The 72,089-nt window shown below is 47.6% G+C and overlaps 2 protein-coding genes, 2 long non-coding RNA genes and 2 other non-coding genes across 7 annotated transcripts; 4 read left to right on the forward strand and 2 right to left on the reverse strand.

Moving 5' to 3' along the window:
- The first annotated feature begins 2,463 nt into the window (after positions 1-2,463).
- On the forward strand, positions 2,464-4,547 carry LOC123087354 (non-specific phospholipase C4). The gene is made up of 2 exons (XM_044509350.1): positions 2,464-3,858; positions 3,937-4,547. Exons 1-2 carry the CDS (start codon positions 2,658-2,660, stop codon positions 4,275-4,277), a joined length of 1,542 nt encoding a protein of 513 aa, XP_044365285.1. The 5' UTR covers positions 2,464-2,657; the 3' UTR covers positions 4,278-4,547.
- Positions 4,548-8,238: 3,691 nt separating this feature from the next.
- Positions 8,239-8,309, reverse strand: TRNAG-GCC (transfer RNA glycine (anticodon GCC)). The gene has a single exon. It is a non-coding gene; the product is annotated as a tRNA-Gly (tRNA).
- Positions 8,310-31,651: 23,342 nt separating this feature from the next.
- On the forward strand, positions 31,652-33,881 carry LOC123087355 (cation/calcium exchanger 1). Its single transcript, XM_044509351.1, has one exon. The coding sequence runs from the start codon at positions 31,856-31,858 to the stop codon at positions 33,602-33,604; it is 1,749 nt and encodes a 582-aa protein (XP_044365286.1). The 5' UTR covers positions 31,652-31,855; the 3' UTR covers positions 33,605-33,881.
- A 3,573-nt stretch (positions 33,882-37,454) lies between these two features.
- On the forward strand, positions 37,455-37,525 carry TRNAG-GCC (transfer RNA glycine (anticodon GCC)). The gene has a single exon. It is a non-coding gene; the product is annotated as a tRNA-Gly (tRNA).
- Positions 37,526-44,049: 6,524 nt separating this feature from the next.
- LOC123087356 (uncharacterized) lies at positions 44,050-45,243 on the reverse strand. 2 transcript variants are annotated; one of them, XR_006441315.1, is made up of 2 exons: positions 44,953-45,243; positions 44,050-44,743 (listed from the first exon to the last, which is right to left on the reverse strand). It is a non-coding gene; the product is annotated as an uncharacterized lncRNA (long non-coding RNA). The 2 variants fall into 2 exon arrangements; XR_006441316.1 differs by having other exon boundaries at positions 44,852-44,987.
- On the forward strand, positions 44,620-45,632 carry LOC123087357 (uncharacterized). Its single transcript, XR_006441317.1, has 2 exons — positions 44,620-44,911; positions 44,981-45,632. It is a non-coding gene; the product is annotated as an uncharacterized lncRNA (long non-coding RNA).
- Positions 45,633-72,089: the final 26,457 nt, after the last annotated feature.

Genomic DNA, 72,089 nt, shown 5'->3' on the forward strand with positions numbered 1-72,089 from the left:
TAAAAAGGCCGTCAATCACGACCAAAAATTAAAATTATTTTGAGCGCGACAGACACAAGATTAACATTTACTACTTCATCCGTCTTATATGTAAGACATTTTTTAACACTACCGCACAATTGAGACGAGATAGTTCGCAAACATAACCGTGAAAAAGCGCACCAGATCAAACATAAATTTGATTGGTATATGTTCCTTGCGGTGAAGCTAGTCCGTTCAAATCTAAATCTTAAACATGGCATAGGCGTTCGCATATTTTCTGTATTTGTTGGGCTTGCTGTAGTTTTTTTTTTTCATGGTGGTATGACGTGCGAAGTGACTGGGCGGCTTCATCAATTTCCATATTGTGACGGCTTATAGTCTCATCAATCAAATTAAGAATTGAGCTATAACTTGTTAATTTTTTCTGCCAATATATGCACCGGGGCAAGCTGGCGCGCAATGAGCATCGATCTCTGACCTGTTTAAGTGTTCAACACGGTTTTTCTGGGGCGGCAAGCATTCATGCATGTCACGAATTTGCGTGACGCAAAAGCTAATTAACATTATTTCAAATACTTTCAGAAAAGTCAAAATGTGCATCTATGTACTTAAGGACGTGTTTGGTTGCTCGCATTAAGAAGGCCACCAGTCACAACTGAGACGAGGTAATTGGCAAACATGACGGTGAAAGGTGCATCGTATCAAACATAACTTTGATGGGTATGTTCCCTGCGGTCAAGCTAGTCCGTCCAAATCTAAATCTTAGACTTGGCATATTTTCTATATTTATTTTAGGCTTTCTGTCAGGTTTTCCCCCGTGGTGATATGACATGCGAAGTGACTAGACGACTTCATCAATTTCTATATTGTGATGGCTTAGAGCATCTTTAATAGAAGATGTAGATGCAAAAATAACTAAATCATACATCTCTAAGGCCTTAAAACGATGATCCAATAGATAATGTAGATACAAAAAAAAATTACAGCACCTCCTTCAAGTGATGTAAAATACAACACTTGGAGATGTAAATTCCAAGTGATTTAAAAGTCGACTCGCGTGCCAATCGCCCAACCAGTCTTCATTTCGTTTTCACCCAAAACCCGCCCGCCTCCGCCTCCGGCGATTTTTGCCCGCAAAAGCCGCCCGCAAGTCCATCTCCGACCCTGCCGCCAATCCCCGCTGCCGATTTGATTTCGCCCCGCCGACGACCGCACGGCCGATTCAGAGATTCGCCCGAGCTCCGGCTACCATACTGGCCGCACCCACTATCAACCGCTTTCTGGTAGCCGCTGCCCGCCGCCGGAGCTAAAAGGGTGGCCGCACGATGCTCGGTCGCCCGCGGAGCGGACGTCGGTATCTTGGTTTTTGCCATCGCCAGCGCGTTGCCACGAGCGGTATTCTCCGGCAGCAACGCGACCGTCCATGGGTCGTCTACAGCCGCCGCCCACCCCATACGGGCTTTGTGCCGGCCATCAACTCTCCGACCCGCCGGCGGTCTGTTTCTTCCACATCGCACGCAATGTGTTCGAGCAAATTCTCCCAAGGTAAAAAAAAATCGTGCAAACTACGAGTTTTTTTAACGGGAGTGAAGATATAGTTCGACGGTGATTTTCGTATTGCAGATGAGCTCGTGCGACTCCTTTTTCGTGCATGATCCTCGTTTGATGAGGAATTTAATTTGACCGTAGAAGAGGACATTGCTATGCTATTGTACAACGGCTGTCGCGCGGCCATTAGCTGTTTTGACATCATCTGTTGGAGTTAGAGTTTTACATCATCAAATATACATCATTTGTTGGAGTTAAGAATTTTTTAAAGACATAAAAAACATATTTTAGTGATGCAAATTATGCAAGACCCACTTTTCTATCTCTAAATTTGCATCATCTAGTGGAGATGCTCTTAGTCTCGTCAATCAAATTAAGAGTTGAGCTACAACTTGTTAGTTTTCTCTGAATATATGCACTGGGGCAGGCTGGCGCGCAATGAGCATCGATCTCTAACCTGTTTTAAGTGTTCAACACGGTTTTTCTGGGACGGCAAGCATGCATGCATGTGACGAATTTGCGTGACGCAGAAGTTAATTAATATTATTTCAAATACTTTTTGAAAAGTCAAAATGTCCTAGCATCTACTCCCTCCGTTTCAAATTAGATTTTAGTTTAAATTTGAACTAAAACCACGATGAGTAATTTGGAACGGAGGGAGTACGTACTTAACTAAATTTTCAGCACGACGTGCTTTGCGTGCATTCATATACATAAATTATGTGCGTGTATGTGGATATTTGCGGTTGTACAGTGTTAAAAAATAGGCAGTTGCAGCTTAAATAAATTCTTAATTAGGTAGCACAGCGCTGTCGAACACTTTGCCGCCAAGCCTCAACTATATTTTTCCCTTCGACGCCATGCGTTGAGGTGTCAGGCAAGCCTTGTCCCCCTTTCATTTTCAGTTCATTTCTTTCTTGTTGATTGATGGGTTTCTCTGCCAAGGAATATCCCACTGGTACAAAATTGAGCCTCTTTTTGGAACTCTTCCATCCCCACACTCAACTACACTCTTGGGTACTCTATATGTTCGATCTTATTTATAGTGTTCGTCCCAAATCTCTCCATCTCGCAGCTAGCTCGTAGATATCAATAGCAAGCAGCTAGCAACTAGCATAGTAGAAACAATGGCGGGCAAGATCAAGACGGTGGTGGTGGTGGTGCAGGAGAACCGCTCCTTCGACCACATGCTGGGCTGGATGAAGTCCCTCAACCCGGATATCGACGGCGTCACCGGCGCCGAGACCAACCGCGTCGTCGTCGCCGACCCGAGCTCCAAAGCCGTCCCCTTCCGCGACGGCTCCCAGTACGTGGACCCGGACCCCGGCCACTCCATCCAGGCCATCTACGAGCAGGTCTACGGCACGCCCTTCGTCGACGCCCAGGCCACGCCCATCACCCCACCGGGCATCCCCGCGCCACCCATGAGTGGCTTCGCCCAGCAGGCCGAGAAGGAGAAGCCGGGCATGGCGGAGACGGTCATGAGCGGGTTCAGGCCGGACGCCGTGCCCGTGTACCGCGAGCTCGCGCAGGAGTTCGCCGTGTGCGACCGCTGGTTCGCGTCCAACCCGGCGTCCACGCAGCCCAACCGGTTGTTCGTGCACTCGGCCACGTCTCACGGCCTCGTCAGCAACAACACGAAGGCGCTCGTCGCCGGCCTGCCGCAGACCACCATCTTCGACTCCCTCCATGACGCGGGCCATTCCTTCGGGGTCTATTACCAGTACCCGCCGTCCGTGCTCTTCTACCGGAACCTCCGCCAGCTTAAGTACATCGGCAACTTCCACCCGTTCGACCTCGAGTTCCGGCGCCACTGCCGGGAGGGGAAGCTGCCCAACTACGTGGTCGTCGAGCAGCGCTACTTCGACCTTAAGATCCTCCCCGGCAACGACGACCATCCGTCGCACGACGTCTCCGAGGGCCAGAGGTTCGTCAAGGAGGTCTACGAGGCGCTGCGCTCGGGGCCGCAGTGGGAGGAGACGCTTCTCGTCATCACCTACGACGAGCACGGTGGGTTCTACGACCACGTGCCCACCCCCGTGGGCGTCCCCAGCCCCGACGGCATCATTAGCGACGCTCCCTTCTTCTTCAACTTCGACCGCCTCGGCGTCCGCGTCCCGGCCTTCTTCATCTCCCCCTGGATCGAGCCTGGGACGGTGGTGCACAGGCCGTCAGGGCCGCACCCGACGTCCGAGTTCGAGCACTCGTCCATCCCGGCCACCGTGAAGAAGATCTTCAACCTCGGGAGCTTCCTGACCAAGCGCGATGCATGGGCCGGCACGTTCGACGTGGTCCTTACGCGTGACACCCCGCGCACCGACTGCCCTGGTCTGTACCTCGCATCTTAGTAGTGCAGCAGATGATGCATGTGTTGATTGTATGTTATGTGACTCGCATGCATTGTAGCCACGCTGCCTGAGCCGGTGAAGATGCGGCCAACGGAGGCGGCGGAGCACGCGACGATCTCGGACTTCCAGGCGGAGCTGGTGCAGCTAGGCGCGGCGCTCAACGGCGACCACGCCAAGGACACGTACCCGCACAAGCTGGTGGAGGGCATGACGGTGGCGGATGCCGCAAGGTACTGCAACGGCGCCTTCAAGGCCTTCCAGGACGAGTGCGAGCGGTGCAAGAAGTGCGGCAAGGACGGGTCTCACATCCCCACCATGCCGCCGTTGCCGCCGTCGAAGAAGAGGAGTGGCTTCGCTTCCAAGATGCTGGCTTGCTTTGCGTGTGGCCATTCTTCGTAGGATTCGTTGGTTGGATTGTTTGTTGGGAAAATAGTTGGACTGGTTGGTTGCTTCACGATAGCTAAGATTTGGTCATGCTCATGCATGTCCCAAAAAGGATACATGCGTTGGGGTGTTGATAATGATTGAACGTGTGAATTTTACAGCATTGTGTAGACTGGTTGTGCAGATTTTACAGCATGTATAGTAAGCATTGTGCAGATTGATTGTCGATAATGAGACGCATATGTGTGAGTAACTCCCGAGGTGTACTCATGTTCTGAAGATTAACTGGGACTGTCTTTTCTAGAGGCCATGCAACTCTGGGTGAAAGGAAAACAAATAGAGCAGCTAGCCTCGAATTCACTAGAAAACTTCAGATACCACAAACAAAGCAGGCATATGCTTTCCGGTTCAGCTTGAGCGGGCGGAATCTCAGCCAGGTGGCTGGCATTGCCGTGGCCCGTGCACCATAGCTGATGTTGACAAGTTGTGCCCGACTCCAGTGATGGAGAGACGATGACGGCGACGCGTCTTCGCCTCGCGTCAGTGCTTGTAGTCGCCGCTAGGTGGGCTACGGATCTGGATATAATTTTTATTTCTGATGTTCGTTGTACTATCATGATTAAAGATGAATAGATCAAAGTTTTTTCGAAAAAAATGACAACTTTTGGCGGTCATATTCTCCTTCTTCGAAAAAATCTTATTCTTCGCGCCATGCGAAGAATAGTGGCCAATCAATACAAATTGCACAGTGCAATGCTACATCGCAAAGTTTTTTTCTTCTCTCATTTTTCCAACGGCTTTTGTGGATTTTCTGGTTTAAATTTCTTTTCATTTTTCAAGATTTAAAGCCATTTTTATCATTTTTATTTTCTCACTTTCTTCTTTGGGGTTTGTTTTCTGGTTTTTATTGCAAATTTTAGAAAATCGCCATTGTATGGGTAATTTGTGGATATTTATAAAACAAATCAGGCACAATTCAATAATTTGAGGACATTCTGAAAACGTTGAATATTTTTCAAACAAATCTTCAAGGTTATAAAAATTATTAATATTTTAAAACAAATAAAGAATATGCTGTTAAAATTTTGAATTATTCTATGAAATGTGTGGACATTTACTTTCTGCAATAATGCACTCTCAGAATTTATGTTTTTCTTTCAAAGCCTGCAAAACGGTTTTCTTCATGAGCGAAACAACACTAGAATTTTTGCCAGGTCCTATTTAGCGCTTAAGAAGCTACAGCTTGCTAGGATGTAAGTTGGCTGACGGCCCATTATTCGTACCAGCAGTTTTGGGGCTAGGTTTTCACGGGTTTTCATTATTATTTTGCTTTTAACATTTGCATTTTTCGTTTTTCATTATTTTTATTTAAAATTTAATTCAAAAAAACAAATTCCGTGAAACTTTTTTGAAAATTGCAAACATTTTGAAATTTGAGATTTAGATTTTAGTTTTCATGAATAATTTTTAATTCCTTGATTTTCAAAATTTCATGAACACATTTCAAATCTGTTAAACTTTTCAGCAGTAGCGAACTTTTTTCAAATATGTGATATTTTTCAAAATTCAAAATTCATTTATTGAAAACCGTGAACTTTTTTCAAATCCATGTGCTTTCTTCGAAATCTTGAACATCTTTATAAATGGTAAAGCTTTTTTTAAGTTCGGAAAATTTCCAATTTAACGAGCTCTTCCCAAATTCATGAACAAGTTCTAAAAATCTTGAATTCAAAACTATGAACATTTTTCAAATTCGTAAATTAAAACATATGAGGGAACTTTTTTCGAATCAGTATAGTGCCCCGTGACCCTACAATGACTAAAATCACTACAGCATGACAGACAAGACAATACAGTACGTTGACTCCGCTTCAGTGCTGCGCAAATGAGTTGGTGTAGTCGGGATACACTGTGCGCCAGGAAGACGAAAGGGAGCCACACGCAGAGCATTTTTTCTGGGTCGGCCAATGAGTGTGCTATGGTGGCAATTTCATCGCTTAGCACAATGAGTGTGGACAACTAAAAAAACACGACGAGTGTGGACTATGGAGCGAACCTTCTTTTGTTCCATCAATGTAGGCTACATTTGTATTACTGTGGGTTATCACAATCATGTTTGCCTAGTCCATGTTGATTGCTTTTAGTATTTATTTCTATGTTTATCTTAACTTTAGGCTCGTTTAGCACCGCTACGGATTGTGGAAATCCATTTTGCTTCATTTGTTTCACATATTTCAGTATTTATTTCATTGGTTCTTTGCCCACTTGGACAGCCAATTTGGAAATCAAACACAACACAACAACACGGCTTACCCACACGATCTGATGTGCTAGAGCGTCCAGAAATGACGTGATGGAGCATCCTCTTCCGCGGTATATCTTTTGGCTGGCTAGTTATGTGTTCCCCGCGAAAAAGAAGTTATGTGTCATTTGCTGGTAGAGATGGGTGGTGATATTGAGGTTTATCATTGAAGAAATATGCATTTGGGGGGCAGAAATGTCTTCGGTTTGATCATGTATAGTCAACGCTAAGCGTCGTTTTCTGATGGAGAGGGTTGGCTCATAGTTGTACTGTTGGTGATAGCCTCAGGCTTAACTTTCGGTTGGATTACCAACATCATGACGCGGCTGATTTTAACTTCTCGAAGGTGCTTTGCATTGGAGACATGCGATTTTCTTCTTCGGTGACCTGCCACTCCACGAGTGAAGTATGACATATGCTATCGCGAAGCGGAGCCAATGAGTAAAAACACTCAAGCAAGATGGTTACATTAAGAGATCATTTGGGCGGCGAGGTTAAAATCTCTCGACATGCGTACGCAATGACAAGACTTGGTGTCAAGTCCTTCCAATCAACTCAACGACGGCGACTGAGGCTCGAATACGCTGGTCCTTAGGGGTTTGTGCACAAAGACTTCCCGGCTCCAATAAGGAAACGACGACAGGGCGCGTCGGTGACTCGATCCGACGGCAATGGTCATTCAATGGCCCATGGACCTCGATATTTGTTTTATGATGTTTGAGGTGCTTTGCATTTCCGGTGAATGTTTATAAGATTTGATATTTTTGAAGAAGAAGAAAATGAGACTGTACACATCAATCTTTGTATGCCCGTAGCCTAGCTTGCATTGCATGTAACATGTAGCCTTGATGGTCCAGCACTCCAGGTGACCCACGTTAAATTCAAACGAAAGCAGACGAGTCACGGGAGTCTCACAGGATTCGCAGCACACAAGACGAAGACGATGAGGTGTGTTTGAATTGCCGGAGCAGGACGGAATCAGTCAGTAACACCGACGGTCTTGCCGAAGCACTGGCTGGCCGCATGTAAACTCCTGTCGCCGGCTCTCCCCGCAGCTCGCATGAAAACGTTGGAGCAGTAGAGCGGTCGACGGGAATGATGATTTCTGAGGACCCAAGCACCTAGCTAGAGCTAGAGGTAGAGCTAGCGAGGTCCTTGGCTGCCAGCGACCGTTGTACTGTACCGCGAGCCGGGCGAGCGAGTCCGGCGCCTGCACCTACTGGATCGGCGAGACTGCGCGTACATTTATACATCCAACAGTGATGTGTATCCGTTTAAAAAATTTAAATCCATTCAAATTTGCGCGTGCTCACGTAGTACATGTATGTCGTTGGCATGCACTGTCCAGGTCGAAGGAACTGTGGTGGGAGGAGTCAGGCGCGGGCGTGGTTCACGTTTAAGAGAGTGCAAATGGCAAGACCGGGTGGGCCTGGGAATCTGGTCGTGGGGCTTGGGCTCTGCAGGCCCTACCTCCTCCTCACGGGGCGTTTTGTAGATGCAGAATGGCCCAGCTTGGTGTCAGGCTTCAGAGTTAGTATTCCTCAGGTTCTCAAAACAAATACTGTCTGGTTCGCGTAGGAAGTTATTCCTCGGAACATGTGAAAACAGTGTCACTGAAAAGCAACACAGAGGAGGAAAAAAACGAGAATGGCAAATAAAAAAGAGGGAATGCAATGCACCAGCCGGGAATCGAACCCGGGTCTGTACCGTGGCAGGGTACTATTCTACCACTAGACCACTGGTGCTTCCATGCAACGTAGAGAAAAGGACCACAATAATAACAATAGTAAGAAGAAACCAAGAAACAAAATGACACGAGCCGTGCCACCAGGATGCAACACGACGTCGATGTCAGGGGCTCACCGGCCAAACAAACCGGAAAGAAAGAGGTTGAGCCCATCCAGGAACCGTGATCGTCTTTGGGCTCGCTTTGCTCTTCCGGCAACCGTCACATCGCCCATGTAGTACTGGCACTGCTCTACTCTATCCGGTGCGGATCACCCAAGAAAAGCAAAACGTTGTGTCATTGTCATTACGCTGTACGTACGAGACTTGAAACGCTCAAACGCACGCACCGGTTTCTTCCTTTCGTCGTCGTCGTCGTCGTTGTCGTCGTGGTGGTGGTGGTCATGCACGGCGTAGATTGCTACCACCCTGCCGTAGCGATCGCCGGCCTGCTCCTGCGCGACGTGTGCCACTCCACTTTAATTGCGCCGTCTTTTCTTGAGACCGCGTGAGAGCTACCGCTCCATTGTAGAGTATACCATACGTACGTTCACCGTGTGACCGCGTGACGGCGACGTGCAAATTGCCAAACCGCCGCCCTTGTCTACCACTGGAGTAGCACACACGTCGACGAACAGAAGGATCTAGCGAGGCGAGGCGAGGCCCTGTCCTATGCTGCTAACGCGTCAGACGAGGAGTACGAGTCGAACCTAATGCAAGGTTATTCATTTCCGCGTAAGCGCGTCGCGGGCGCATAAACAAAGAGGACCGACCGACCGGAAGCATGTGTAGGGGGCAGTAGGACCGGAGCAAAGCACCGAGTCGTGTCTGTCCCCTCCCCCCGGAATTGTGTATGCCATAACTGTACAGTACAGTGGTACTGCTGCTCCATCACCTGCGTCTGCATGAATGAAGAAGGGAAAGCCACGCTTATTTTTTTAAGGAAGCATAACAAAGATTCGCTGGCCTTGCAAGTCTAATTCAGATTTTGTCTGTCGGCGCCGGCAAATCCATCCTAGGGATGGACGGATTATCAACACAGGCCGAACAAAACGGCCGCCATGCTTTCGTTTCGTGACGACGGCGACATTCTGGGATCCCTCGTCCGTCCGTCCGTCCACCGGCCATCGATGGCGCCACCAACCAAACGTGGTCTGAGACGCACTTCGATCGCACCGTCGAGCGGACTCCATCCCAGCAATTAATCCAGATCGATACGTGCTCGTGTCCATCTCTCTCTCTCTCTCTCTCTCTCTCTCTCTCTCTCTCTCGGTACGTACCGTGGAGGGAAAATCATCTTGATGCCAACCAAAACAATCGATAATTACAGGCTAATCGCTAGTGCTACTGCTACGACTGTACAAGCATCTGATGATCCATGTATCGCCCTCCATCGGTCCGCTAGCCTACGTACATCCGCGCACAGTGCCGCCATTGACGGGAGCAGAGCAGCTTGTGTCTGCTGCAGTGGCGCGATCGCTACCCGAACCAGAGGCCGAGGCTGTCGAGGACGCGGACGCCGAAGAAGGTGAGGTAGATGAGGACGAGGCCCACCCCGTACACCCGCCGGTCCAGCCGCATGCCCCTCGCCGGCACCACCACCAGCGCCCACGCTAGCCCGGCGCACAGGAACCCCACCGTCTCGTAGACGGCGGCGTCGGCGGGCAGCGTGAACGGCGCCGGATACTGCGCGGCCGCCAACAGCGTGAGTGACAGCCCCAGCCCCATCCACCGTGTTGAACAGCGGCCCGTCGTAGCAGGCCGACACGGCCGTCTGCGCACCGCCGGGGCCGCCGTGGGTCGCCATCGCCACGTTGGAGACCAGGTCGCCCAGCGACTCCCCGCACGCCAGCACCGTCACGCACAGCACGCTCGCTCATCAGGAACCCTGCGGCAAGCCATGGCACGCGGGGGCGAGGCGGCGTCTGTGGTGGCCGCGGCAAGCGCGGCGAGGAGGATCGAGAGGCCGTTGTTGTGATGGTGGCGCGAGGATGTTGCCGCCGGGCTGTGCGAGGTCAAGGTCGTGGCGAGGAGCACGGGCGCCAGCGCGGCGGAGGCCACGGCGCAGGCGGCAGGTCCGGAACCAGCGGTGCGTGGCGATGTCAATAGGTGGCGAGGCGCCCTCCCCCTGAAAAATAGGGGGGAAAGTTTATGATTGGTTAGTAGATGAAAAAAATTCTAGTTAACTTGTAATTACGTGTAATTCTTTGTATGTTTATCATTATTATTGTTTATCGTACGTGGCACTCTAAGGCGTTGTTTGGATAAGGAGGATTAGCGATCGGTATATAGAAAACAAGTTTTCAGCTGGATTTTAGCCGAATCAGTTTTAGTTGTGATTTTACAAATAACCAGTATATAAAAAGTCACGTTTGGGTTGAGAGAGTGCAAAATCTGATACGTACACTTCCTTGTTTGGATAAGCCCGTTCTTATTCTCTTGGTGAGTGGATATCCCGCAGCAAAACATATAACGCCAACAAAGTTGTTGAGAAACGAGCGGGTGAAGAAAAAAACTGTTGCGTTCACGCATGTAGCAATCACATTTGTGAAAAATGGATAATACTCGTTTTTCTATAGACCCGAAATCTTGGGTTGTACAGTTCCTAGTTTCTTATATACGTGGATTCGTTTTAGTAACCAAACAAGGTTTTGTTCGGCTCAACCGTTTTCTTAGTTTTTAAAGTACAGGTTCTGTATATATCACCTATCCAAACAACGCTTCTTTGTACCTGCCTTATGGGTGTAGATTGGTGCTCCACCCCTGCCGCTCGGCTAGTCTCACCATGCACAAGTTAATATGTGTCCTTGTCTAAAAAAATGTTAATATGCGTTCATGCAACTATTTTCACCTCATCCATGGGGTGCAAATTGGTGCTCAACCGTTGGCGTGCTACATATACTTCGTTAGTTCGTTTCCTCGCAAAAAGAAAAACATATCCACGGTGACACGCACACACCCTTTGCACCCGTCGCGAGCAGTTTGTTTGCAAAGTTGACCGTGACGTTTATGCCCTGAAGTCAACGCTCGGGTTTTATTAAAATTTATATACCAGCATAAAAGAAAGTCAAGTTTATTAAAAAACTTCTAAACCTTTTTTTACTTTTATTTTAATTATTAGAAAATTCACCATATGAGGTGTATATACACCCAGGAACCAAAGCGTACTTCCTGCTAGTTGGCGCACTTTAGCTACTTGCAAGTCTCTTGAATTTAGAATTTGTTGATTTTTTGGCCGTTAGATATGTCCTGAGATTCGTGCGGTTTCTTCTGCCTGGTGCGTTTGGTAGTCTTTTGCGCTGGCTATAATCTATCTTACTCCTTTTTTGGGCCAGATGATTTCCTTTTTGGGCTCGCTATCTGGCCCGTTAAGTTCTCGATGCCCGTTATTGGATGGTGAGCCCTGCCCGTGTCACGCAGGGTGGAGGCCCCTCCGACACCTTGGCTCTTTCTTTGCGATTAATTAGTCGTATCCGGCTCCTCTCTCTCTCTCTCTCTCTCTCTCTCTCTCTCTCTCTCTCTCTCTCTCTCTCTCTCTCTCTCTCTCTCTCTCTCTCTCAGTCACTTCTCTTTCAGTCTCTCCGCCTCTCTATAGAGTTTGTTGGTTCTTGGTGCTCCCGTGTTGATCTCTGCCTTTGTTCGTGTAAGATCTGGTGCATTATTCGATTTTGATTGAGTTGTTGAGTTATGTTTTGATGTTGTTCTTCAGGATTTCATTGGCGGTGCGTGTTAGGGCCCGACTGCTCCAACTAGATCAATGGTCCTCGGTTTTGCCTAAGATATGTTTTCCACATGGTCGAATATGTGCTTTGTCCCTGTGATTTGTGCTTGTTTCCCATTTGATTTGGAGACGTTGGTTACTCGAGGATTAGGTCTATGTTAGCCCTAATTCTAGGTTTTTAGGTGTGTGTAGTTTCTTTTCTGGTCGATTTGTTGCCGGGATAGTCGGTTTTTAGGTCTTAGGGGCACGTGCATGAAGACTTCTTGGTTGCCATTGACAAGGTCAGCCCGGCTTCGGTATGAGAGCGACAACAACGGGGTGTCAGCGATTCGTTATGGCGGTAGCAATGGTCATTCGATGGTATGAGGGCCTCAATGTGTTTTTTATTTTTTTTGCTGGGGTGTTTGTAGTTCTAATGAACATTTATGATAATATTTGAATTGTTTTCGCAAAGAAGAAAAAAATGCGTGAAGAAGAAAAAAACTACGGTTCATGCGAAGAACTGCGATGCCTACCAGGACACTGACTACAAACGAACTGTGATGGCGGCACTTTGTTTTACTTGGTTTGGGACTTCGATCAATCACGTCGATTACCCTGGAGTCCCTGTCATTTTTTCATCCGTGATGAAAATGGAGAACCTTGCAAAAACACTCCATCGGAGGCGCCACTCGCCGTCACACACATTGAATCATTTCTCCTGGCTTGATGAAACCCACATGTCGAAGATTTCTTAATTTCCACTAGGCCGATGGATATGTTTAAATGTGGTTAAATCGGTTGTGTGCTAGTGTCTACCTACCTTCTACTTCGGTTGCTTGAGCTCCATGTGACATTTCTCAATCAGTTGGACAGTGACACGCACCCACGCGCACAACAATGCATTGCCTTTGAAAAGGGATTAAGTGGGCAAAATGATATACTTAAAAACATGCAAGTCAAAGGTCCGAGAAGAGCTGAGGATGCTCGGTCATGGGTGCAGATTGATGCTCCGCCCTGCCGCTCGGCTGCACCCACTGTGCACAAGTTAATAATATGCGTCCTTGTCTCGGAAAAAAAAAGGTTAACATGATGCGTCCATGCAACCATTTTCACGTCATCCATGGGTGCAAATCGGAGCTCAACCATTGGCGTACAGCATATATCCCCTTAAAAAGAACACATATATTCCGTTTCACCTAGCCACGGTGAGACGCACACACCCTTTGCACCCGTGGTCAGCGAGTGAAGTTTGTTTAAAACCTTGAAGTTGTATGGATAGTCGAAATTAAACCCTGAATTTTAAATCCCTGAAATCGGCACCCCGTATTTAGTAATCCCGGTCAATTTCAACATTATATCTGTTTGCTGCACTAGGAAAAACAAAATCCTGGCCGGGATCCCTCACTTCTCTCACTTGCTGTGTGGGCCTACATGTCATCTTCGTCCTCTTCCCTGCTTTATGCAAATCCATCAAATAAGAAATCCCAAACTGAATCAGACTAAAAAAAACACTATGAAGTAGGAACAAATAATACTATATGCATGGATCACCGACGAACTGACTAATACTAGCTTGCTTAGCACTCACGCCACGACAAATACTACACGAAACCGAGCAGCACATTAGCCGCCGCAGCGCACGGTTGCCGCTGTCTTGCCCTCAGCCGTCTCTGGGAGTTCCTCACGCTTGGCCGACGCGCCGCGCGAGCGGCCGGAAATGCCAGACGTCCTGCCATTGTTGTTCGACATTGTCGCATGCTCCCGGGAGGCCGGGACTGGACAACGCGCCCCCGATGCCACACAGCTACCAGGACACCTTACTCGTCAAAAGGACCTCCCGTAGCACCACCATTCCGTCAAACACTTCGTGTGCGTGCAGCCGTGCATTCCCTTACAGGTCACCTTGCCTCCAAGCTCGCTCCGACCACCCCTGTAGCTCCGCGCGACTCGCCTGTCCACGTTCCTGAGCTACATTCACCCTATCTCCATCGATTTCTTCCTCTACCGCTCATGCTAGGTGGCTGCTCTGCCGTGAGAGCACACCACGTGCAGCGTGGATGACGTGCACGGCGACCAGACCGGTGGTCATGCCTCTCGCTCTTCTTTCCCATGCGCTACCCCTGGACTTTCCCGCTGCCCTGCCCATTTTCCGGCGTCCCGGCACAAGGTACACCAGCTGCCGAGCCTGCCGAACGTCATGCCGCAGTTTTTGGGAGTGACACAGAGAGATTGTAGGAGAGAAGGTAAATATGACATGTGGGCCCATATAGTCAGTGAGAGTGGATTAGGATCCCGGCCGGGATTGTTACTTTCCTGCCGTGCCAAACCGGTCTATACAGATCCAAGGTGGAGATTGGCCGGGATCAATGAGTACAGGGTACCGATTTCAAGGATTCAAAGTTCAGGATTCAATTCTGACTAGCTGTATGAATTTAAGGTTTAAAATAGACTTTGGGCGGCTGCATGCGGCGGGGGGGCCTGAAGGCCTGAACCGAACCAACCAACCAACGACGAGCGCGCATCGGACGAGGGAGGGCCCCGGCCGGAAGGAAAAGGCAACGGTTTACCCGCGCGTGACCATCGGTCGACACGGCAGAGCCCAAAAGCTCCGGGATGGATGCAGACGAGACAAACAGAGCCCACGCCGAGCAGACGCGGTCGCGCCATCGCCACGGTGCCCTCCACTCTCCTCTCCTGGAGATGGGTGGAATGGATGGATGGTCCTACGGGTATCTATCCTGGGCGCGCTCCGGCTCCCAATCCCAAGGCTCGGCCGACTAGGTCGGGACCGGCGGCACCACGGCAGGCCCGGATTCCTTCCTGCCGCGACGGAGACGCGGGCGGGAACGGACACGGGCCGACGGCACGCACGGACGGATAGGCGGGGGACCTATCCGTTGGGGCGCGCACGTCGCGCCGCGGCGTCGGCGCTACATGGAAGGCACGGCTCTCCGCTCTCCAGGTAACCTGTATCCTCGGTTGGTGCCAAACGCCCAACCGTCAGATCCGCGACAAGTGCAGGCCGTGTGTGTGTGCCAGACGTCCAAGGGTTAGCGCATCGCTGACCAGTAACTTCTTCAGCGTTGAGTCCACTCCAAGGCGTACGTGTTACGACTTGAGAAAGATGAAATGGTCTGATCCATGGAAGGTCCAAAAAGGTTCTCATCAAATCATAGTCCGTCCTACGCACGTGTGGGCTCCTCTCCCTTTCTTATAAAAAAACATTTTTATTTGTGTGAAACCCTTTCTTATAACTCCATTACCGATAGGGAGACGTACATAATTGCACCTGCGATCGCAGAACGAAAGTATGTGTAGTACATTAGGTATCTCCACCCGCGCCGCCAGGTAGACCTTCCCAGGCGATTTTTTCGCAACGGCGCCAAAAAAAGGCCCAGTCGCGTCTTCAGGAGCCCGATTTTCGCCGGCCTGGGCCGAAAACAGCGCCGGCGGACTCAGGACGAACCCGGCACGCTGGGGGGGCGCCCGGGGGCGCCGGGGCGAACTGTTTTGGCGCGAAACAGCCGCGGGCCCACCGCGTCAGCGACACGGCGCCTCGTCTTCCCCCAACGGCCTCGGTTCCCGCGGGGAATCAATGCCAAGGCTGCCGCCGGTCAGCCTTGCCATTGATTCCTCACGGGCGGCGCGTCACGGGACGGCGCGCCGACGCCTCCCCTCCCTCGCACGCGTACACATGGGTGCGGCGCGGCTATATAGCCGGTGGCCTGCACTCGCCTGTGCCCACACCAGCTCCGCCCCTCGCCACCGCCCTTCCTCTCCCTACCTCTCCCGAGCACCGCCGCCCAGCCCCTTCCTCTATCTCTACCTCTCCCGAGCCCGTCGCCATGGCGGAACGCTTCCTCGGAGACGAGGCGGCGGCCAACGGCTTCGGCCGCCGTTCGCTCCGCGAACAGGAGTCCTGGCTCCTGTTCCAGGCGAACATCCCGGCGCCGCCGGACATGCGCGCCGGGCCGACAGGGTGGAGGCTCAGCGCCGGGGGAGTGCCCATTCCCCTGTTGCCCGACGCCGTGGCGAAGCCGAAGTACTTCGCCAAGGAAGTCGAGGTCGTGCGCGCCTCCCTCACCGACGCCCAACTCTCCCTCCCCCAGTACGCCGCCGACAACCACGCGGCTTGGGGCGGCGTATTTCGAGCGCCGCCAGCAACATCGCTTGGCGTCCATCAACGGCACGCCGGTGGTTGGCAGCCGGCAGAACAGCGAGGGACGCCACCAGTGGGGGGGCGTCCCCGGCCGCACACTCAAGGGCGTGCTGACGTACCTCGAGGGCGGCAACGACCCGCCGTTGGCGTACCCGGCGAGGGCGGCCGCCCCGGCGCCGCACTGACGCGCCGGGCCATGGGCGCCAAGGAGGTTCGGGTCCTCCTCCTCTTCTTCCTCCTCCCGATCTTCACCGCACTCCTCCGGCACTCCGGCCCTGCTCGGCGTCAAGGCCGAGCCCGCGGCGGAGACGCCGCTCGGCCGGCGCACTCGCAGCGCCGGCATCGTCATCAACGAGGGCGGCCGGCGCGCCTACTCGTCGGCTCCTCCTCCGCGCTTCGTCAAGCCAAAGATGGGGCCGGGGCTCGCGCCGGTGAAGACGGAGCCGGGGCTCGCGCCGGTGAAGAAGGAGCCGGCCGCGCCGGTGACGACGGAGCTCGACGACGACGACGCGGCCCTGGAATTGGCGCGCAGGGACTCCATAGCGATGGAGAAGGAGCGCCTGGAGAAGGCGAAGGAGCGCCAGCGCGCCGCCCTGCTTCGCTTCGCGGAGCTTCGACGCGGCCGCGACGAAGGCGGAGTCGTCGTCATCTGCGACAGCAACGACAACGACGACGATGCGTCGCCACCAGTCCGCCATGGCGACGCCGGGCAGGGGTCCAGCAGGGGCGCCCGCGTCAAGGAGGAGAAGGCCGACGACGATGATGGCGGCGACGGCGGCGACTTCACCCAGTTTTTCCTTTAGATTAGTTTATGTGTATGTGCTATGTAATGAAAATCCGCGAACTTCGCCGAAATGTGCCGAAATTTATCGTGTTTGGCCGAAATTTATCGTGTTTGGCCGAATTTTATCGTGTTTAAGCCGAACTTGGTCGAACTTTTTTTATTTTAAAACGTGCCTAGGGACGGCCCTGGGGCCGGCGGCTGGGGATCAACTCGCCCCTAGGCCCAATTTTTGCGCTGGCTCACCCCCAGGCGACGATTTTAGCCGCTCCCTGAGGGGCCAACGGCTGGAGATGCCCTTAGTCACACACCCGTGACTAGGTGAAATGAGCACCCAAGATCACAACCGCGCCGCAAGGCTGTATTTCTGCAAAAAAAAAACACCTTAACAATATTGTTGTTTCAGCTATGAACAAACGTAACAATGATGCCGATGGCGGAACATGCAAAATATTACTCCCTCCGTTTCTTTAAGGTGTATACTTTTGGGCACGGTGACCAAAGCAACAAATTATGCATACATTAGTATAAAATTACATTTGTCAAATGTATTGATTACTGGCAAGTAAATCAGTTAAGCTTTGGAAGAAAGAGATACATGCAATCATGAGAAATATATTTTCCTTATTTTGCTATAAAGAGAGGTACAGACAATCGGGAGAAAGATATTTTCCTCTTTTCTACAGGGATAAAAAAGGGATTATGATGAATTAGAAGAAATGCATCTTACATTGTGAGAATTTGTAAAAAAAGAAATACACCTTATATAAAGGAACGGAGGGAGTATTATCTTGTATGCTTTGTCAATTTCTTCATACATCCGTACAGTGGGTTTAAAGTGTTGAAATCCCCAGTTGAAATTATGTACGCCACCCAATCCAAATTAATTATCTTTGCTTTAGTACAAATTTAGAAGTTATTCTTGTGTGATGGACATACGGGCATCTATCTCTGGAGTCTGGTGCGCCCCAAGGATCGGCCGACTAGGTCGGGACCGGCGGCACGACTAGTGGCCGGTTGGGGCGCGCGCGTCGGCGCTACACGGCACTGGTCTCCAGGTTTGGATCATCGGTTGGTGCCGAACGCCCAACCATCATATCGGCGACAAGTGCAGGCCGTGTGTGCGCGCCAGACGTCCAAGGGTTAGCGCATCGCTACCAAGTCCTACTGCAGCCAGTAACTTCTTCAGCGTTGAGTCCACTCCAAGACTCGAGAGAGATGAAATGATCTATCCATGGACGGTACTACATAAAGGTTCTGATCCATGGAAGATCCTAACACGTGTGGGCTCGCATCCCTTTCTTATGACTCCATCATGGATAGGAGATGTAGATAATTGCGCTCGCGATCGCAGAACGGAAGTATGTGTACTGCCGTGACACTTCATGAATAGATTGAAAGTTTTTCTCGAAAAAAAATAATAATCACAAGTTTTTCCTCGTTACGGGTGGTTAGGTCAAATAAGCACCCAAGATCGCAACCAATACATGTCAAACCATTTTTTTATAACAACTTGTCAGACCAATTTGATAGTAGACATAATGGCAAGGCTGTATTTCCCACCCACTCTCGCTCTCGCCGCTGCCTGGCAAAGCCCATGCGGCGGCTACGGCTGTGAGATCATGTTCGGGGGTGGGCCGACATGGACGCTCGGAGGGAGAAGGCGAGATGGCAAAGGAGATGCGTGTTCGAGTGACCTGCGTAAGGCGGTGCTCAACTACGGTATTGGTGAAGCCGCCGACAGCGATCTTTAGTGACAGCTCGGCCTGGCGAGATGGCAAAGGAGATGCAAGTAGACTATTTTATGATGACTCAATTTGCCAGATATGAATTTGGGATAAAAATTGATTGCATCATTCTAAAATTCACATCCACTTTGGTTAGTGTGGTATTTAGCAAAACTGTACCGAAATAGTTTGGTATTTACCGAAGCCGAACCTTATAGCTATCTCATAACATATGAACCATCGTATCAAAATCATATTTCTTTGGAGAGGTTGCCTCTTGAAGCATGGAAGATATGTTGGACAATGAAGCGGAGACAATTGGTGTTTGACGCCATTTGCATCTTTGTAGCCCATGGAACCCGTTGTATTTTTCTTTGATTCTCTGTTGTTCCTGCTTTTTACAGGTGAAGTGCTTCTTCAACAGAGTCCTAGTGCGCTTCTTCACGGCTTATTAGCTATGTGACGATTGACTTTGGTCATGTTGTGTAGCCACTTTGGCTCATAATTCACCAGAGTGCTTTCTGTCAAACTTCTCTTCTAAGCGCTTTTGGTTCAAAAATTTGGACCAACACCTCTTTCTCTCCCCCTCCCTCCCTCTCTCTCCCCCTCTTCCTCCCCTTCACAGAGTTGCCTCTAGAGTTTCCAACTCAAAAAAGAAAAAAGAACACCAAAAGGGCTCCCTAGCCTTTCACGTACGCTCATAGGGATGGTAGTTTTGCCCATGGGTATGGGAAAACAACGGGTATGGGCAAGACCTAAAGAGATTATTTACCCATGGATAATGGGTATCCATACCCACAAAATATATAAGTAGGATATGGGTATGACATTGCGCCCATGAGTAACCCAATTGATACCCAGAAACAATTAATAAATGAAAATAACTCCTATGACATATGGGGTCATCATCCAACTCCTATGGTCCACCCTAAGTCTCGATTCCTTAAATTGGCCATAGCTCATAGGCCCGCAATCACCTGCTCGCCACTCCTCATGCATCCTATGTGACTCGTTGAAAAGATGAAATCTTGACTCCTCGCTACCAGACTCCTATCCAACGCTCGATCCAGCGATTCCCCATTCCCAGCATGACCTCCCACTGTACCGGGTTTCTACTAACCGCCGCTCATACTCCCTTGATGCCTCCAAGAGGCCACCCACCATAGTAGCATGTGTTAGTGATATACTACTCGTCCATGATCATTTGAAGTTTAAACCCATTTCTCTACATTTTAAAATTTTAAATTCTATATATTATATCCACTGGATACCCATTGGGTATAGGATACCCGATGGGTATGGGCATGGATTCCAATTTATGCCCATGGGTATTGAAATGGGTGGGTATAGAAATTTTGTGTGGGTATGGGTTTGGGTAGAAGGAGGTTGTACCCGCCCATACCCTATCCATTGCCATCCCTATACGCTCATACGTTGGTTGACTCATCGTTCAAACCCGAACAACCATTAGCTAAAGAGGGGAAATCTTCCTTTTTTTCCTTGACAAAACGGTCTGAAAGAGGACGTGGACTTCCTGGTGCTATGTGCCCCTATTAACAACAACAACATAATAATAATAATAAATGTGTTAGAAAGACTGTTTTTTGTGCTAAACATTGTTTAGATTTTCGTCAACATTTGAAGTTTCATGGTGCTATGGAAAAAGGGAAACAGAATCAATGTTTCGAGAAGGCCAATTTCAAAAGCATTCTGGAGCACTGATTTTGTATTATCTTCTCGAAATGCCATGAATGTATTCCATCGGGACAATATGCAAGTAGGTAGCAAACTAAGCAATGCTTTTCTTTTCTGTGCACAAATAAGCGATGTTTATGGCCGATTTTTTTTCATTTTTTGTTTTATAGGGATCGGAATTACACCTTTAGATAGTTGCACAAATCAACAAGAGCCCTGTCCTCACGCTTTTTTTAGGGAAAAGCCTTGTAAGACCTGCGTGCAGTAGAGCAAAAGTAAAGCTCCTGTCTCATTTCTTGGGGGAGGGGGGAGGGGGGGGGGACTTGGGGATAATGACAAATACCACCTTGCTAATTGGGAGTTTGTTTCTGAGAAAAGAATTTTGGGGGCTTGGTGGTGCTTAACCTCAGGGATTTTAATTTGGCTTTGTTGGCCTCTTGGTCTAAAAGATGTTTTGTAGGTGGACACAAAAATTGGATTTCTCTGGTCAATCATAGGTATAACACAAGTAAGCCCAACCTTCTTTGGTCTAACACTAATGTGGGCCCAGCTTTCTGGAAAGGGATCACTTGACCTTTTGTGGGAGCCCGCCCCTCTATAAATGGCCTCTAGGGATACTACGCTGGAAACACAATTCGGGGATGTTTACGATATGTTAGCAGCAAAACTGCACTCTTGCATAGATTTGGAATGTTTGTACACTAAAACTGAAGTTCATACGATGTGTGCATGAGACGCATTTAACTAAATGGAAGGAGCTGCTTGATCTTATTCCAGTTTACGTCCCTAATTGTGATGATGATTGACCCATTTGGGTTCTGGGGCCTTCTAGCACCTATTCGGCCAGTTCCTTTTATAAAATGATCAAATGGGGTAGGGTTTGTACCCCTACCTGGAAAAACTTATGAAATTTTTTGTTTCCCATAGATATTTAGTGTTTGTCTGGTTAGCTTTTAACAACATGATCCGAACCAGTGATAACTTTAGTAAACGGCGACAAGTGGACGATCCGACTTGTCCTTTTTGTGAAGAGGATGAGTCTGTTCAATGTATGTTTTTGATTGCATTGTACCCGAAGAGGTTTGGAAAGATGTAGCAGATGCTTTTAGCTTCGTGTTTCCGTGTGATATGTCTGAATTATCTACTTTGTGGTGTGTCTGTCACAAAAACTCTGTGGTTAACATTTGCGTTTGTTGCTACCATTTGGACCTTATGGACTATGCGTAATTATCTTTGCTTTCAGGGTGCGGTGTGGACAAACACCCGAATTCTTCTGAGAAGAGTGAGTGACTTAATCCATCAATGAAAGATCCTGTGTGCGGACATCAAGTCTGTACTGCTACGGTGATGTCTCGTGTTGCTGGAGCGGCGAAGAGGAGAGCTAATTCGGATCAGCTGGAGACGAAGAGCTGAGCTGGTGCAAGGAGCGGTGAGGGTGGTTTCGCGCTCAAGGCACATTCCGGCCAGTTGGTTGATATCAATCTGTTATCCGTAATAGCTTAAGAGCATCTACAACCGGATACACCAAATCCGGCCCATCAAACACTCACGGACGCGTCCAGACGTGCTTGCAATGACCGGTCGGCCCACAAATTTCCTTCTCTACATCTAAATACCTCATAGTTCAACCCTCAAGACCATACAAAACATGCAAAAGAAACATCTGCTTACTACGTAGTGTTGGGGAACGTTGCAGAAAACAAAAAATTTCCTATTCGTTTCACCAAGATCATCTAGGAGTTCATCTAGCAAAGAGTGATTAGATGCATCTACATACCTTTGTAGATCGCGAGCGGAAGCGTTCAGAAGAACGGTGATGATGTAGTCGTACTCGACGTGATCCAAATCACCGATGACCAGCGCCGAACGGACGGCACCTCCGCGTTCAACACACGTACGGAACAGCCACGTCTCCTCCTTCTTGATCCAGCAAGGGAGGGAGGAGAGGTTGAGGGAGATGGCACCAGCAGCAGCACGACGGCGTGGTGTTGATGGAGCTGCAGTACTCCGGCAAAGCTTCGCTAAGCACTATGGAGGTGGAGGAGGTGTTGGGGAGGGAGAAGGAGGCAACCAAAGGCCAAGGCGTTCAGGTATGAAGTCCCTCCTCTCCCCCACTATATATAGGAGGGCCAAGGGGGGTGGCCGGCCCTAGGAGATCCAATCTCCTAGGGGGTGCGGCGGCCAAGGGGGGTTTCCCTCCCCCCCAAGGCACCTAGGAGGTGCCTTCCCCTCCTAGGACTCTTCCCCCTTCAAACCCTAGGCGCATGGGCCTATGTGGGGCTGGTGCCCTTGGCCCATTAGGCCAAGGCGCACCCCCTACAGCCCATGTGGCCCCCCGGGACAGGTGGACCCACCCGGTGGACCCCCGGGACCCTTCCGGTGGTCCCGGTACAATACCGATAACCCCGAAACTTGTCCCGATGCCCGAAACAGGACTTCCCATATATAAATCTTTACCTCCGGACCATTCCGAAACTCCTCGTGACGTCCGGGATCTCATCCGGGACTCCGAACAACATTCGGGTTACTGCATATACATATCCCTACATCCCTAGCGTAACTGAACCTTAAGTGTGTAGACCCTACGGGTTCGGGAGACAAGCAGACATGACCGAGACGACTCTCCGGTCAATAACCAACAACGGGATCTGGATACCCATGTTGACTCCCACATGCTCCACGATGATCTCATCGGATGAACCACGATGTCGAGGATTCTATCAACCCCGTAGCTATTCCCTTTGTCTATCGATATGTTACTTGCCCGAGATTCGATCGTCGGTATCCCAATACCTCGTTCAATCTCGTTACCGGCAAGTCACTTTACTCGTACCGTAATGCATGATCCCGTGACCAGACACTTGGTCACTCTGAGCTCATTATGATGATGCATTACCGAGTGGGCCCAGTGATACCTCTCCGTCATACGGAGTGACAAATCCCAGTCTTGATCCATGTCACCCAACAGACACTTTCGGAGATACACGTAGTCTACCTTTATAGTCACCCATTACGTTGTGACGTTTGGCATACCCAAAGCACTCCTACGGTATCCGGGAGTTACACGATCTCATGGTCTAAGGAAAAGATACTTGACATTGGAAAACTCTAGCAAACGAACTATACGATCTTGTGCTATGTTCAGGATTGGGTCTTGTCCATCACATCATTCTCCCAATGATGTGATCTCGTTATCAATGACATCCAGTGTCCATAGTCAGGAAACCATGACTATCTGTTGATCAACGAGCTAGTCAACTAGAGGCTTACTAGGGACATGTTGATGTCTGTTATTCACACATGTATTACGATTTCCGGATAACACAATTATAGCATGAATAAAGACAATTATCATGAACAAGGACATATAATAATAATGCTTTTATTATTGCCTCTAGGGCATATTTCCAACAGTCTCCCACTTGCACTAGAGTCAATAATCTAGTTACATTGTGATGAATCGAACACCCATGGAATTCTGGTGTTGATCATGTTTTGCTCTAGGAAGAGGTTTAGTCAACGGATCTGCTACATTCAGGTCCGTATGTACTTTACAAATCTCTATGTCTCCATCTTGAACATTTTCACGAATGGAGTTGAAGCGACGCTTGATGTGCCTTGTCTTCTTGTGAAACCTGGGCTCCTTGGCAAGTGCAATAGCTCCAGTGTGTCACAGAAGAGCTTGATCGGCCCCGACGCATTGGGTATGACTCCTAGGTCGGTGATGAACTCCTTCACCCATATTGCTTCATGTGCTGCCTCCGAGGCTGCCATGTACTCCGCTTCACATGTAGATCCCGCCACGACGCTTTGCTTGCAACTGCACCAGCTTACTGCCCCACCATTCAAAATATACACGTATCCGGTTTGTGACTTAGAGTCATCCAGATCTGTGTCGAAGCTAGCATCGACGTAACCCTTTACGACGAGCTCTTCGTCACCTCCATAAACGAGAAACATTTCCTTAGTCCTTTTCAGGTACTTTAGGATATTCTTGACCGCTGTCCAGTGTTCCTTGCCGGGATTACTTTGGTACCTTCCTACCAAACTGACGGCAAGGTTAACATCAGGTCTGGTACACAGCATGGCATACATAATAGAACCTATGGCTGAGGCATAGGGGATGACGCTCATCTCTTCTATATCTTCTGCTGTGGTCGGACATTGAGCTGAGCTCAATTTCATACCTTGTAACACAGGCAAGAACCCCTTCTTGGATTGATCCATATTGAACTTCTTCAATATCTTATCAAGGTATGTGCTTTGTGAAAGACCTATGAGGCGTCTCGATCTATCTCTATAGATTTTGATGCCTAATATATAAGCAGCTTCTCCAAGGTCCTTCATTGAAAAACTTTTATTCAAGTAGGCCTTGATGCTGTCCAAGAGTTCTATATCATTTCCCATCAAAAGTATGTCATCTACATATAATATGAGAAATGCTACAGAGCTCCCACTCACTTTCTTGTAAACGCAGGCTTCTCCATAAGTCTGTGTAAACCCAAACGCTTTGATCATCTTATCAAAGCGAATGTTCCAACTCCGAGATGCTTGCACCAGCCCATAAATCGAGCGTTGGAGCTTGCACACTTTGTCAGCATTCTTAGGATCGACAAAACCTTCCGGCTGCATCATATACAATTCTTCCTTAAGGAAACCATTAAGGAATGCCGTTTTGACGTCCATTTGCCATATTTCGTAATCATAGAATGCGGCAATTGTCAACATGATTCGGACGGACTTCAGCTTCGCTACCGGTGAGAAAGTCTCATCGTAGTCAACCCCTTGAACTTGTCGATAACCCTTAGCGACAAGCCGAGCTTTATAGATGGTCACATTACCATCCGCGTCTGTCTTCCTCTTAAAGATCCACTTATTTTCTATGGCTCGCCGCTCAACGGGCAAGTCAGTCAAAGTCCATACTTTGTTTTCATACATGGATCCTATCTCGGATTTCATGGCTTCCAGCCATTTGTCGGAATCCGGGCCCGCCATCGCTTCTTCATAGTTCGAAGGTTCACCATTGTCTAACAGCATGATTTCCAAGACAGGGTTGCCGTACCACTCTGGTGCGGAACGTGTCCTTGTGGACCTTCGAATTTCAGTAGGGGCTTGATCAGAAGTATCTTGATCATTTTCATTCACTTCCTCTCTAGTCGGTGCAGGCACCTCAGGAACATTTTCTTGAGTTGCGCCTTTTTCCGGTTCAAGAGGTAATACTTCATCAAGCTCTACTTTCCTCCCACTTACTTCTTTCGAGAGAAACTCTTTCTCCAGAAAGGACCCATTCTTGGCAACAAAGATCTTGCCTTCGGATCTGAGGTAGAAGGTGTACCCAATAGTTTCTTTTGGGTATCCTATGAAGACGCATTTTTCCGACTTGGGTTCGAGCTTTTCAGGTTGAAGTTTCTTGACAAAAGCATCGCATCCCAAACTTTTAGAAACGACAGCTTAGGTTTCTTCCCAAACCATAATTCATACGGTGTCGTCTCAACGGATTTCGACGGAGCCCTATTTAAAGTGAATGCGGCAGTCTCTAAAGCATAGCCCCAAAAAGAAAGTGGTAAATCCGTAAGAGACATCATAGATCGCACCATATCTAACAGAGTGCGATTACGACGTTCGGACACACCATTACGCTGAGGTGTTCCAGGCGGCGTGAGTTGTGAAACTATTCCACATTTTCTTAAGTGTGCCCCAAACTCGTGACTCAAGTATTCTCCTCCACGATCTGATCGTAGAAACTTGATTTTCCTGTCACGTTGATTTTCAACCTCGCTCTGAAATTCCTTGAACTTTTCAAAGGTTTTAGACTTGTTTTTCATTAAGTATATATACCCATACCTACTTAAATCATCAGTGAGAGTGAGAACATAACGATAGCCACCGCGAGCCTCAACACTCATCGGACCGCACACATCAGTATGTATGATTTCCAATAAGTCGGTTGCTCGCTCCATTGTTCCCGAGAACGGAGTCTTGGTCATTTTACCCATAAGGCATGGTTCGCACGTGTCAAATGATTCATAATCAAGAGACTCTAAAAGTCCATCAGCATGGAGCTTCTTCATGCGTTTGACACCTATGTGACCAAGGCGGCAGTGCCACAAGTATGTGGGACTATCATTATCAACCTTACTTCTTTTGGTACTCACATTATGAACATGTGTAGCATCACGTTCGAGATTCATAAAGAATAAACCATTCACCATAGGAGCATGACCATAAAACATATCTCTCATAAAAATGGAACAACCATTATTCTCAGATTTAAAAGAGTAGCCATCTTGAATTAAACGAGATCCCGATACAATGTTCATGCTCAAAGCTGGCACTAAATAACAATTATTAAGGTTTAAAACTAATCCCGAAGGGAGATGCAGAGGTAGCGTGCCGACGGCGATCACATTGACCTTGGAACCATTCCCGACGCGCATCGTCACCTCGTCCTTTGCCAGTTTCCGTTTATTCCGCAGCCCCTGCTTTGAGTTACAAATGTGAGCAACTGCACCGGTATCAAATACCCAGGAGCTACTACGGGCACTAGTAAGGTACACATCAATTACATGTATATCACATATACCTTTTGTTTTGCCGGCCTTCTTATCCGCTAAGTACTTAGGGCAGTTCCGCTTCCAGTGACCGCTTCCCTTGCAATAAAAGCACTCAGTCTCGGGCTTGGGTTCATTCTTTGGCTTCTTCCCGGCAGCTTGCTTGCCGGGCGCGGCAACCTCCTTGCCGTCCTTCTTGAAGTTCTTTTTACCCTTGCCTTTCTTGAACTTAGTGGTTTTATTGACCATCAACACTTGATGTTCCTTCCTGACTTCTACCTCTGCTGATTTCAGCATAGCAAATACTTCAGGAATGGTCTTTTCCATCCCCTGCATATTGAAGTTCATCACAAAGCTCTTGTAGCTTGGTGGAAGCGACTGGAGGATTCTGTCAATGACCGCATCATCCGGGAGATTAACTCCCAGCTGAGTCAAGCGGTTATGCAACCCAGACATAGTGAGTATGTACTCACTGACAGAACTGTTTTCCTCCATCTTACAGCTGAAGAATTTGTCGGAGACTTCATATCTCTCGACCCGGGCATGAGCTTGGAAAACCATTTTCAGCTCTTCGAACATCTCATATGCTCCATGTCTCTCAAAACGCTTTTGGAGCCCCGGCTCTAGGCTGTAAAGCATGCCGCACTGAACGAGGGAGTAGTCATCGAAACGTGCCTGCCAAGCGTTCATAACATCTTGTTCTGCAGGGAGAACGGGTGCGTCACCAAGCGGTGCTTGTAGGACATAATCTTTCTTGGCAGCTATGAGGATGATCCTCAGGTTCCGGACCCAGTCCGTATAGTTGCTGCCATCGTCTTTCAGCTTAGTTTTCTCTAGGAACGCGTTGAAGTTGAGGACTACGTTGGCCATTTGATCTACAAGACATATTGCAAAGATTTTAGACTAAGTTCATGATAATTAAGTTCAACTAATCAAATTTTTAGTGAACTCCCACTTAGATTAGACATCCCTCTAGTCATCTAAGTATTACATGATCCGAGTTAAACTAGACCGTGTCCGATCATCACGTGAGACGGACTAGTCAACATCGATGAACATCTTCATGTTGATCGTATCTTCTATACGACTCATGCTCGACCTTTCGGTCTTCTGTGTTCCGAGGCCATGTCTGTACATGCTAGGCTCGTCAAGTCAACCTAAGTGTTTGCATGTGTAAATCTGTCTTACACCCGTTGTATGTGAACGTCTGAATAAAACACCCGATCATCACGTGGTGTTTTGAAACAGCGAACTGTCGCAACGGTGCACACTTAGGGGGAACACTTCTTGAATTTATTGTGAGGGATCATCTTATTTACTACCGTCGTTCTAAGTAAACAAGATGCAAAACATGATAAACATCACATGCAATCAAATAATAAACGTGACATGATATGGCCAATATCACATAGCTCCTTTGATCTCCATCTTGGGGCTCCATGATCATCTTGTCACCGGCTTGACACCATGATCTCCATCATCATGATCTCCATCATCGTGTCTCCATGAAGTTGCTCGCCAACTATTACTTCTACTACTATGGCTAACGCGTTTAGCAATAAAGTAAAGTAATTTACATGGCGTTTCTCGATGACACGCAGGTCATTAAAAGAATAATGACAACTCCTATGGCTCCTGCCGGTTGTCATACTCATCGACATGCAAGTCGTGAATCCTATTACAATAGCATGAACATCTCATACATCACATATAGATCATTCATCATTCATCACAACTTTGGCCATATCATATCACAAACCACTTGCTGCAAAAACAAGTTAGACGTCCTCTAATTGTTGTTGCAAGTTTTTACGTGGCTGAATTAGGGTTCTAGCAAGAACGTCTTCTTACCTACGTTAAAGCCACAACATGATTTGTCAACTTCTATTTACCCTTCATAAGGACCCTGTTCATCGATTTCGCTCCAACTAAAGTAGGAGAGACAGACACCCGCCAGCCACCTTATGCAACTAGTGCATGTTAGTCGGTGGAACCGGTCTCACGTAAGCGTACGTGTAAGGTTGGTCCGGGCCGCTTCATCCCACAATACCGCTGAAGCAAGAAAGGACTAGTAACGGCAAGAAAGTTGACAAATCTACGCCCACAACAAATTGTGTTCTACTCGCGCAAGAAGAACTACGCATAGACCTAGCTCATGATGCCACTGTTGGGGAACGTTGCAGAAAACAAAAATTTTCCTATTCGTTTCACCAAGATCATCTAGGAGTTCATCTAGCAACGAGTGATTAGATGCATCTACATACCTTTGTAGATCGCGAGCGGAAGCGTTCAGAAGAACGGTGATGATGTAGTCGTACTCGACGTGATCCAAATCACCGATGACCAGCGCCGAACGGACGGCACCTCCGCGTTCAACACACGTACGGAACAGCCATGTCTCCTCCTTCTTGATCCAGCAAGGGAGGGAGGAGAGGTTGAGGGAGATGGCACCAGCAGCAGCACGACGGCGTGGTGTTGATGGAGCTGCAGTACTCCGGCAGAGCTTCGCTAAGCACTATGGAGGTGGAGGAGGTGTTGGGGAGGGAGAAGGAGGCAACCAAAGGCCAAGGCGTTCAGGTATGAAGTCCCTCCTCTCCCCCACTATATATAGGAGGGCCAAGGGGGGGTGGCCGGCCCTAGGAGATCCAATCTCCTAGGGGGTGCGGCGGCCAAGGGGGGTTTCCCTCCCCCCCAAGGCACCTAGGAGGTGCCTTCCCCTCCTAGGACTCTTCCCCCTTCAAACCCTAGGCGCATGGGCCTATGTGGGGCTGGTGCCCTTGGCCCATTAGGCCAAGGCGCACCCCCTACAGCCCATGTGCCCCCCCGGGACAGGTGGACCCACCCGGTGGACCCCCGGGACCCTTCCGGTGGTCCCGGTACAATATCGATAACCCCGAAACTTGTCCCGATGCCCGAAACAGGACTTCCCATATATAAATCTTTACCTCCGGACCATTCCGGAACTCCTCGTGACGTCCGGGATCTCATCCGGGACTCCGAACAACATTCGGGTTACTGCATATACATATCCCTACATCCCTAGCGTAACTGAACCTTAAGTGTGTAGACCCTACGGGTTCGGGAGACAAGCAGACATGACCGAGACGACTCTCCGGTCAATAACCAACAGCGGGATCTGGATACCCATGTTGGCTCCCATATGCTCCACGATGATCTCATCGGATGAACCACGATGTCGAGGATTCTATCAACCCCGTAGCTATTCCCTTTGTCTATCGATATGTTACTTGCCCAAGATTCGATCGTCGGTATCCCAATACCTCGTTCAATCTCGTTACTGGCAAGTCACTTTACTCGTACCGTAATGCATGATCCCGTGACCAGACACTTGGTCACTCTGAGCTCATTATGATGATGCATTACCGAGTGGGCCCAGTGATACCTCTCCGTCATACGGAGTGACAAATCCCAGTCTTGATCCATGTCACCCAACAGACACTTTCGGAGATACCCGTAGTCTACCTTTATAGTCACCCAGTTACGTTGTGACGTTTGGCATACCCAAAGCACTCCTACGGTATCCGGGAGTTACACGATCTCATGGTCTAAGGAAAAGATACTTGACATTGGAAAACTCTAGCAAACGAACTATACGATCATGTGCTATGTTCAGGATTGGGTCTTGTCCATCACATCATTCTCCCAATGATGTGATCTCGTTATCAATGACATCCAGTGTCCATAGTCAGGAAACCATGACTATCTGTTGATCAACGAGCTAGTCAACTAGAGGCTTACTAGGGACATGTTGATGTCTGTTATTCACACATGTATTACGATTTCCGGATAACACAATTATAGCATGAATAAAGACAATTATCATGAACAAGAAAATATAATAATAATGCTTTTATTATTGCCTCTAGGGCATATTTCCAACACGTAGATCAACTAAACCTACACCACCTCGGAGATATCCACTATCTTAGCTCCGGGTACATGGGCAACAGATGCAACTTCGGCTCCGCGTCGGCCTCCGTCTCCTCCTATGCATCCAGCTCGTCGAAAAGCGCATCGGCCTCTGCATGTTCTTGCTGGATGAAGCGCCGGTTGGACTCCACGTACGCCTCATCTTGGATGGATTTCAGGATGGTGGTCTACTCCGCCATCTCCGCCGCTTGGGCGAGCGCGAACTCCGACATGGTGAAGCCCGCAACCAGCTCCGGCTCCGTCGCGTCTTCCTGCTCCGGACCCGCCCCCTCCATGGACCCCTCCTCTTCCTCTTGCTCCTCCTCCTTCTTCGGCGAGTTTGGAGGGAGGCCGGCTCCGACACGGGCGGCGCGCCTTGCCCAGATCTCCTTCTGCATCTGGAAAGTGGTGCTCCAACGTTAACATAGTATACATGATGTTGTTCTACTGGGCCATGACGAAGACAGGCGGCGAGGAAAGAGGGAGACAGAGACGAAGAGATATGGATGGGCTCAGACCGGAGGCGCAAAGGAGGATGAAGAAGATGTGACTAGGGCTAGGGGAAGCCGTGCGGCTTAAATAGCCGGACTTTAGCCTCGGGCGCGCGAGCCGGCGTATCCCCAACATTGCCACAGTTGAGGCGTGTCCACCGATCGCACCGTCCGTCCGGAGACACGGACACATCACAGGGCGGCACGTAGCACGGCGTCCACAGAGTCCCGGAGCAGCAGAAGAAGGAGCAGAAGAGCAGCGGTGGCCTCCACGTAGTAGACGCGCAGAGCCCACGTTCCCACTCGAGCGCCCGTTCGCACCGTCGCACGCACACTTACTTAACTCGCAAGGACCCGACCCATCACAAATCCTCTCCACTCCTCCACTCCGGCCGAGCATTCCCCGACACCTCCGGCCGCAGATCCCTCCCGGCCTCCCGCTCAGCCTCAGCCTCTGCCCGCCACCGCCATGCCCTCCTAGCGCGCCTCCCTCCCCGCCGCCCGATTTAGCCCCCGTCCCCCTTCTTTTATGGAGCCCCCGCGCGGCCGGCGCACTCGCAATGCCGCCGTCCCCACCGCCTGCTTCCTCCTCCTCCTCCCCCTCCTCCTCGTCCCAACCCTCTCCCCCTCCGCCCGCCACCACGCCGCCCCCAGCCTCCGTCACGTCGTGCACCGGGCGGCCCTCTCCTCCCCGTTCTTTGCCGCCAGGCCGCGGGGGGACTGCCAGGAGCTGCAGGCGCTGCACGGCGCGGAGGCCCGGTGCGCCTACCTCCTGTCGCACACCCCCTGCGCGCCGGCGGGGTACGTCGACTACCTCCGCCTCTTCTACTGCGGATTCGCCGGCGCGGGGCACCCGGCAGCGGGCTACGCGGCGTTCCTGCTCTGGCTCGTGGTCCTCTTCTACCTGCTCGGCGACACCGCGTCCGAGTACTTCTGCGCGTCGCTGGAGGGCCTCTCCGCCGCGCTGCGCCTGCCCCCCGCCGTCGCCGGCGTCACGCTGCTCTCGCTCGGCAACGGCGCGCCCGACGTCTTCGCCAGCGTCGTCTCCTTCGCGGCCGGCGACGGCGGGGACGGCGGCGGGGTCGGCCTCAACAGCGCCCTCGGCGGCGCCCTCTTCGTGTCCACCGTCGTCGCCGGCGTCGTCGCGCTCGCCGCCGCGGGGTCACGGGGAGGGGCCGTCGTGGAGCTGCGCGGGTTCCTGCGCGACCTCTGCTTCCTCTTCTTCGCGCTCTGCTACCTCGTGGCCGTGCTCGTGAGCGGCACGATCACCGTCTGGGTGGCCGCGTCATTCGTCTCCATCTACGTCGCATACGTCGTCCTCGTCTGGACCTCCCAGTGCTGCGCCGAGCCGGGCAAGCCGCCGCACGCCGACCTCGCGGCGCCGCTCCTCCTAGAGGACGACGACGACGACGACGTACCTCCGCTGCCGTCCTACTCGTCCAAGACCGCGCCAGCCTCCACGACGGCAACAGCCTGCCTGCATTACCTCGTGTGCGCGCTCCGCATGCCGCTGTACCTCCCGCGGCGGCTCACCATCCCGGACATCGCCGCGCACCGCTGGTCCCGGCCCTGCGCCGTGGCCTCCGCCGCGCTGGCGCCGGTCCTCCTCGCCACGACCTGGACCTCGCACAGCCCGGCGGCAACATCCTCGCACCACCACCACACCAGCGACGGCCACGCGATCCTCCTCGCAGGCGCCGTCCTCGGCCTCCTGTTGGCCGCCCTCGCCGCGGCGACCACGGACGCCGCATCCCCTCCCCGCGGGCGACGGCGCCGCGTGCCATGGCTTGCCGCAGGGTTCCTGATGAGCGTGCTCTGGGCATACACCCTGGCGCGCGAGCTGGTGGCCCTGCTGGTGGCGATCGGGTACATGGTGGGCGTGAAGGCGAGCGTGCTGGGCGTGACGGTGCTGGCGTGGGGGGATTCACTCGGCGACCTGGTCTCCAACGTGGCGATGGCGACGCACGGCGGCCCGGGCGGCGCGCAGACGGCGGTCTCCGCCTGCTACGCCGGGCCGCTGTTCAACACGGTGGTGGGGCTGGGGCTATCCCTCACGCTGGCGGCCGGCGCGCAGTACCCGGCGCCGTTCACGCTGCCGGCCGACTCCGCCGTGTACGAGACGGTGGGGTTCCTGTGCGCGGGGCTGGCGTGGGCGGCGGTGGTGGTGCCGGCGAGGGGCATGCGGCTGGACCGGGTGTACGGGGTGGGCCTCATCGTCATCTACCTCACCTTCTTCGGCGTCCGCGTCCTCGACAGCCTCGGCCTCTGGTTCGGGTAGCCATCGCGCGACTGCAGCAGACACAAGCTGCTCTGCTCCCGTCAATGGCGGCACTGTGCGGCGATGTACGTAGGCTTGTACAGTGGAGGGGGACACATGCATGGATCATCAGATGCTTGTACAGTGGTAGTATTAGCGCTAGCGATCAGCCATTAGGTGTGGATTACCGATGGATTAGCTAGTGGGTGTAATTGTTGATTGTTTTGGTTGGCATCAAAGATGATTTTCCCTCCACGGTACGTACCGAGAGATGAATACATGTACGTACGTATGGATCTGGATTGATTGCTCGGCCGGAGTTAGCTCGACGTTGCGATCGCCGAGTGAGCTCGCTCGATCTCGGACCACGTTTGGTTTTGTGTGGCCATCGATCGATCATCTGTGGACGACGGATCCCAGGATGTCGTCGTCTCACGAAAGCACGGCGGCCGTTTCACCCGGCTTGTTTTGATAATTGGCTTGCCTCGTCATGCCTCCGTCCGTCCCTGGTATGGATTTGCCGGCGCCGACAGACAAAATCTAATCCAAGACATGAACACAGTTGCCCGATTCCGTTGCTTCTAAATTAGACTTGCGAGGCCGCCGAATCTAGCAGCATGTTAGTTTTGTTCCCTTAAATGAAATTAATCAGGCATGATTCTCCCTTCTTGATGTTGGTACTGTGCCAGTTTATGGCATACACGTATCCGGGAGGAGGGGGCAGGCACAATTTGGTGCTTTGCTCCTGTTGTACTGCCCTGCACACATGCTTTCGGTCCCCTTTGTTTATGCGCCCGCGACGCGCATACGCGGGCGGAAATAAACAAGGGTTCGGTTCGAGGACCGTCCTGCTCCTCTCCACGCGCTAGCACACGGCCCGCCCTAGCTCCACCCGGCTCGTCGTCGTGCAGTGATCCACGGGGAACGGTTGCTTCAGAAGGACGTGCTCAATTGTTCACCGACCCACGGACGGGCGCACGCAACCATCCTAAAAAAAAAGCCGCTCATTTCGAATATTTCAAACATGGATTCTAAGCGAACTCAATATATTACATGCAAACTACTCCCCCGTTTTTAAATATAAGCCCATTTAGAGATTTCAAAATATGAACCACATACGGATGTATGTATACATATATTAGAGTGTAGATTCACTTATTCTTCTCTTTACATGGTCCATGTTAGAACCCGCAAAATGTCTTACATTTAGGAATGGAGGGAGTAACAAAGTTTAACAAGTTCAATGTATTTTACATCCCACCTAATCTAAACTAAAACCACACAAGATGTCCAATGGCGGCCTTGTAGGTGTGACCTCTAAGACCAGCGGGGTCGTCGTTACGTTAGTTGTAGAAGCCACCCCAACCGCGGTGGCGATCTTCTCCCGGCCGACGTCGTCATTCTCTTCTTCATCGATCGACTACTCCTTTACCAGGGACGGAGCGGGGGAGGATGACGGTCCCGACGGCCTGCGGCGGCGGCAAGTTGTCTCCGCCCGGCTCGGACTGGATCCAGAGCTCCCCGTGTTTATGTCCATCGCCGAGCAGTCACCATGCTCGTTTGAGCTCCTTATCCTCCATCATCTTCTTGCCCATCGTAGCATTTGATGGTGAGGGTTTTGGAAGGGTGGTCGCGGAAGCGTGAGAGTATTAAAAAGCGGTAGAGGCAGTGGTGCTATGTGTTGGGAGGGAAGCGGGTGTCGGTTTGACGTGGAGAACGTTCAGACTCTCCTCAAAAAATGCAATTCACATCTGGACACGTCAATTGCCATATTTCCAATCCATACAAACTCATGTAACTACGTCGGCACTCCTCAAAAAATACGATCCACACCCGGGCACCTCAATTATCATATCTCAAATCCATACAAACTCATGCAACTACGTCGACGCGCACGCATCGTCCGGCTACTCCATCATACTACACTAAACATGCCATCAGACTATCAAAATTTGGCGTGTTTGGCTATGGTGGAGTTCATCCACGACTGCCCTTGCCCTTCCCGGCGCCCTTGTCGTCCTTCTCGCGGAAGTACCGGTCCAAGACGCATACGGATCGAGCCGGACCTGCTCGTCGCTGGAGGTGTCCTCGCGCGTCGTTGTCCATCTTCTCCTCCTTCGATGGCTGTTCGTCCATGGCACGAACCGCCCGATTCTGCTCTCGGGCGAGGGCGCGCGTGTTCCTCCGCTGTCGTTTCTTCATAATGCGGGTGCGGATGGCTTCCTCCTCTGCGGCCGCCCACGCCGCTGCATCAGCCCGCCGCCATTTCCGTCGCGATACGGGCCTCGGCGGCCCTTATCCTCTCCTTTCCATGGCGGGCCGCCCGTTCCCGATGGGACTCATACTCTGCCCGGCCGGTGATGGGGAAGGAGAGGTGTTTCGGCCGGCACCACGAGGATCTAGCACTAGAGGACCCGAGCGCCCGGTGAGCCAACGCTATGGCGTCGCGGCGGATGAATCCATCTGTCGGCCAGGTGGTGTCCTCCCGGGAGCGGCGGAGTGCAATGTGAACTGCGATTGCCTTCTCCAACCCACACGGGACCACACCCCAGTCGACGGATTCGGGCTAGTCAGAGTCCGATCCGCTGCCTGCGATGGCGAAGAAGTCCGCAAACCGCCGGAGGTGAGCTTGGGTGGTGGAGGGGAGTGGAGTGAAGTGGCTAGAGTTTGCTCCGGCGAGAGGATGGGGACGAATATAAGTGGGGATGGGTGGGCCAGTATGGACCGGGTCCGACGTGGCGGGTGTCCTCGGGCGTCCCCATATCCGCCTCATATTTGAACTGGATATGGGGGATGCCGGTCAATCTGAGTGTTTCAGGCCCGTTTGAGGCGTCCGTCTGGATCGAGAAATCGTGATCGGGCAGCCCGTTCAGACGTATGAGGCGGGTTGAAGAGAGATCCGATGTAGATGCTGTAAGGGTCTGGGTTAAAGGAGAGATGCCCGTGTGCTTTTCCTTACCTAGCAGACGGTAAAGCAAAGCATAACAAGATCTGCTGCAAATGGTCCGGCGTCAAATAAGTATCTGCTGCTTTGCTTCGGCTTGAGTCCTGCTCCGGAATTTCGTCCATGGCATTCTTCTCTGAACCGGTGACTTCAGTTTATATATGTCGGTAAAGTTGGTGCCGACCTTTCCCATTTGTTGATGGAGCACCAAACCCAAACTCTCGCGTCTCCTGGGAGGGAGGGAGGGAGGGAGGTCCGTCGACGTTGAGCTGACCATCTCCCTCCCCAAAAGAAAGGAGACGGCAAAGCAGGGCCGGTCGGTGTCTCCTTTTCATCCCACCCCACCGCCTTAGCAATTTGCACGTCGCCGTCACGCGGTCACACGGTGAATGAATGTATGTACGCAGTAGTATAAGGAGTACTAGTAGCTCTCACGCGGTGTCAAGAAAAGACGGCGCAATTAAAGTGGAGTGGCACACGTCGCGCAGGAGCAGGCCGGCGATCGCTACGGCAGGGTGGTAGCAATCTACGCCGTGCATGACCACCACCACCACGACGACAACGACGACGACGACGACGAAAGGAAGAAACCGGTGCGTGCGTTTGAGCGTTTCAAGTCTCGTACGTACAGCGTAATGACAATGACACAACGTTTTGCTTTTCTTGGGTGATCCGCACCGGATAGAGTAGAGCAGTGCCAGTACTACATGGGCGATGTGACGGTTGCCGGAAGAGCAAAGCGAGCCCAAAGACGATCGATCACGGTTCCTGGATGGGCTCAACCTCTTTCTTTCCGGTTTGTTTGGCCGGTGAGCCCCTGACATCGACGTCGTGTTGCATCCTGGTGGCACGGCTCGTGTCATTTTGTTTCTTGGTTTCTTCTTACTATTGTTATTATTGTGGTCCTTTTCTCTACGTTGCATGGAAGCACCAGTGGTCTAGTGGTAGAATAGTACCCTGCCACGGTACAGACCAGGGTTCGATTCCCGGCTGGTGCATTGCATTCCCTCTTTTTTATTTGCCATTCTCGTTTTTTTCTCCTATTATTTGTTGCGTTTTCACCTTCTTTTCAGTGGCGCTGTTTTCACATGTCCTGAGAAACAACTTCATATATTTGTTGTGTTTTTTTGAGAGCCGAACTTGTATTTGTTTGTTTTGAGAAATCTGACGATAGTACTAACTTGAAGCCTAAAAACCGCCTGCGACCAGACGAATATTGGCTGACAAACAAACAAGCTGGGCCATGCTGCCGCACCTGCAAAACCGAAACGCCCCGTGAGGAGGAGGTAGGGCCTGTAGAGCCCAAGCCCCACCACCAGATTCCCAGGCCCACCCGGTCTTGCCGTCTGTGCTCACTCACTCATCTGCAGAGCCCAAGCTATGCCAACAACATACCTACGTGTAGACGCGCAAAATTTGAATGAATTTAAACGGACACGCGTCGCCGTCCGATATGAATGTACGCGCAGGCGCCGGATTCGCTCGCGAAAAAATAAGAGAGAGCACGGCTCGCTCTAGGTGGCGCGCCATTTCATCATCATGGTGCGGGAGTACATCATTTCCCGTAGGTGCTGGCAGCAGAGGGACCTCGCCACGCTACCTCTACCTCTAGCTAGCTAGGTAGGTGGTTGGGTTGGGACTTGGGACGGTACTGCACATCATCGTCCTGCTCGACGACTGCTCTACTCTACTCGAACGTTTTCAAGGCGCGCGGAGACGGGGACCGGAACCGGCAATGCATATGCATAATATCATGCAGCCAGTACTCCGGCAAGGCTGACATGGCAGCATTTCGTGCATCGGCTGTCTGTCTCACATCTCTCCGTGTTTGGTTGCGCGCCCTGCAGGCAGACTGCAGCGAACCTTAGCCTGCCTTTCAATCAAGGGATCTTAAGAGCATCTACATCCGGACTTGACAAATCTCCCCCCTCCCCCCCATCGCGCGCACGCACGCGGGCGCGTCCGCGGACAGTGTCCACCGGCCTCTCATATGTTGTGCCGCATATTCACGTGCTCGAATTTCGATTCTCAACCCATGCAATCCATGCACGTCGATCATACAATACAAATTATTCGAATTCAACGGGTTAAAACAAAGCCAAAGCAAATCATTGTTCAACAGATCGGACATTGCTAAAATGAAATCAATGTCCGAGCGTGACACATGGATTCGGATAACTGCCCGGGAGTCTGATCCGAGCGGAATGCGTCATGCTCGTCCTGCTCCGCCTGCATCCGGGCTGCCTGCACCACCTGCATCCGGGCCGCATGATCTGCTGGCGCCCTCGCCGCCTCGTACTCCCTACGGTCGTTGATCTCCTTCTTCTTGTCCACAAGCCACTTCTTTGTATGCCCACCCAAAAGGGTTTTGTCCGCCAACATGATCTTCGCATCCTCCGTGTCCCGTGCGAGTTGCAACCTCTCCTTCTCAAGCTCAATCTCGCCAAATGTCTTGGCTTTTTTGAGTTCCCATTTGATAGCTGCTTGTTGCTTCTCCAGCTCGATCTTATATAGTAGAAGTAACTACACAAATTACATCATATGGATCACAATCTCATATGATCATTATATTGAAGAACATGAGAAAACATACCAAGTACCAACTAATACAAACCCGTAGTCTAAAGGTGCACCACCTGAAAATCATCATGGGAGTAGCATGGGCGATGAAGATAAGCAAGGGGCCGATTCTCTTCACCGATAGAATACATGAGTGTGGCTTTAGATTGGACCCTCTCGAAACGCAAAGTGATGGCAATGTTAGGTGTGTTTGGTTGTATTCTCATCTCAGCATAGTTGTTCCTTCTTTGTGCATGCTCAACTCAACACCCCTCTTCATGCATGCTCCTAGTGTATTTGTGTTGAACTAGTGTGGACTCATGCACCCTCCATACACCCTATCAAACACCCAAAAATGAGTCGAGAAGGAAACTTTTGGAATCATACATCCTACGAAACACACCCATATAGAAGAACTTGTCAGTAGAGCTTGCACACGTCAACTTTTTTCTTTGGAAAAATGTCCAAGGCCATATATTGAGCATCATGTGTCCCTGCAAACAGACCTATATAAAAAGATAAAATTCCAATCAAATTCTTGGGACCGAAGTCTTCTTCCTCCTGCATCCACCAGCGGCGCGCCATGAGCGTAGCTTGATGCTGCCTCTGGGCTCTACCTCATTGGAGCAAACTTTTATAAACACAAGAGCTTGTAGAAGCGGCAACCGGGAAGTCATCGATGTAGACCAGGAGGCGCCGAAGATCGCGATATGTGAAACAGATCATCGTCCGGAGAGGAAAACGCCAAGACTACGAACGCTGGGCGAATCCATTGGAAACCTAAACCGACCCGGTGCTGGAAGGCCCATCGGAGACACGACTTTGTATGCCCTCCGCAGGTGACAAGCACATCAACGAAATGGGGAAAGGGCGGTGAGAAAATTATTCTCAGGGACAACATCGCCACCGCGCCGTCTCAAACCGTGAAGTCTCCCTAGAGAAAACCTAAAAAAATCATCAATGCTGGTGCACGATAGGTCCGGGTATGGCGTCGAGTTCGCTGCCGTCAAGGGCACATGCAACGATGCCCTGTTCTCCGGTGACCTAGCCAGGCCGGGCCGTCGTTGAAGATCACCGTTGGCGGCTTCACCAATACCGTCGTTGAGCACGCCTTACGTAGATCACTCGAACACACATCTCCTTCGTCATCTCCCTCCGAGCATCCACATCGGCCCACGCCTGAACATGAACTCCCAGCCGTAGCCGCCATGTGGGCTTTGCCAGGCAGCAGCGAGAGGGAGAGAAGATGGGAAATGGATAGGGTGGCATCAACTCTATAACTGGGCTCTTCTCCGTCTATGTGAACTACTTCTAATGTGTTTTGTGCGAATATGACTATACATAAATAAGATTCTTTCTTGGAATAGCTCATAAATGAAGAGTCTTGTATGGACAAGAGAGACGAGCATTGAATCATGATCATACATGAAGACCGAGGCAAGCACAGAATAATAAATACTAAATTGTACTCCCTTTGTTTTTATTTACTATGCATATTAGGTTTGACTGAAGACAAACTTCGTAAAGTTTGATTTGTTATTGTACGTGTTAATATTTTTGTTTATAAACTTTATGAAAATTTACAAAGCTCGACCATAACCAAAACTAATACACGTCCTAAATAAAAACGAAGGCCTAGTTTGGTAGCACTGTCTTTTTAAAACTGTGGTATTCCAAAACCTCAGTTTTCCAACGCGGGGGCAATGAATACCTTGGTTTGTCCAAAGCATTGTTTTCATCTGTTTCTTCAAAACCACAGATCCGTTTGGCAAGTTCTGTTTTACCTGTTTTTTGACTGACCGCAACTAACTCAGCAACACCCAAGGAGCTAATCTTTTTTTTTTTTGCAATCACCCAAGGAGCTAATCAGCGTGTAAAAAGTAAACACGGCCATGCAATGCATGCAGCCATCACATGCAAGCCAAGTCGAAGGGAGTAGTAAAGCAGAGACGATACGTTCGTGCGACCGCGGTGCAATTATTTGCCTTTCCTATCGATAACGTATTATAAGAAGGTATTCGGAAAATAGGGGATTTTTTTTTAGCATCAGTACAGACACAAACGCTCATATACACGCTATACACTCACCTCTATGAACGCACACACGCACGCCATATCCCTATGAGCACCTCCGAAAGTCTGAGCCGGCATATCATCTTGAGATTTACGAAGTCACCGTAGGCGCCTCGTCGTTGACGAAAACGTCTACTTCCGCTGAAAGCGCATCGCCGGAAATCCTGAAATAAATCCAGGAATAATGCGAGCACCAGGATTTAAACCCTGATGGGTTGGGGATACCACTGTCCACCTAACCAACTCAACCACAGGTTGATTCGCAAAAGGGGATTTTTTTTGTAAGAAAGGGAGACGAGCCCACATGTGGCATGACATCCTATGATATGATCTCAGGACCTTTATGTACCGTCCACGGACGAGATCATTCCATCTTTCTGAAGTCTCAACACGTACGGCCTAGGTGGACTTCGCGCGATGCTACTCGATGCTTAACGTGGCCTCAACGCTAAAGAAGTTACTCGTTCCTCTAGACTTGGTAACGATGTGTTAACCCTTGGACGTCTCGCGCACACACACGGCCTGCACCTGTCGCCGATATAGCGCCATGTAGCGCCGACGCCGCGGCGCGACGTGCGCGTCCCAACCGGCCACTAGTCGTCACATCCGTCCGTGCGTGCCGTCGGCCAGTGTCCGTCCGTTCCCGCCCGCGTCTCCGTCGCGGCAGGAGAAGGAATCCGTGCCTGCCGTGCCGCCGGTCCCGACCTAGTGGCTAGGTGATACATCCACCCATCCAGGAGATGGAGGAGAGTGGAGGGCCCCGTCCCGTGACCATGGCGCGACCGCGACGTGCCGCGCGCACACGTACGTCTGCTCGGCGTGGGCTCTCTTTGTCTGCGTTGCATTCATCCCGGAGCTTTTTTTTTTGATCGGCATCCCGGAGCTTTTGGGGCCTGGTGGCGTGTCGACCGATGGCCACGCGTGGGGAAACGGCCGTTCCGTTGGCTTTTTGGTTCCTTCCGGCCGGGGCCCTCCCTCGTCCGGTGCGCGCGCGTCGTTGGTTGGTTCGGCTACTAGGTGAAACTGAATATATATGTTGCACGCCAATGGTTGAGCACCAATTTGCACCCGCGGATGAGGTGCAAAATTGTTGCATTGACGCGTCATATCAACTTTTCTTTTTTTCTTTTTAGACAATGACACAAATTAACTAGTGCACGGTGGGAGCAGCCGAGCGGCAGCGGCAGAGCACCAATTTGCACCCATGACCGACCATCCCCAGACTTGCATGTTTTTTGAATATTATTTTGCGCATTCAATCCTTTCTTTCAAAGGCAATAGAGTACATTGTTGTGTGCGTGTGTGTCACTGTCCAACTGATTGAGGAATGCCAGATGGAGCTCAAGATACGCAAGTAGAAGGTACGTAGACGCTAGCACACAACCAATTTAACCACATTTAAACACCCATCGGCCCTAGTGAAAATTAAGTAATCTTCCACGTGTGGTTTCGTCAAGCCGGGAGAAAGGGCCGAATGTATGTGACGGCGAGCGGCGCCTCTGATGGAGTCTTTTTGCAAGGTTCTCCATTTTCATCACGGATGGAAAAATGAGAGGGACTCCAGGGTCATCGACGTGATTGATCGGAATCCCAAACCGAGTAAAACAAAGTGCCGCCATCGTAGTTCGTTTGTAGTCAGTGTCCTGGTAGGCATCACAGTTCTTTGCATGAACCTTAGTTTCCTTTTCTTCTCCATGCACTCCTTTAATCATGAAATGAGTGCCCTATTTATTTTTAGTACGGTCTCGAACACGACGTCTAATTACAGATCATGTTTAATAGATGTGTAACATTAACCTTTTTCGAGATAAATGTAAACTGGTTACGCGTGGCCATGCAGAGTCAAAATATAAACATTTCGAGGCAGCTGTCAACCTGTGAGCTTGTACTTTTTGAATCGTTTCTTTCAGTACTATATATTGATGGGGCCGCACCGCTGTCATCCACCACACAAATGGGCAATGGATAGCAACATGCATGTAGCAATTTACGTCAAAATATTGCAAAACACAACCCCCTCAGCTTGTGCATCTGAGGTGCCGGTGAATCCGCGGATCCGCCTCCACTCCGCCTGCCACTCCAGCAGCCGGTGCCAGGAAGGGGAGTCCTTGTGCCTCGACTCTGGCTAGTAGATATGTAGGGTTTTAGTCATCGCAGGACCGACACTCGAACAGATGGCAACATTCTTCTCCAAGTAAGTCTTCCGGGCTCCAAATCTTCTCAAGTATGGCTTCGCCCCGCCGAACATCATGTGCGCCTGTTCTTTGTGCCGCTGCGGGTCGACGGCGTCAAGCTCCACGGATTTGGAGAGGCTACAACCTAACCATCGTGTGCCTCACATTGAGTCGGGGAAACGCAAGGAGGTCGCCATGCACGGCGGCAGTGCTCTGTAATCTGAACACCACAGATGAGTTTGGCAACGCTGGAGGGCACGTAGATTGCGGCGACGGTGGCGGCATGGCCTCCGTGAGAGCTCGTCGCTCGAGGGAGGTTCAGGGATCGTAGAAATGCTCTCCCTCGCGCACTAGGCAGATGCGGTGCTTAGATTTATCCATCGGGTGCGAAGATGGATAAGGATGACCTTTCCACGTAAGCAAGTCAACTGTTAGGACCAGTCAATGTATACCACATCAGCAAAATACGTTGGATACAATAACGGTGACCGTAGAGTGACACATTTATGCAATCTCAGTGACCGTATTCTGAGACTTCTTGAATACAGTGACCAAAGTGAACTCTAGGATCAAGTTCAGGTACCATAGATGTAATTTAAGTGTTAGGAATTAATTAATTAGGTTAATTAACTATTAATCACTGCTATGTCGGTGCCACTTTTGGCAACTTCCTCCTTTTGTAACCGCCTTGTAAACTGGGTATAAATACCCCAATCTTCAATCAATAGAATAACTGTTCATTCATATATCTGTTTTCCATTCGCTCCTCTCTCTCTCGATTCTCTCCAACACGTTATCACGCACGCCTCTTCCAGAGAGCAATTAGGCCAAGAACTCGACGGCTCCACCGTCCCTGACCCTCCCTCCGGCCCCAAGGACACGAGGACCCTCGGCCTCGACAGCGCTCCAGCGGCGCAGCACCAGCGCGCGATGCAGGCGGCTGAGGCACCCCATGGTTGACGACGCCCTCCTCTGTAGGCGCGTCGAAGCGGCGCCCTCCGGCGCTTCAATCCGCCACATGACTGCCAACGACAGCGGCGGCAAACGGCAAGGCCTCTCTATGGCCAGAGGAGGCCACTCCGGCGATCTGCAATTGCCGCAGACGATGACTGGAGAAGTCTGGAGAAGTTGGCTACTAGAGTTTCGGCCACCACGCGATTCACGGCGAAGACGAGATGTTCCTCGTACAAAAAGGAAAGAAACTAATCAGGGAGATTGATTGATTGATCTTGTCTTCTTGCAATCATCAATTAATAATCTAACAATGAATTGTTTTTCTCCTGTATGTATATGCGCTCACACGAATCTCACGAAGAATTGATCAATCGTGAACTACAAAGAAAGAAGAACCGATGGAAGAACGCAGCGCCAGCCTCCATCGATTCAAGAATTGGAAGCCTCGAACACACTCTGCCAAAGGACAGAAAATCAATCAATTGAGCGGATTTATCATACTCCAAGCAGGAACATCAGAACTTGAAATTGGGCACAATTTTCAATTACACAAGGAAGACGCACAGAAAAGGATATGGGCGTTGGCATCCAGGATCACTCGATCGAAAATCCATACCAATAACTGTAAGCATCCATGTGATTTCTTCAATTTGTGATGTTCTTACCTCTTAAATGAGATCGGCCGCGGATCAGCGGACTCGATTCCGGACGGAGGAAGGTCTAAGCGGCGGCCGCTCGTCCACTCTCCTCCTCCCTTTTCCCCCTGGATGCGATGGTTGAGGCCGCACCCGCAGCCTCCATCGGCACGGCCGTCTACAGCGGCGACAACCACATCCCGGCAGCAACGCTCCTCCCTCCGGAGGAGCACCACGGCCCGCCACGCAGCCCGGCAACAGAGACGGCCAACGCGCATGCGGAGCGCAGTTCTCTCCGCCACACCTTGGCACGGCGGCGGCCTTCGGCTCCGACGCCGCTTCTCCTGATGCGGCGCGATGGCGCGGCGGCCAACATTCGTCCCACGGCGTGGAGATGCTGCCCAGGCGCAGACGACCTTCGATTGGCGACGCCATCTTCCCTCCTAATTCCTCGCGAGGAGATGTGCTATGACTCTGTACAGCCAAAGCTAACTCAATCGATGGATTCTTGGCCGTAGCGAGAATCACCGGAGAACCTTATCTCTTCGGCCATTTAACAATTTGCATTTTTTATTGCCAAATAAGGACATCAGCTTTAGTACTACTTGCATAGAAGCCCTCAGGCTAATTGTGATCGTATCACTCAGACTCTCTGGTCTTCATATTGTGCATCATATTTTAAAAAATGAATTCTACATGTATTATGAGCATAGTAGTATTGTTCAAGTGTTCATACCTTGAATTTCCATTATATATTAGAGACGACATTGTGCCATATTATACATGTTTGCCTCAGCATTCATTGTAAATATTAGTTTTAGAACAACGTTTTTCTGTCTTTTGCAATTGGAATTAATTTTTCTTGCAAATCTTGACGAAATCCAAAATAAGGATTTTGAAGTGTCATACTTAAGATGACCACATCATATTTTATTTGTGAATTACAAGGTATTGATGGCATCTACTGCAGAATTTGCAGATTATCTATCACTACTGTGAGGTCTACATCTTGTTATTTTGATAAGATGACTACCTTCAAGTGCTCTTCCAAATATTAATGTGACTATTCCAAATTTAATTTGTGAATCACAAGGTATTGGTGGTATCTACTGCACTATTTGCAGATTATCAACCACTACTGTGAGGTCTACATCTTGTCATTTTAACAAGATTATTACCTTCAAAGTGCTCTTCCAAATATTAATATTATATGTGACTACCTCAAGATATCATAAGGTAATACTGGCATCTACTGCAAATTTTGCAGACTATCCATTATTACTGCAAGGTCTACATCATGTCACTTTGACAGATGACTACCTTCAAAGTGATTTCACACATTTTACATAACATAAGGTAATAGAATTATGAACATCTACTGACAAAAGTCAGACTATGTTTCCTATTACTGCGAGATCTACACCGCATCCGGTGACTATCTTCAAAGTGTTATTCTATATAAATGGAGGTCTACACATATGAGTGTATAGCATCAGCTATCATAAAAAAAAATTGCTCCTCTGAAGCAATTGTTGTTGTTCACTAAAAAAAGATATTTACTCTCATAATAAAAGGTATTCATGCATGAACACTACATTCTGAAACGGCAAATATTTTCCACAAATATCATTTATTCAAGCCTCATTTTGCTTTAATATGTCATAGACAACTATGCAAATATTTGCACATACCAGTAATTACCTTCTATTACATTGGTAAAATACATGGCAGTGGAGCCTATGTCACTATTTTAATTATAGTGTCGTCCATTCATTAAAATGGATACCACAATTTATAGAAATTGTTGAGTGTCTCAAACACTATTGATAGGTCCACATCAAATTGTGGTTATACTTTTATAGTGACTAACCAATGATAAACATGAAAAGTCTATGTGTTTTGGCAGTGACTCTGAAGTCACATATTTTCTCAAGAATGAAGTCCAAAACATTAGCAATGATTTCATCACATCTGTTGTATTGAAGGATACACCCAGGTTCACCATGGATCATCTTGGCCATGAGTATTTTCATGTAACACATGCCTGACATTTCCAAATGCACTAAATTCAAGATTAGGTGGGAGTATTTATTTTAAGATGATTCATGACATCAGTCATTGTGTCCACCCGTGGCCTATTGCCACTACAACTCCACCTTCTGCAATGGCTATTCTCTTGATAGCTAAGTATATACATGTTGCATTTTATATGTCATCAACTTCACTTAGTTCTCAAACTAAGTAATTATGGATGAATATTTATTCACTACAATTTTTCCCTTGAGAGAAACATGCTGCCATGAGCACAACACGATTGATCACCCATTTGATTTCAAAACATCAAGTCTATTGCATCTCACAATTCTGTCACTTTAATCAACTTTAAGTTGAGATCTCGTGATCAAATATTTTCCTATATACAGATCCAGTTGAAAAGCCCTTAATGCACTTTACATCCTCTTAAGATGGTACTACCTTTTTTTATGATCAAGAAACATGGAATTTCTTAAAATCATCAGATTCACCCAATGGGTGTTATACCATAATTTAAAATTCATGCTAGTATCGAGAATAGTATGCAAGTTAGTTGTCACAAAATAGAACTATGAGGAATTCGAAGTAAAGTGGAGGCTAATAGACAACCAAAGACGGAATTATCTCTTAATAAGAATCGGTCATTTTCAAGTGATCAAAAGACAACTCTCAAGTTTATCAGATGCATGGTTATGTAAATATTGTACCTATGATTACCAAACCCTCAAACATATGGTCGAACCACATCACAAATTTATTAAAAGGCAAATAAGTTCAATAGGATAAATTTGAAAATTTGCAAATAACAACCAGATTCTGGTAAAGAATTGTTCTCAGAATCTTCATCAGAAGGAGGACCAAAATCTAGTCCAGAAAATGGAGGATGAACTCATTTGCACTCAATAATATCGGAGACCTTAGGTAATCTCCTAATTATTCCCAAAAATAGCATTAACCTGTACTTGTACTACTACATGTAGTAGGATATTCAATATCCCATCACTTGGATACAATATTTAATATATTTGATAGCATGGTTAAATTCATACTTAGTGTTGTTGCGTACGAAATAATTTTCTAAATATTAATAAATTATATGTCTATTTTGATAGACTTATCCATCCTGGTTTGGGGATGATTAGAAAGTTATTGACAATTCTGTTGGTCACAACTTAACAAGTTGCAAAATATCCCAAATCATCAGATTTTATGCGCACTACATGTGCCATAGGGGAAATCAGTTTTAAGGCACTCTCACCTTAAAATTCTAAATGAGCCACTCAATCTTCCTTGAATACATTAAGAAGACATATGTGGATTAGTTAACCATTATGTGGAATTATTTAGATACTTCATGGTACTCATAGGAACATTTATAAAATGATTTCAAGTGTGTCTCTTATCACACACAAACATGCATGATCTTATTAAATAAATTGCTCAACTTATCAAAGTAGGAGCAAATTCTCCTGAAAACAGGATTGAAAAACCCATTCGAATGGACAATGTCATTGAAATCATTTCACAAGCAATGTCCGATTATATTTTTGTACTCTATGTACATACCCAGAATGGTTTAACTAAATTTCTTATCAAAGATAGTGAAATGAATTACATGACCAATCTTAAAGAATTGTAAATTTACCAGCCTCTTGCTGCACACATACGACCTTACACACCGTAAGTATGATCTAAATCATACCAACTGCATTTCATACTACTTTCCACTTGTAGTAACTACGTGGAAATCAACAAAGTATTTCCCATCTGCGATAATTCGGTTACATAACGATATCACCACTCCAGCATACATCAATGGGCACTCACAGAAAATTGGGGATCTATGTGAGGAATAATAATTTATCCGTCAATCAAAATTATTCATAGTCCGTACGCTGATTGCATCAGCAATAAGGATATTTTCGGCATTAGGGGGAGATAAGTACCACAAAGAATGCCGAAAAAATAAATTAGAAATGTTATTGACATTCAATCCTTATATCCACGTCTCAAAGAATCTGAACTAGAAGTTTAGAGAATTATATATTTGCAACACATTGCAAATCTGCCACATACATTTACTGATGACAAGGTGTTACTAAATTATATATTCCTGCAGTAAAGTGTCAGAAGAGTGGAGGTACCTGATAAACCACTCTTCTCCCCAAATGAGAGCAAGAGGGGGAGAAAATCTGACAATACGAGATATAACTTCTCATATGCTTCCGCCGAAACAGAGGAAATCACATCCTCAACTAGTAAATGTAATTCAACATCAAGTTGAAAGACACCTCACTGGATGCTCATCATCCAATGCCCGGCATAAATGTGCACAAATGTTTTGGTGCCGGGACATCGAAACACCTTGACTCCATTTGTTGTAGGAAATCACAAGGAGCTAAAAAGGAGTAAATATTTAATCCACAAACTTCAATGATTCCATCAGAATCATATAAACTAAAGACTACATTTGTCGACATATATTTCTTCTCAAATTGCTAAAACCTTTTGGGCCCAGAACCAAAATCCATGGTAGAGTTCCTCTTGCACTCATATTGGTTCACATAAAAAGGAAGCAAGTAATGAAGGATAGCACTCGCTCAACAAATGAGTGGTATTTACTGTAGCAATACCTACTCCTCATAAGTATCTTCCATATGGAATACTAAAAACTTCTCATTCATAGACAAAGTCAATGAGGTGGTGAGAAAGCGAGGCTTGTAGCAAAAGGGTTCACGCAGAGATCCGACATCGATCACGATGTGACATACCCTTCTGGTATTAGTGGAATTATGTTTCGATACTAAATATCATAGGCAGTACGAATAATACCATGCAGTTAATGGATGCAGTGACTACATACTCATATGGATCACTCATTTCGGATATCTATTTTAAAGTTCCTGAAGGGCTTAAAATTCCCAATCCAAAGATAAATCGTAGCATGTTTTGTGTAAAACTTCAAAGTCACTCTATGACTTGAAATAGTCGGAAATCATATGGTACTACCGACTAAATGAGTTCCTTCTTCAAAGGGATTACTCAAAGAATGATGATTACTTCTGTGTTAATAAGGAAATCCAAAATTTGTTTTCCTTATATCACTTAGTGTATATCGATGACTTCATCATCAATGTCTATACAAGACCTAAACATATACAAAATCATCTCAAGGCGGAAAATTTGGATTAAACCAAATTTAGCTTAAGTTTACAACTTGAGCATTCTCTCAAGAATACATATCAGTCTACATATATCCAAAACATATTTGAGAAGTTCAATGTGGATATATCACACCAACAAAGCCATATCAATGACTGATTTTGATGGAATAGCCTTCTTATGGAATTCATATAAATAGAATTTAATGGCTACTTCCCCTTATCATTCTGACATAATTACTTTATCTAAAGGCATTGAAAATATGGTTGGCTTAGCAGAATGATTAACCACACTCAAAACCATGTGGTTGAGATTCATCAGAGTAACATAATTTGATTTATCAAGATGCTACCACTTGTATTACTCAATACATACAGGTTATATGAAGAGCAATATCACAAAGCACATTGCTCGAGATCACTTATCCTCATGAATTATAGAAAAGTGATGAAATAGTTTGCAAACAAAATATTGGAAAAACCGACATATTATTCATAATGACATGATCATGTCAATGTAATTGATATGAGACATCCTCCAGATTTGCAAAGTTCAGGGGGAGTAATCTCCCAAAGTATAACCTGTTAACAAACATCAGATTACATATATTGTACTCTTTTTCCCTTCACGAGTTTTTCCCTAATGGTTTCTCATAAAAGGTTTTTAATGAGACAATATAGATACAAGTGTTCATATATGTCATATCATTTTCTCCTTATATTTCTCCCATTGGGTTTTAAAGGAGTTTTCGATGGCATATATAATCGCACTCTTTTCCTTTATGAGTTTTCTCTCAAAGTTTCTCATAACGGTTTTTAACGAGGCATGTCATGCTTTCTTTTTTCCCTATCGGGGTTTTTAAAGAAAGTACTCAAGACATATTAATTGTTCTCTAAACTCATCGATGATTTTTCTCCTTCTTCAAAGGTTTTTATCATATGAGTTATCAAGAGACAATAATCATTATATGTTGCATCATTTTCTCCTTATTATTTTTCCCACTGGGTTTAAAGGAGTTTTAGCAACATATCTGCACTATTCTCCTCATATTTTTCCCACAGGGTTTTTGGAGGAGACTTTCAAGATGAAGATGATGAACGTTCAAGGCAAATACATACTAGGAGGAGTCTATCAAGATGATGTATATTCACAAAGACAAGCATTGATTAGGGGGAGTGTTAGGAATTAATTAATTAGGTTAATTAACTATTAATCACTGCTATGTCGGTGCCACTTTTGGCAACTTCCTCCTTTTGTAACCGCCTTGTAAACTGGGTATAAATACCCCAATCTTCAATCAATAGAATAACTGTTCATTCATATATCTGTTTTCCATTCGCTCCTCTCTCTCGATTCTCTCCAACAATAAGTATGTGCTGCTTTGCTTCGGTTTGAGTTTTGCTCCAGAATTTCCTTGGCTGAGCTGGTGACTTTTGTACCAGTAAAGTTGCGGATGAGCTTTCCATCTGTTGATTGACCAGCAAATCCAGACCGTCATCTCTCGCCGTGGGAGGGAGGGAGGTCGACGTTGAGCTGACCATCTCCCTCCCCAAAGGAAAGAAGACGGTAAAGCAGGGTCGGTCTCTCTTTTCCTTCCCGAGTTTTGCTAGAGCTATGGGTAGATTTATACTGAAGCAAGCTTATAGGCTGAGTTGTCAACTTATCATTGCAAATAAGAGGGAAAGAAAGGCCCACATCGTGAATTTCACGAGGGAGTGGATTAATAAGGGTGGGACGCGTACACCCCGTAGCCCACTTCCGTGAAACCATCCCGTACGCCTAGGATTTTCGTTTCTTCCCCGCCCTTTGGCAACCAATTTGCACGTCGCCGTCACGCGGTCACACGGTGAATGAATGTATATACGTAGTATAAGGATAAGGAGTACTAGTAGCTCTCACACGGTCTGAAGAAAAGACGGCGCAATTAAACTGGAGTTACACACGTCGTGTGCAGGAGCAGGCCGGCGATCGCTACCGGCAGTCCGCAACACTCTGCGCCGTGCATGAGTGCATGACGACGACGACGGCGACGAAACGAAGAAACTGCTGCGTGCGTTTGAGCGTTGCAGGCCTTCCTACAGTGGATGGACATGGACACGACGTTTGGCTGCTCTTGGGTGCTCCGCACCGGATAGAGTAGAGCAGTTGTAGTACATGAGCGATGTGACGGTTGCCGGAACAGCGAAGCCAAGACGATCACGGTTCCTTGGCTGAACTGCTCCGTCCGGAGTCCCTCTTTCCGGTTTGGCCGGTGAGCCCGTGACGTCGTGTTGCATCCTGGTGGCACGAATTTTTTTTATATGAGACCAGATCTCACGGTTAGCAGATGAGATCCGTTCTGATAGATGACACGTGACATGCACAAATCACAAAGCATCTAATCTTTCTTCCCCATGATTTTAAATGGGGGTGGAGGATGCTTAGTGATTTGTGAATGTCACGTGTCATTTATCAGAATGGGTCTTGCAGACCTGATCTCCTAGAATTCTTTTCCTGATGATCTTCCCGAGGACTTAGCCATTTTGTTTATTGGCTTCTTCTTGTTATTATTAATCATTGCGGTCGCTTTCTCATAATCTCATTTGTCTCCGTTACCGCGGGAGGGAGGGCCTGTGTCCCTGTCACCTGCTCACGCCACTGTTTCATACTACTACTGCGCTACGCAGCAAGAAGAAAAGAAAACAAGAAAGTTGTCGAGCGAGCTCAGTACTAGTACGCTCTAAGTAAGTCAAGGGTTAGTGAGCAAATTCACCACGCATGCAACCACCAGTGGTCTAGTGGTAGAATAGTACCGTGCCACGGTATAGACCTGGGTTCGATTCCCGGTTGGTGCATTATCTCTCGTTTTTTTTCCCCTACTATTTGTTGCGTTATCACCTTCTTTTCCGTGGCGCGTTTTCACCTATTAATAAGTGTGCACGTGCAATGCACGTTTATTTGAACTAATAAGTGTGTGCACATACAATACACATCTATTTAGATTAACATATTATACTAAACTTAATACAAGACAATTTATTCATAAATTTGAAATTTCCCTATAAAGTACCCGATCTCTTATTTCCAACTCATACAAATAATAACATGTCTCCTGTATTAAAAGACCACCCACTTTTCTTAATGTATAAAATTCAAAATTATTTAAAAGATTCATCATGATTCTTCATGTGCACACATTTATGCAAGTATAATCACACATAAAAATGTCACTTAGGACAAGCTAAGGAACCGTTTTAGTGCCAACAAATTCCAGTCAAGAACTACACAAGATCGTCATGAATATATACAGAGAGAAGTGACCTCTCTTTCTCCGAGATTGATCGAACAACAAGTTTTTGTATATATCTATCCGACACTACTACATATATACAATATAACATCTTTTATAATCCTAACATCTAAAATCAATTTCAACTTCAACATGGCATTCTCCGTCTTTATGTATGACATGGTCAAGAAAGAATCCCGCCAATTTCTCTTGAATTGCTTGTATGCGATCATGTGGTATGAGTTCATTCCGCATTTGTCACATCTAATTTAAAGAAGAGGGTCAATACATATATATGAAAGAAACTCAACACAATTGATGGTAATAAAATAAAATTGTGAATATTGTTTATGTACTAAATGATATGAGAATTTACCATGACCACAAAATATCCTACATTCATCATCATCATAATCAACATGCAGTTTTTGCTTCTCTTGTATGTAGTCCAAGTCTTCTATCAGGAAAACATGTTAACTCAATTGTAGATAAGGACGGTATAAAAATGCTCATGTAAAATTACAATTGTCATGTATTTGCTGGACAAACAAATACACTTATGCAAACTTCAGGTTTTTTTAGTAAAACTTATGCGAACTTTAGTTTTTTTTGGTTAAAACTTATGCAAACTTTTGGGTTTTTTCAGTGAAACGTAATTTCATGACTGCAAGTAAGGTCTTGGTTCAGCGAATTTGTCTGTGAGTTCACTATGTAGTCGTGAGTTGGCCATGTAATAATCGGTAGTCAGTACTTAAAAAACAGGGATGTCTGTTGCAGGTACGCGAAAATCAGTGAAAAAATAAATAAAGAAAGAAGGCGAATGTCTCTGTGTGTGCTCCAGGCGTGCGTGTGGTGCGTTTGCGTGAAGGCGAGCGTCTCTGTCGTTCAGGCATGCGAGCGGCCGCGGCGACCGTGTCCTCTCACCAGCTGGGCGGCATTGTCGACGCAGGTGAGTCAGTCGTCCAGCTTTGAGGCGGCGGCCTCCATGCACCGGGATTAGCTTTGGACGACGTCGTCCACGCGCGAGTACCGGACAAGCGTGTCCAACGAAGCAGCACGCGTCAGAGTTGAGGGAGTCGGCGGTGGCTTCGGGCGAGTGAGATGGGGCCGTGATTAGCTTCACCTGCTGCACAGTGGCCGAGACCTGCACCGCCTTGGGGACGATGATGGTTGGCGACCAGGCGAATCTACATGCATGGCTGTGGGGGCAGATTTTTTTGGCCCGCTTATACTGGTCCAAGATACTCAGCGTTGCCCCCATTTGAAGGACCTCGACGGTGGGTGGTTGTCAACGTGGGTGTTGTGGATGAAGCTGAAGTCGATGCGGATGCCGGTGGTTCTCGGAAAGCATGCCCAGGATGTAGACGAAGTCGTTGCAGTCAGTAGAAGTGTGTTCGGAGGAAGCCGCAGCTCCTTCTCGCGTGTCTCCCATTGTGGCTCGCGTGAGTGGTGGGCTGATGACGGCTGGCGACTTGCGATCACGATTCCCTGATAGGAGACGATAGAATGCGCTCGCGATTAGTTTCCTAATAATTAGATGCGTTCGTGATTAGTTATCTAATAGGATGCAACCATGATTAGTTTCTCAATAATTAGATGTGTCCATGATTAATTTCCTAATAGGATGGCTCGTAATTATTTTCCTAATAATAGGATGCGCGCGTGATTTTTTTTCCTGATAATAGGATGGGTTTGTGATTAGTTTCCTAATAATTAGATGTGCCCGTGATTAATTTCTTAATAGGATGTGTCCGTGATTATATTTTCCTAATTGATCAGGCATGGACTTTCATATTTCCTCCGCGGTGGAGTATGGTCAGTCAATGTAAATTGCTAAGTGCATACAGAGAATAGATTTGGTTAAGGCTAGCCGTTAGATTGAGTTTAGTGGGACTAATCATGCGATGGTAATGTATCCGTGTACATTTTGTGAAATGCACTTAGAGAAGGTAATGTTTACTCTTTTATAAGTAATATAGATATAGATATAGAAAAACCACCTGCGACCAGGAGGAATATGGCTGACAAACAAGCTGGGCCATGCTGCCGCACCTGCAAAACCGAAACGCCCCGTGAGGAGGAGGTACGGCCTGCAGAGCCCAAGCCCCACCACCAGATTCCCAGGCCCTAAATGTACGCGCAGTGTCGGCGATCCGGTAGGTGCAGGCGCCGGATTCGCTCGCGAAAATAAAAAGAGACGGTCGCTGTAGGTGGCGCGCCATTTCGCAGTGCAGTACGTACTAGTACACACGTCGCTGGCAGCCATGGACCTCGCTAGCTCTAGCTCTTTTCATAGCTACTAGGTGGTTGGGTACTCGGAGTCGGAAATCATCATGCCGCTCGACTCGCCGGCGACGGGAGGAGCCAGGAACGCATATGCATGCACCCAGCAAGTGCTGCGGCAAGACCGGCCGGCAGTGTCACTGACTGATCGCCCGCAACAACAACAACATTGTCGCCGACTGATTCCGTCCTTCTCCGGCAGTTCGAACTCGCCTCCTTAACATCGTACCCGCTCTCTCGTGCTCCCACTCACGGAATCTGACAGCATTTCGACCGGCGTTTGCCCGTGCCCCTGCAGACATACTAGAACGAACCTCAGCCGCGGTCTCAATCACAAGGGTTATACACAAATGACGAGGAATTCAAACTTAGAATCCCGTTTGGTCACCTGGACCATCGAGCCATCGAGGCTACCGGTGACATGCAATGCAAGCTAGGCTATGGGCATGCAAAGATGGGAGCGTCTAGAACTCAGCTGAATGAGATATAGTTTGGTCTCATTCAACTGACATCAGGATGACATCATCGACATCATCATGTATCAATATTGGTATTTTTTATCTCTGTGATTGACCACGTATGCCTAGGCTGGTTTTCTTTCTATATGTGCGTGGTCTGGGTAGATAATATGGGCCATTAGAGCATCCACAGCCGGGCGCCCCAAACCCGCCTCATATGCCTGGACGGGACGCCCGATCACTGACCGGTTATGTTTTTCTGACACAGACGGCCCCCTTAAACGGGCCTCAAACACCCTGGCTAACCGGCACCCCTCATATCCAGTCCAAAATATAGGGCGGATATGAGGGCACCCGGGCGCCCGGGTAGTGCCGGCGTTGAGACTATTTCTTTCTCCTTCTCTGGTTCCCCTGTCCGTTTATCCTGCTCAACATTGACAAAGGGGTGGTCTTGCACCACTTCCCGACCTTGGCAACGGCGATGCGGAGCTGGAGAGGTGAGGTTCATGATTTTTTGCTCAGATTGGATCGGGTCTATCTTTCACCATGGTGGTTGCGAATAAACAATCCTCATCTAGAGCAGAAGAGAAGGAGAGGCTGAAGGCTATCATGCATGATCTCGATCTCAATTAGGAAGTTCTCGGTGCTGTAAATTTCGAGGAAGAACAACATCTGGCTGAGGAGGACATGAGATGGACAATCATTGTACATATTCATATGGACAAGGGCTTCATCATCTAATGGTTCTTCGGAACATGATGATTGTGTAGGATTTAGCCCGTGAGGAAAATACCAGAACCCTAGATGAAAACATGTTTGTGATGTACTTTGGATACTTGAGAGACTGTAACTCAAGGTTGTCTGCGGCCCTTCAAAGACAAACAATAAATAGGGGAGTATGTGGCGTCGTAACCTACTTCTTTCGATTTCAATGTGATTTTTACAGAGTCCAGGTGCGTCGCGGCGTTCCCAAGCCTCTGAAGAAAGCGGTCTCTCTTCGCAGGGAGGTAACAAAGAATTTTTTTGTGGTGAACTATGAAAGGTTGCCAGATTGGTTCCAAGTTTGCGGGATGATGGGTCATGAATTCAAGGAACATGGAGATGCGGCTCACCCGCCATCGGCTCTGGTTTTTAAAAACCTTCGGGAGTCTCGGAGCATGCATCGTAGCCTGGGTCCTTCTAGGCGAGGGCGAAGACGCGGCGGCATGAGTGGTGCTAGTCGGGGCGGTTGTCGTGGTGAACCGTTCTTCTCAGGTTGTAAACACAAGGGAAATTTTTACGGTGCATTGCAATACAGAAGAGGGGGTGTATTATATGGGTGATCCAACGGTTCAGACTATTTGGACCTTATCAAAGCCCAAGGGTATTTATCGACCTAAAAGTTTAGGGGTATTATCATTCTAAAGTTGATTAAGTATAATTAACTTAATTACATTACATAGCGCTTAATTATAATTAAAAGACATCTATTAGTGTGTGGTAATTTGAATTATACTTTTTGCGAAATTGTGGTAATTTGAATTTGGGTTGGAGCAGTTTCCCATCTTCATATGAGCCCTAGTCTCTGGCAAACACATGATCGCCCTTGCTCGCCGCCGCGGCGCTCCCTCCTCCTCCCTCTCCCACACCCCATTATCGGTAATGGAATGAAAGGGTTTCCACGAATAAAAATGATTTTTTTATAAGAAAAGGGAGACGAGCCCACACGTGCTAGGACGCCCTACGATTTGATCAGAACCTTTATGTAGCATCCATGGACCAGATCATTTCATCGCTCTCAAGTCTTGCGGTGGACTCAACGCTGACGAAGAAGTTACTGGTTGCAGTAGACTTGGTAACCCTTGGACGTCTGGCACACGGAACACACACGCCCCGCACTTGTCGCCGATATGATGGTTGGGCGTTTGGCACCAAACCTGGAGAGCGGAGAGCCGTGCTTGCCGCGACGCGACGTGCGCGGCCCAACCGGCCACTAGTCGTCAGGTACGCACTCAGGTCCCCCGCCTATCCATCCGTATCCGTGTGTGCCGTCGGCCCGTGTCCATTCCCGCCCGCGTCTCCGTCACAGCGAGGAGGAATCCGTGCCTGCCTTGCCGCCGGTCCCGACCTAGTCGGCCAAGTCTTGGGAGCCGGGGCGCGCCGGAGATGGATACCCGTAGGACCATCCATCCACTCATCCACCCATCCAGGAGATAGAGGAGAGTGGAGGGCGCCGTGGCGATGGCGCGATCGCCACGTGCCGTCGCACGCGTCTGGTCGGCGTGGGCTCTGTTTTTCTTTGATCATAATAACTTTATTTCTCAGATAATAGCAAGGTCATTTACATAGTTGTAGAGAATAAAGTCAGGGACGAAAGTCTCCCAAACCTCAGAAGTACCATTGCTTAAACAATGCTTTGCTAATCCATCCGCTAGCATATTTGCCTCTCTGCTACCGAACTCATAGCTAACACGTGCAAACTCCATTGCCAAGAGGGAGCACTCCGCCACCACAGGAACATCCACTCCCATATAAGCATCCGAGTCAGATATAGCTTCCAAAGCGTTCATACAATCCGACTCAACGATGAGATTTGCGCATCCCAAATTCGCTGCCAAGTATAGTCCAGAACGTATGGCCATTAGCTCAGCTGATCCCGTGCTTGAGACATGAGGTAATGCTAATGTTGCCGCTCCCAGAAATTTGCCCTGATCGTCACGTGCGACAACTCCACAAGCTCCACTGAGGTTCTCCTCATGAAATGATGCATCAACATTCACCTTTATAACTCCTCTACTTGGCTTCTTTCACACTTGATCATTTTTGCGGATGGGCTGGTTTGGTGTATTTACACGGACAAAATTGGTAGCAAGTACCCCGATGTAGATTGCTGATTGCTGTGGAGTTGGGATAGTCTCCCCCTTCGCAACTTGCCTCCTTTGCCATCATATAAACCACATGGCCACCAGGATGAGCTCTGTTTGTTTGCATCCTTCCGGGAGCTTTTGGGGTGGTGGCGTGTCGACCGATGGCCACGCGTGGGGAAACGGCCGTTCCGTTGGCTTTTGGTTCCTTCCGGCCGGGGCCCTCCCTCGTCCGGTGCGCGCGCGTCGTTGGGTGGTTCGGTTCAGGGGCCCCGTCTGCCGCATGCAGCCGTGCGACATCACGGTCAACTGTCCATGCAAACTGCACGCGACGGGTGCAAAGGGTGTGTGCATGTTACCGTGGCTAGGTCTAGGTGAAACGCAATATATGTCGTTTCTTCTTCGAGGAAACGGAGTATATGTTGCACGCCAATGGTTAAGCACCAATTTCCACCCATGGATGAGGTGAAATGGTTGCATGAACGCATCATATTAACCTTTTTTTTTTTGACAAGGGCGCGTATTAACTTGTGCACGCTGGGAGCAGCCGAGCGGCAGGGGTGGAGCACAAAATTGCACCCATGACCGAGCATCCCCAACTCTTCTTGGGCCTTCGACCTGCATGCTTTTTACATTGTTTTGCCCATTTAATCCTTTTCCAAAGGCAATGCATTGTTTTTCAAAGGCAATGCATTGCTGTGTGCGTGCGTGTCACTGTCCGACTGATTGAGAAATGGCAGATGGAGCTCAAGCCACGAAAGTAGAAGGTAGGTAGACACCAGCACACGACCGATTTAACCACATTTAAACATCCATCGGCCCAGTGGAAATTAAGAAATCTTCCACATGTGATTTTGTCAAGCTAGGGGTGTCACCGCGAGCGGCGCCTCCAATGGAGTGTTTTTGCAAGGCTCTCCATTTTCATCACGGATGGAAAAATGAGAGGGACTCCAAGGTAATCGACGTGATTGATCGGAATCCCAAACCGAGTAAAACAAAGTGCCGCCATCACTGTTCGTTTGTAGTAAGTGTCCTGGTAGGCATCACAGTTCTTCGCATGAACCTTTGTTTTTTCTTCTTCTTCACGCACTCCTTTAGTCTTGATATGAGCAGCCTATTTATTTTTATTATGGTCTCAAACACGACGTCTGACTATAGATCATGTTGAACAGATGTATAACATTAACCTTTTTCGAGATCAATATAAACTGGCTACGCGTGGCCATGCAGAGTCAAAAGATAAACATTTCAAGACACCTGCCAACCTGTGCGGTTGTACTTTTTGAATCGTTTCTTTCAGTACTATATATTGATGGGGCCGCACCGCTGTCATCTACCACACAAATGGGCAATGGATAGCAACATGCATGTAACAATTTATGTCAAAATATTGCAAAACACAACCCCCTCAGCTTATGCATTTGAGGTGCCGGTGAATCCGTGGATCCGCCTCCACTCCGCCTGCCGCTCCAGCAGCCGGTGGCAGGGGGAGTCCTTGTGCCTCGACTCCGGCTAGTAGATAGGCAGGGTTTTAGTCCTCGCAGGACCGACACTCGAACATATGGCGACATTCTTCTCCAAGTAAGTCTTCCGGGCCCCGAATCTCCTCAAGTTCTTTCGTTAGGGCAGATTAGACGGAGGTCCGACGTAAACTCTTGCCAGCTCCTTGAGGCGGCGAGGTTAGGGTTTCTAGTCGTGCGTACGCAATCACGAGATTTGGTGTCTGATTCTTCAGATCAACGAGGACGGCCGTGGCTCCAAAGCGCTGGTCCTTGTCATCACGACGGCTTGGTGACAGGTCCTATATATACACGATGCCCCAAGCGCTGCTTCGTTCAACCAATGCGCGCCTCGACGCCAAAATGGTCCGCGACTCTGTACCGATTGCTTCACTCTTGAAAACATTATGAGTTAATAAATTCTTGCTTCGCTAAAAACGTAGTTTTGAACCCACATTGCTCGGGCCGCTCAATCCAGGACGCTGGTTGCTAGTTCGCCACGACCATTCACCGTTGACCGGGACCATTAACGTTGATTAGGTTGTTGACCATTGACTATAACAGAAAAGTTGATAAAAAAATCACAAATCTATTTTTTGCAAAGTTTAAAAACATCCATGAATTTTGAAAAAAAAATCTCAAGTTCATAAATTTGGAAAAAGTTCATTTAAAAAAAGTACTAAGTGAATCTGTAAAAACATCATGTATTTGAGGAAATTTACAAATTCGAATTTTTTATTAATTTTAAGAAAACTCATATATTTTAAAAAAAGTTCACAGATTTGGAAAATGGTCTCATGTGTGAAAAAGTTCAAGTATTCAAAAATAAAAAAAAATTAGCAGATTTGAATTTTTTAATCCATTTTCCTAAAAGTTCCTTGAATTTGAGAAAATTTATAGATTTTAAAATCAATCGCTAATTTTAGGAAGTTCATGAAATGGGAAGAAAGATCATGTGTTTGAGAGAGGTTTAAAACATATCAAAATATAAAAATAACGAAAAAAATACAAATACGAAAAGAAAAGGGACAACTGAAAAATAAAAGGAAAGCAAAACGAAAAAAGTAAATCAAAAACAGCAGGAAAACCCCACAGAAAAATGGTAGAAAGAAACATAACTGATTAATAAAACAATTAAGCTGATGGGCCGATACACTTAGGAAACCTCTGTACACACTCGGGGAGTTCGCCTTTTACCAATTTGCCGCCTCGCCGTCCCAAACCGAACGTGAAGTCTCCTTAAAGAAAACCTAAAAAAATCATCCATGCCGGTGCACGACAGACCGGGTATGGCGTCGAGCTCGCCACCGTCAAGGACACATGCGTCGACACCCTGTTCCCCGGTGACCTAGCCAGGCCGGGCCGTCACTGAAAATTGCCGTCGGCGGCTTCACCAATACCGCCTTTGAGCACCGCCTTACGCAGATCACTCAAACACGCATCTCCTTTGCTGTCTCGCCATCTCCCTTCGAGCGTCCACATCCGCCCACGCCCGAACATGATCTTGTTAGGTTTCGTAGTAATTTCAAAAATTTCCTACGCACACGCAAGATCATGGTGATGCATAGCAACGAGGGGGGGAGTGTGATCTACATACCTAGTAGATCGACAACGGAAGCGTTTGGTTGATGTAGTAGTACGTCTTCATGATCCGACCGATCAAGCACCGAAACTACGACACCTCCGAGTTCGAGCACACGTTCAGCTCGATGACGATCCCCGGACTCCGATCTAGCAAAGTGTCGGGAAAGAGTTCCGTCAGCACGACGGCGTGGTGACGATCTTGATGTACTACAGCAGCAGGGCTTCGCCTAAACTCTGCTACAGTATTATCGAGGACTATGGTGGCTGGGGGCGCCGCACACGGCTAAGGAATAGATCACGTGGATCAACTTGTGTGTTTGGGGTGCCCGTTGCCTCAGTATATAAAGGATGGAGGAGGAGGAGGCCGGCCAAGGTTGGTGCGGCCAGGATGTGGAGTCCTACTAGGACTCTCCACCAAGAGGGGAGGAAGGGAGAAGGAAGTGGAGGAGAAGGAGAGGTGGCCGGCCCCCTTTTCCCTAGTCCAATTCGGACTAGAGGGGGGGGGGGGCGCAGCAGCCCCTTGGCCCTTTCTCCTCTTCCCACTAAAGCCCATCAAGGCCCATTGCTTCTCCCGTAACTACCCGGTACTCCGAAAAATACCCGAATCACTCGGAACCTTTCCGATGTCCGAATATAGTCGTCCAATATATCAATCTTTACGTCTCGACCATTTCGAGACTCCTCGTCATGTCCCCGATCTCATCCGGGACTCCGAACTCCTTCGGTACATCAAAACTCATAATATAACTGTCATCGAAACCTTAAGCGTGCGGACCCTACGGGTTCGAGAACAATGTAGACATGACCGAGACATGTCTCCAGTTAATAACCAATAGCGGGACCTGGATGCCTATATTGGCTCCTACATATTCTACGAAGATCTTTATCGGTCAAAAGCATAACAACATACATCGTTCCCTTTGTCATCGGTATGTTACTTGCCCGAGATTCGATCGTCGGTGTTCCAAATACCTAGATCAATCTCGTTACCGGCAAGTCTCTTTACTCGTTCTGTAATACATCATCCCGCAACTAACTTATTAGTTGCAATGCTTGCAAGGCTTAAGTGATGTGCATTACCGAGAGGGCCCAGAGATACCTCTCCGACAATCGGAGTGACAAAACCTAATCTCGAAATACGCCAACCCAACATGTACCTTTGGAGACACCTGTAGTACTCCTTTATAATCACCCAGTTATGTTGTGGCGTTTGGTAGCACCCAAAGTGTTCCTCCGGTAAACGGGAGTTGCATAATCTCATAGTTATAGGGACATGTATAAGTCATGAAGAAAGCAATAGCAACATACTAAACAATCGGGTGCTAAGCTAATGGAATGGGTCATGTCAATCAGATCATTCACTTAATGATGTGATCCCGTTAATCAAATAACAACTCATTGTTCATGGTTAGGAAACATAACCATCTTTGATTAACGAGCTAGTCAAGTAGAGGCATACTAGTGACACTTTGTTTGTCTATGTATTCACACATGTATTATGTTTCCGATTAATACAATTCTAGCATGAATAATAAATATTTATCATGATATAAGGAAATAAATAATAACTTTATTATTGCCTCTAGGGCATATTTCCTTCAGTCTCCCACTTGCACTAGAGTTAATAATCTAGTTCACATCGTCATGTGATTTAACAGCAATAGTTCACATCACCATGTGATTAACACCCATAGTTCACATCCATATGTGATCAACACCCAAAGGGTTTTACTAGAGTCAGTAATCTAGTTCACATTGTTTTATGTGATTAACACCCAAAGAGTACTAAGGTGTGATCATGTTTTGCTTGTGAGATAATTTTAGTCAACGGGTCTGTCACATTCAGATCCGTAAGTATTTTGCAAATATTTATGTCAATAATGCTCTGCACGAAGCTACTCTAGCTAATTGCTCCCAGTTTCAATATGTATCTAGATCGAGACTTAGAGTCATCCAGATCTGTGTCAAAACTTGCATCGACGTAACTTTTTACGACGAACCTTTTTGTTCACCTCCATAATTGAGAAATATTTCCTTATTCCACTAAGGATAATTTTGACCGCTGTCCAGTGATCTACTCTTAGATCACTATTGTACTCCCTTGCTTAACACAGTGTAGGGTATATAATAGATCTGGTACACAGCATGGCATACTTTATAGAACCTATGGCTGAGGCATAGGGAATGACTTTCATTCTCTTTCTATCTTCTGCCGTGGTCGGGATTTGAGTCTTACTCAACTTCACACCTTGTAATACAGGCAAGAACTCTTTCTTTGACTGCTCCATTTTGAACTACTTCAAAATCTTGTCAAGGTATGTACTTATTGAAAAAATTTATCAAGCGTCTTGATCTATCTCTATAGATCTTGATGCTCAATATGTAAGCAGCTTCACCAAAGTCTTTCTTTGAAAAACTCCTTTCAAACACTCCTTTATGCTTTATAGAATAATTCTACATTATTTCCGATCAACAATATGTCATACACATATACTTATCAGAAATGCTGTAGTGCTCCCACTCACTTTCTTGTAAATACAGACTTCACCGCAAGTCTGTATAAAAACTATATGCTTTGATCAACTTATCAAAACGTATATTCCAACTCCGAGATGCTTGCACCAGTCCATAGATGGATCGCTGGAGCTTGCATATTTTGTTAGCACCTTTAGGATTAACAAAACCTTCTGGTTGTATCATATACAACTCTTCTTTAAATCCATTAAGGAATGTAGTTTTGTTTATCCATTTGCCAGATTTTATAAAATTGCGGCAATTGCTAACATGATTTGGACAGACTTAAGCATCGCTACGAGTGAGAAAATTTATCGTAGTCAACACCTTGAACTTTGTCAAAACCATTTTTCGACAAGTCTAGCTTTATAGATAGTAACACTACTATCAGCGTCCGTCTTCCTCTTGAAGATCCATTTATTTTCTATGGCTTGCCGATCATCGGGCAAAATCCATCAAAGTCCATACTTTGTTCTCATACATGGATCATATCTCAGATTTCATGGCCTCAAACCATTTCGGGGAATCTGGACTTATCATCGCTTCCTTATAGTTCGCAAGTTCGTCATGGTCTAGTAACATGACTTCCAGAACAGGATTACCGTACCACTCTGGTGCGGATCTCACTCTGGTTTACCTACGAGATTCGGTAGTAACTTGATCTGAAGTTACATGATCATCATCATTAGCTTCCTCACTAATTGGTGTAGTAGTCACAAGAACAGATTTCTGTGATGAACTACTTTCCAATAAGGGAGAAGGTACAATTACCTTATCAAGTTTTCTACTTTCCTCCCACTCACTTTTTTCGAGAGAAACTCCTTCTCTAGAAAGACTCCGAATTTAGCAACAAAAGTCTTGCCTTCGGATTTGTGATAGAAGGTGTACCCAACAGTCTCCTTTGGGTATCCTATGAAGACATATTTCTCCGATTTGGGTTTGAGCTTATTAGGATGAAACTTTTTCATATAAGCATCACAACCCCAAACTTTAAGAAATGACAACTTTGGTTTCCTGCCAAACCACAGTTCAGATTGTGTCGTCTCAACGGACTTAGATGGTGCCCTATTTAACGTGAATGCAACTGCCTCTAATGCATAACCCCAAAACGATAGTGGTAGATCGGTAAGAGACATCATAGATTGCACTATATCCAATAAAGTACGGTTATGACGTTCGGACACACCATTATGCTGTGGTGTTCCATGTGGCATGAGTTTGTGAAACTATTCCACATTGTTTTAATTGAAGACCAAACTCGTAACTCAAATATTTGTCTCCGCGATCAGATCGTAGAAAGTTTATTTTCTTGTCACGATGATTTTCCACTTCACTCTGAAATTCTTTGAACTTTTCAAATATTTCAGACTTATGTTTCATCAAGTAGATATACCCATATTGTTGGGGAACGTAGCAGAAATTCAAAATTTTTCCTACGTAACACCAAGATCTATCTATGGAGAGACCAGCAACGAGTAGAAAAGGGAGTGCATCTACATACCCTTGTAGATCGCTAAGCGGAAGCGTTCAAGTGAACGGGGTTGATGGAGTCGTACTCGTCGTGATTCAGATCACCGATGATCAAGTGCCGAACGGACGGCACCTCCGCGTTCAACACACGTACAGCCCGGTGACGTCTCCCACGCCTTGATCCAGCAAGGAGAGAGGGAGAGGTTGAGGAAGACTCCATCCAGCAGCAGCACAACGGCGTGGTGGTGGTGGAGGAGCGTGGCAATCCCGCAGGGCTTCACCGAGCACCTACGGGAGAGGAGATGTGTCACGGGAGGGAGAGGGAGGCAACCAAAGGCCTTAGGTATGATTGCTCCTCCTTTTCCCCACTATATATAGGGCCAAGGGAGAGGGGGAGGGCGCAGCCTTGCCCCCTCCTCCAAGGAAGGGGTGCGGCTAAGGATGGGGAGGAGTCCATCCTCCCCAAGGCACCTCGGAGGTGCCTTCCCCCTTTAGGACTCTTCCCTTTTTCCTTTATCTTGGCGCATGGGCCTCTAGGGGCTGGTGCCCTTGGCCCATGTAGGCCAAGGCGCACCCCCTACAGCCCATGTGGCCCCCCGGGGCAGGTGGCCCCACCCGGTGGGCCCCCGGGACCCTTCCGGTGATCCCGGTACAATACCGATGACCCCGAAACTTGTCCCGATGGCCGAAACAGGACTTCCTATATATAAATCTTTACCTCCGGACCATTCCGGAACTCCTCGTGACGTCCGGGATCTCATCCGGGACTCCGAACAACATTCGGTAACCACATACAAGCTTCCTTTATAACCCTAGCGTCATCGAACCTTAAGTGTGTAGACCCTACGGGTTCGGGAGACATGCAGACATGACCGAGACGTTCTCCGGTCAATAACCAACAGCGGGATCTGGATACCCATGTTGGCTCCCACATGTTCCACGATGATCTCATCGGATGAACCACGATGTCAAGGACTTAATCAATCCCGTATTCAATTCCCTTTGTCTAGCGGTATTTTACTTGCCCGAGATTCGATCGTCGGTATCCAATACCTTGTTCAATCTCGTTACCGGCAAGTCACTTTACTCGTTCCGTAACACATCATCCCGTGATCAACTCCTTGGTCACATTGCGCATATGATGATGTCCTACCGAGTGGGCCCAGAGATACCTCTCCGTTTACACGGAGTGACAAATCCCAGTCTCGATCCGCATAAAACAATAGATACTTTCGGAGATACTTGTAGTGCACCTTTATAGTCACCCAGTTACGTTGTGACGTTTGATACACCCAAAGTACTCCTACGGTATCCAGGAGTTACACGATCTCATGGTCAAAGGAAGAGATACTTGACATTGGCAAAGCTCTAGCAAATGAACTACACGATCTTTTGAGCTAGTCTTAGGATTGGGTCTTGTCCATCACATCATTCTCCTAATGATGTGATCCCGTTATCAACGACATCCAATGTCCATAGCCAGGAAACCATGACTATCTGTTGATCACAACGAGCTAGTCAACTAGAGGCTCACTAGGGACATATTGTGGTCTATGTATTCACACGTGTATTACGATTTCCGGATAATACAGTTATAGCATGAATAAAAGACAATTATCATGAACAAGGAAATATAATAATAATACTTTTATTATTGCCTCTAGGGCATATTTCCAACAGTCTCCCACTTGCACTAGAGTCAATAATCTAGTTCACATCGCCATGTGATTAACACTCACAGGTCACATCGCCATGTGACTAATACCCAAGAGTTTACTAGAGTCAGTAGTCTAGTTCACATCACTATGTGATCAACACTCAATGAGTTTTATGTTTGATCATGTTGCTTGTGAGAGAGGTTTTAGTCAACGGGTCTGAACCTTTCAGATCCGTGTGTGCTTTACAAATCTCTATGTCATCTCCTAGATGCAGCTACCACGTTCTATTTGGATCTATTCCAAATAACTGTTCTACTTGGAGCTATTCTAAATTATTGCTCCATTATATGTATCCGGTCTCTCTACTCAGAGCTATCCGGATAGGTGTCAAGCTTGCATCGTCGTAACCTTTACGACGAACTCTTTTACCACCTCCATAATCGAGAAAATTCCTTAGTCCACTAGTTACTAAGGATAACTTTGACCGCTGTCCTGTGATCCATTCATGGATCACTCTTGTACCCCTTGACTGACTCATGGCAAGGCACACTTTCGGTGCGGTACACAGCATAGCATATTGTAGAGCCTACGTCTTAAGCATAGGGGACGACCTTCGTCCTTTCTCTCTATTCTGCCGTGGTCGAGCTTTAAGTCTTAACTTTGTACCTTACAACTCAGGCAAGAACTCCTTCTTTGACTGGTCCATCTTGAACACCTTCAAGATCATGTCAAGGTATGTGCTCATTTGAAAGTATTATTAAGCATTTTGATCTATCCTTATAGATCTTGATGCTCAATGTTCAAGTAGCTTAATCCAGGCTTTCCATTGAAAAACACTTTCAAAAATAACCCTATATGCTTTCTAGAAATTCTACATCACCTCTGATCATCAATATGTTAAGAACATATACTCATCAGAAATTCTATAGTGCTCCCACTCACTTCTTTGGAAATACAAGTTTCTCATAAACTTTGTATGCACCAAAATCTTTGATCATCATCAAAGCATACATTCCAACTCCGAGATGCTCACTCCAGTCCTTAGAAGGATCGCTGGAGCTAGCATACCTTTTAGCATCCTTAGGATCGACAAAAACTTTCTGATTGTATTGCACACAACCTTTCCTTACGAAAACTGGTAAGGAAACTCGTTTTGACATCCGTCTGCCAGATTTCATAAATGCAGCTAATGCTAACATGATTCCGACGGACTTAAGCATCGCTACGGATGAGAAAATCTCATCGTAGTCAACTCCTTGAACTTGTGAAAAACTCTTCGCCACAAGTCGAGCTTCATAGACGGTGACATTACCATCCACGTCCGTCTTCTTCTTAAAGGATCCATTTATCTCAATGGATTGCCGATCATCAGGCAAGTCCATCAAAGTCCATGCTTTGTTCTGATATATGGACACTATCTCGGATTTCATGGCTTCTAACCATTTGTCGGAATTCGGGCCCACCATCGCTTCTCCATAGCTCGTAGGTTCATTGTTGTCCAGCAACATGACTTCCAAGATAGGATCACCTTACCACTCCTAAGTAGTACGTGTCCTTGTCGTCCTACGAGGTTTGGTAGTGACTTGATCCGAAGTTTCATGATCAATATCATAAGCTTCCACTTCAATTGGTGTAGGTGCCACAGGAACAATCTTCATGTGCCCTGCCACACACTAGTTGAAGAGACGGTTCAATAACCTCATCAAGTTTCCACCATCCTCCCACTCAATTCTTTCGAGAGAAACCTTTCCTCGAGAAAGGACCCGATTCTAGAAACAATCCCTTATTGCTTTCGGATCTGAATTAGGAGGTATACCCAACTGTTTTGGGTTTCCTATGAAGATGCATTTTATCCGCTTTGGGTTCGAGCTTAATCCTGAAACTTTTTCACATAAGCGTCGCAGCCCCAAACCTTTAAGAAACGACAACTTAGGTTTCTCTAAACCATAATTCATACGGTGTCATCTCATCGGAATTACGTGGTGCCCTATTTAAAGTGAATGTGGTTGTCTTTAATGCCTAACCCATAAACTATCGTGGCAGTTCGATAAGAGACATCATGGTACGCACCATATCCAATAGGGTGCAACTATGATGTTCGGACACACCATCACATTATGGTGTTCCAGGCGGTATTAATTGCGAAACAATTTCCACAATGTCTTAATTGTGTGCCAAAACTCGTAACTCAGATATTCATCTCTATGATCATATCATAGACATTTTATCCTATTGTCATAATGATCTTCTACTTCACTCTGAAATTATTTGAACCATTCAATAATTCAGACTTGTGTTTCATCAAGTAAATATTCTCAACATCTACTCGAATCATCTATGAAGTAAGAACATAACGATATTCACTGCATGCCTCAGCACTCATTGGACTGCATACATCAAAATGTGTTGCTTCCAACAAGTTGCTATCTTGTTCCATTTTACTGAAACCGAGGCTTTTCAGTCATCTTGCCTATATGGTATGATTTGCATATCTCAAGTGATTCAAAATCAAGTGAGTCCAAACGGTCCATTTGCATGGAGCTTCTTCATGCATATATACCAATAGACATGGTTCGCATGTCTCAAACTTTTCAAAAATGAGTGAGTCCAAAGATCCATCAACATGGAGCTTCTTCATGCGTTTTATACCATTATGACTTACATGGCAGTGCCACAAGTAAGTGGTACTATCATTACTATCTAATATCTTTTGGCATGAAAATGTGTATCACTACGATCGAGATTCAATAAACCATTAGGTGCAAGACCATCGAAGGTATTATTCAAATAAATAGAGTAACCATTATTCTCCTTAAATGAATAACCGTATTGCGATAGACATAATCCAATCATGTCTATGCTCAACGCAAACACCAATCTCGATGGTAGAGGGAGCGTGCGATGCTTGATCACATCAACCTTGGAAACACTTCCAACACATATCGTCAGCTCACCTTTAGCTAGTCTCCTTTTATTTCGTAGCTTTTTATTTCGAGTTACTAACACTTAGCAACTGAACCGGTATCTTAATACCCTGGTGCTACTAGGAGTACTAGTAAAGTACACATTAACATAATGTATATCCAATATACTTCTATCGACCTTGCCAGCCTTCTCATCTACCAAGTATCTAGGGTAATGCTGCTCCAGTAGCTGTTCCCCTTATTACAGAAGCACTTAGTCTCGGGTTTGGGTTCAACCTTGGGTTTCTTCACTAGAGCAGCAGCTGAATTGCCGTTTCATGAAGTATCCCTTTGTTCCCTTGCCCTTCTTGAAACTAGTGGTTTCATCAACCATCAACAATTGATGCTCCTTCTTGATTTCTACTTTCGCGGTGTCAAACATCATGAATATTTCAAGGATCATCATATCTATCCCTGATATGTTATAGTTCATCACGAAGCTCTAGCAGCTTGGTGGTAATGACTTCGGAGAAACTATCACTATTTCATCTGGAAGATCAACTCCCACTTGATTCAAGTGATTGTTGCACTCAGACAATCTGAGCACAAGCTCAACGATTGAGCTTTTCTCCCTTAGTTTGCAGGCTAAGAAAATCGTCGGAGGTCTCATACCTCTTGACGTGGGCACGAGCCTGAAATCCCAATTTCAGCCCTCGAAACATCTCATATGTTCCGCGACGTTTCGAAAAATGTCTTTGGTGCCTCTACTTAAACCATTTAACTGAACTATCACGTAGTTATCAAAACGTGTATGTTCGATGTTCGAAACATCCACAAACGACGTTTGGGGTTCAGCACACTGAGCAGTGCATTAAGGACATAAGCGTTCTAGTGTCCGCATAATCGCTACTGTCAACTTTCAACTATATTTTCTCTAGGAACATATCTAAAACAGTAGAACTAAAGCGCGAGCTTACGACATAATTTGCAAAAGGTCTTTTGACTATGTTCAGGATAATTAAGTTCATCTTATGAACTCCCACTCAGATAGACATCCCTCTAGTCATCTAAGTGATTACATGATCCGAGTCAACTAGGCCGTGTCCGATCATCACGTGAGACGGACTAGTTAACGTCGGTGAACATCTTCATGTTGATCGTATCTACTATACGACTCATGCTCGACCTTTCGGTCTCCGTGTTCCGAGGTCATGTCTGCACATGCTAGGCTCGTCAAGTTAACCCTAAGTGTTTTCGCTGTGTAAAACTGTCTTACACCCGTTGTATGTGAACGTAAGAATCCATCACACCCGATCATCACGTGGTGCTTAGAAGCGACGAACTGTAGCAACGGTGCACAGTTAGGGGAGAACACTTCTTGAAATTTTGTAAGGGATCATCTTATTTACTACCGTCGTCCTAAGTAAACAAGATGCATAAACATGATAAACATCACATGCAATCAAATAGTGACATGATATGGCCAATATC

Source organism: Triticum aestivum, chromosome 4A (assembly GCF_018294505.1).
Source record: "Triticum aestivum cultivar Chinese Spring chromosome 4A, IWGSC CS RefSeq v2.1, whole genome shotgun sequence".
NCBI lineage: Eukaryota > Viridiplantae > Streptophyta > Magnoliopsida > Poales > Poaceae > Triticum > Triticum aestivum.

What these genes read in the sequence shown, in the direction of transcription:
- LOC123087355 (XM_044509351.1), top strand. Translation starts at nt 31,856, where the DNA reads ATGGAGCCCCCGCGCGGCCGGCGCACTCGCAATGCCGCCGTCCCCACC.
- LOC123087354 (XM_044509350.1), top strand. Translation starts at nt 2,658, where the DNA reads ATGGCGGGCAAGATCAAGACGGTGGTGGTGGTGGTGCAGGAGAACCGC. An exon ending in CCCGCGCACCGACTGCCCTG is followed by an intron (nt 3,859 to 3,936) that starts GTCTGTACCTCG and finishes CATGCATTGTAG; the next exon opens with CCACGCTGCCTGAGCCGGTG.